Genomic DNA, 69013 nt, shown 5'->3' on the forward strand with positions numbered 1-69013 from the left:
GCAGGAGGAGTGGCCAGTTTGCAGCAGCCTGACAGTGGCCCTGACATGCGGGGTCCAGCTGGAGTCACTGGTGTTAGAAACACAGGGGAGGGTCCAAGGGGTGAGCGTAGGTGGGCTGCCTGGGGGCACAGCTCCGCCCAGCTTTCTACCTCCATCAGGTCCACTCTTGGGCCTTTAGTGGGGTCCCCTTTCCTAGCAGGGCCTCTGCCTGGGCCTCAGGGTGGACTGGGCCTGTCTCCCTGGCCAACTCCTTGCTCTGCTGGGTGCAGCTCGGGTGGCAGCTTGACTGCCAGGACTGTGCCTTCATTTCAGGAGCCTTAAAACACTCCTGACAGTTTCCCGGAGATTTTCTCTATCTCACCCTCAACAATGTAATTCTCATCACAGCCCCGAATGAAACTGGCTCCCAGGTGTCATCTAGCTCAAGAAGCCTTGGGTATTTGTCTCAAGGAAGCTCTGAAAAGCAAATGGGAAAACCTGCCCAGCCGAAGCCAACAGGTGCCTATTAAATCTATTTACATTGAGACCTTTTTTTCCCCAAACCTCCTTTATTAGAAACAAATATTTGGACTTAGAGAAGGAAGAAAATGTCTTGCAGGAGGGGTGCCAACTGCACTGTCTACAATGTTCTGCTCATTCCTGGCAGGCAGACTCCAGCTCGGTCTGAGGCGGGTCCAAACAGGAATTGGGATACTTCGGGGGGCTTTTAAAAACTCCCTCCAGAGACATCCCTGGTGGTCCAGTGAGACTCTGTGCTTCCAATACAGGAAGTGTGAGTTCCATCCCTGGTCAGGGAACTAAGATTCCACAATAAGGCGTGGCCAAAAAATATAAATAAAACTAATAAAATGAGCAAATGGCTTAAAACTATTAAAAAGACACACACACACACACACACACACAAACCTCTCTACAAAAGCAGAAATCGACTCTCTCTCTCTCAGGGAAACACCCTGGGCCTGACCCCCGTCATCAGGATGATCCCTGAGGAGCAGATGGAGAAGAAAAGGACTTTTTAAATGACAGCAGCAACAACCTCCCCATGAGTGTCCTCGCAAGGCTGGACGTCAGAAGCCAGAGTACATTCCAACGTGGCCGGAAATGAAGAAAGAAGACTGAAGGGCGGTAAGGGCCATCACAGGGCTGTGGCCATAGCCTCTGGCCCTTGGCCCCGTCCTCAGCCAAGGTAACAAAACTACCCTAGCTTTGCAGAGTCCCCGCAAGAACCAAGCGTAGAGAGCAGACCAGGGCCATCACCAGGAGACACCTTGCTGGTGAGGAGGGAGGGTGCGGAAGGTCTGCCGTGTGACGGGAAACTGTGAAGTGCTTGGCCCTGAAGCAGACGGGGTGGGGCCTTCTGGGAGTCAGCCTGCTAGTTCACCAGGTGTCTGGGGAGTTGGTGCTTTGTCCACAAAGATACAAACAAGGCGTGCTCTCCGGAGAGATGCGGGGGCCTGTGGGTCTCTGTTCTGTACGTCCGTAGCCCAGAGTACAGGTGGCCAGGCCCAACCAGGACATCCCAGCTAAGTTTAACATCTGCAAGGCCACAAGCCATCCCAGAAAGCAGGTCTGGCTGTCACTGTGTAGCCTGAGTGAGCCACAAAAGCTAACCTCGGGCTGGCAGAGGGGAACCCAGAGCCCTGCTGACATGTGGTCCTGCTGTTGATATCCTGGGTTGATTCTATGCGTAATAAAAGATTTCACAGAAGACCCCCAGGAACAGGCCTTAGAGACTGATTGGAAATAGGCCCCCAGGTGTTAATAGCAGTCACCATCCTTGCTGTAAAGAGAGTGCCTGGACAATAAGCTTTTGATTGCCAATTCAGAGACATCCATCTCGAATAAACATACCGCCAGCTGTGTGACACAGTTACCGGCTACACAAGCAGATGAAGAGCCAGGCCACCTCACCCATCAAGTTCTCCCGTCAGAAAGTCCTGGGTGACCCAGATAACTGCCTGTTTGAGGGACCCCGTTTTTCCTTTCTGACACACCAACTCTTTTTTTTTTTTTGACACACCAACTCTTGTTCTTATGTTCTAAATTCATCAACAAAGAGTAAACCTACAAAATTCTAGGTACCCCAACTCTCGACCCCAGTAAAGGTAGAACCCCAGATCTGTGCCCTCTCTCTCTCTCTCTCCTATCTTGCTGGGTGGCCCTGGGTGTCCATGTACCTTCCAGGACTTCTTAGTAATAAACCTTGTTTTTATAAAGTTCCCTGATGGTTATTGCTGAGGTGTGTCTTATACTCATTATAAGAACCACTTGCCGGAGGAGTAGCGAGACCGGGAGCCCCCAGGGCCTTCAGGTAGGGAGCGAATGCAGCATCAGGGGCTTTTCCAATAAGTTGGCTCTCACCTCAGGTGGCCAAACTATTGGGGCTTCAGCTTCAGCATCAGTCCTTCAGTGAATATTTAGTACTGATTTCCTTTACGATTGACTGGTTTGATATCCTTGCAGTCCAAGGGACTCTCAAGAGTCTTCTCCAGCACCACAGTTTTAAAGCATCAATTCTTCAGTGCTCAGCTATCTTTATGGTCCAACTCTCACATCCAAACATGAAAGTGAAAGTGAAGTCGCTCAGTCGTGTCTGACTCTTTGTGACCCCATAGACTGTAGCCTACCAGGCTCCTCAGTACATGGGATTTTCCAGACATGAATATTGGAGTGGGTTGCCATTTCCTTCTCCATACATGACTACTGGAAAAACCATAGCTTTGACTATACAGACTTTTGTTGGCTGAGTAATATCAACTGCTTTTTAATACAGCAGTGTATACAATGTAATACAATGTATACAATGTAATATAATGTCTCTGCTTTTTAATATCAGAGAAGGCACTGACGACCCACTCCAGTACTCTTGCCTGGAAAATCCCAAGGACGGAGGAGCCTGGTAGACTGCAGTCCATGGGGTTGCTAAGAGTCGGATACAACTGACATGACTTAGCAGCAGCAGCAGCAGCTTTTTAATATGCTGTCTAGGTTTGTCATAACTTTCCTTCCAAGGAGCTAGCCTCTCTTAATTTCATTGCTGCAGTCACCGTCTGCAGTGATTTTGGAGTCCAAGAAAATAGTCTGTCATGGTTTCCACTTTTTCCCCTTCTATTTGCCATGATGTGATAGGACCAGATGCCATGACCTTAGTTTTTTGAATGCTGAGTTTCTAGTTTTTTTTTTTTCCCCTAGGTTTTTTTTTAAATAGTAGCTATCCTAGTGGGTGTTTTGATTTGATTTCTCTAATAATTATTTATGTTGAGCATCTTTTCATGTACTTGTTGGTCATTTGTATATCATCGCTATACAAATGTCTACTCAAGCCCTTTACCTATTTTTAAATCGGGTTATTTTATTTTTTTTGTTGAGTTTATTGCTATGTCTCAGCACCTGGACACAAGGGAACAGCTTGTCACTTCACACTGAACCATGTGCAAGTCAGCTCGCTGCTCACATGAACTCTGTCTGCCTGCTGGACCACATTCTCACATTTCAAAACTTAGTTTTATCTGGTAACCCTGGTAACTGACCTCTCGATGGCCTATTCGGGAATCCCAACGTCCTGTTCTCTAATTCCCAAATGAAAACAAAACAAAATAACTCTGTCCTTGAGCGTAGTTTCTAATCTTTTCTTTCTGATGTGGGCGTGTGTTTAGATGATAAACTCACCTGGTAGAGCTGAGTTACGTTTCTGTTTTGTAAAACAAACGAAGGTGTGACACGATGTCCTTCAAAGCCCTTCGAGGTCTCACTGAGCCCATGCAGGGAGGCTGTATGTTGCTGCTTAAAAGCCGGGGCTTCACAGGGGTGCCCTTTGGGGTGAAGTCAGAGCAGGTGTAGCTCTAGCCAGGCAGGGGACGGGGAGCCTGTGTCCCTCTCCAGTGACTTTTTAAGGCAACAGTATGTTGCCTCCTGGTTGTTGAGACCTTGATGAACCATGTGTGGAGGGAAGAGCATTAAAGCAAGGACAGGTCTACTCAGGACTCAGTTGAAACAGCCATCGTCAGGCAGAGGCCACAGGCCAGACCAGCACAGAGTACCCTTGCTGGGCATCTGCTCCCAGCTGTGAGCAGCATGGCTCTGATGGAGAGCCAGAGGTGAGTGTATAGATACGTGTCACTTTTAAGATCCAGTGCCTAGGCCCTTTGGCAGAAAGAGATGACAGGAAACTGATAAAAACCAATTTTCCTTTTAAGAATGTTTAAGAGACTGAAATTAGATTCCAAGATAACTTAAAAAAAAGAAAAGGAATCTCAGAGGAAGTGAAAATTGCTTCATTTCAATAAAAATGGTCCCCAGAGCTTCCCTGCCATTGCTATGATTCCCCAAAACTCTGCAAGGCTTCTCAGGGAGCCCAGTTCCTCATATTGGCAATTATTGCCCCTTTTAAGGAATTCGTGTTTTTTTCTCCTTGGTTTAGTTTAGGGTTGTTTTTTTTTGGCATGTATCCTTGTATTGAAAACCAAGTTGTAGGTAAATATTAGCTTCTATGGGAAGCCATTCATGGCAAATTGTTGAGGGACAAAACAGGTTACAAAACAACATGATGTCAAATTTGCTTTTAAAAAAATGTATATGTTTAAAATGTAGGCGAAGACAGACAACAGAATGTTAAGCATGGACATCTAGGTGTTGAAAGACAGCATTTTTCTTCTTTTGTGTGCTTTTTTGCACTTCCCCAAAATTCTTTCATTGAATATTTTTTGTTACCAGACTTTAAAATAGGGAATATTATTTTTAGAATTAAAAAAAAAAATTCTTGAAAGTCCTCTTTTCCCCATCTAATAAGCCTGGAGGTTTGCCTGTGCTGCTGTGAAATGAGGCCACCAGAGACCCAAGAAGAGACCTCAACTACTCACCCTTTCCCCACCCCGCACTCCCCCACCCCACTGCCCACCACCCAGGAGCAGCGACCACATCTCATTCGCCCAGAGCACACCTGGCAAGTTCTGGGGGTGGTTGCTGCATAGGAGCTGGGTGTGTGAAGGCCAGCCAGCCATGCCACCCCTCTCCCGTCTTCCCACCAAGGCCACTTGAAGAGAGCTTGTCATTTCTGTCTCCCTGCCCCCCGAGCTGGCAGGGCCCACATTGTTCAGACCAGACGCAGTGGCATCTGCCCCTGGTACGTGGGGATGGAGGGTCAGCAAGTATCGCCTCTGGGGAACTCAATTATGGGTCAGTGCCAGACGGCCCTGTGCCTTGGGTCGTGCTCTGTGCACCCCACCCCCCCATACACAAGACAAATCACTTCCTGAGTCACGCCCAGTGCTCTCAGCCTTCCCTCCTCGCTCTTGGCCAGGCTCCGTCAGTGCTGACTAACCCCTCACCTCCCGCCCCCAGCGCCGCATCACACGATGATGAGATTGTGAGCCTGGCTGCACAGGACGCTGAAACCAGAGCTGAAATGCAGAAAGAGCAGGAAAGAAGACGCAGTGATGATTCTATTTGCTCTGATGTCCGCCTTGCTTTTCCTGCACCGCTGGCTAATTGGACACCATGTGTGGACAGCTTCCCAGATGTGTAGCCACAGATCAGGAAGAATCAAAAAGAAATTGTCTTTTAACCCCATTCCCTAGGCCCGAGCCCCGGGCACTGTGCCTCACCCTGGACGGGATGGTCTCTCACAGCCCCCATGCCTAGGTGGTCAGGGATGGGTACCCCTGAGACACCCGTGTACTGGTGGTAGAATCACTCTCCTGAGGGCACAGAGCTGGTGGTACCTGGCACATGTGGGGTTGGAGCCTTTTCTCCGGGCCTGTCCCCAGGGCACACTGTCCCCTATAGCCTGAGATCACATGGGGAGGGGCTCCTGTCACTGCTTCAGGTTAACTCTGCACCTTGGCTCCTCCCCCCGCACCCCCACCCCGATTCTCACTGCACGAAAACCCAGCTGTCACCCAGGAAACCCGCTGGCATCCACCGGGGTCCTCCTGGAGGGCAGCACTGGCCCCCAGGGCCCTCCATCCAAGCCTGGTTTTTCTGTAACTTGGCCGCCCAGGACTTTTCAAAAGTGAGCAGGGAGCTCCTGGGACCCCCCAGTTAGGGGAAAAGTCTTCCACGCTGTCTCTTCTCCTTGCATCCACAGTGGCCACTGGTCAGACTGTGACAAAAGCCGGCCCTCTGGTCAACTGTCACTGAGGCCACCGGAAAAATCACGACTCAGGTAAGCCAGCGATGCTCCCAGAGGTGTAACACCCACTCCCCATTTGCTCTGGGCCCCTAAGCACTCTCCTCACCACCAGCCCTGAGTTCTTCCAACAACAATGAGCACTTCCTGCGGGTTTCTACGGAGTGAAGATGCTGTGGAGGAAGTACATGTAGACCGGAAAAGCCCGTCCCTGAATATCCCCTCCCGATTTTGATTTTGTCCTCGAGTCAGTGTTGCAGGCTTCTCCCAATTCCCCCACAAACAGGTGACTCCGTCCACCTCCCCGGGCCCTGCTTCCTAGTCTATGAGATGAGGGTGCCACGGGGACAAGCCGGGACCCGCAGGCCTGTTCTCTGCAGCTGGGCCTGGGGTCTCCCTCCTCCCTGTCCGGCAGGTCTTGGTACAGACCAGGGGCCAGGACATGGTGTGTGGACCGGCAGGCGGGTCTTCTGATGACTCTTCAGATCACACCTTGTGGCTGAGCCAAAGACTGGCAGGACATGTTCAGCGCTCACAGGGCCACCTTTCCAGAGATGTGGTGAGCAGAGATGGACAGAGGCTGCTGGTCCATCTCGATGCCACTTCCAGGGTTCAGCTTGGAGCCTGTCCTCCTTACAGCCTGGGGACATTCTAAATGTCTGCTATTACAGGCACCTCTTCCCATCCCAAGAGGTCAGAAACCCAGCCATGGGACCAGGGCCAACGGACTAGCTCACAGGCAGCATCCCTGGTCTCCAGCAGCACCGCCAGCTACATAATAATTTTTAACTGTAGTTTTGCAACTGCAGTTAGTAATCAAAAGTCAAAAGTCTTACAGTAAATCCGGTAAGAAAAACAAAGTAACTACCAGAAAAGGGAGGAATTCAAGTGAGGAAAAGGGTTAATAGGACTGGCTCAGGCTGAGCCCATTGAGACAGAAAAGCTTGGCTCACATATCCTCTGAGTGAAAATGACTGAGTGAGGAGGTCATCCAGTGTAAGGCATTAGGACGTAACAAACCATTTTAGACCAAACCACTTCCTGGAAGGGATTGCCTCTCATTTTTATTACATCCAAAGTGGATGGAGGTCTGGCAAAAAAAAAAAAAAGAAGAAGGAATAAAGACTTAAGGTTTTATGGAGAAAATTCTGAGTCTGAAAGAAACTTAGTCAAATTTGTGTGCTGAAATGAGGGCTTCTGAGAAATAAAACACTAAGATAAGTAAGTGGAGAAACTGGTCATCACAATAGAATAAGAAGAGGGTGCTTGAAAGGAATAAAAAGAAGATGAAATAGTATTTGGAGAGGAGAAAGACCATCCTCAGGGTGGGTTGAGGTAAGTCCTGAGCGGTGAGTCGTGGCTGTGATTAGCTGATTCCAGGTATCCGTAGCACTGTGCTGGCCTGAACTGTGATCACTGCGTTTTTTTTTTTACTTGCAGAAATCAAAGTAACATGTAGTTTTCCAACTCGCCTGAGGCTCCAGTTAATGAAAGAAAAGGATGAATCAGATGTAAGATAGAGCTTTGAAGACAAAGCCCGATCATTCAATGACAAGATCAGTTTAACAATCCCCACGATGTTTGTCTGACAGAGGAATTACTATTTTTGGACTTGACGTAGCAGAGATATATCACGAGCCTATTTACAGCTATTCGTGGTGTAGGTCCACTGAGCGAATCGGCGAGCTCAGGGCCTTGATGTAGTCTGGTTCTCAAGTGTGTTCTTGTAGTAACAGTTTGTTTCAGGAGTAATCATGAGGGGTTTTTGAGACATTTATCAGAACAGTAGCAGTAGCAGCTAAAGCTTCAGTGGTGGCTCCTACATGTCAGGGACCATTAGGGGTCCTCTCCACAGGGTAACTCCTGTAACCCATTCAGGAGTAACTGCCTGGGTAACCTCCCATTAGGAGCCATTATGATTCCATTTTTCAGATGACGAATCTGAGGCACAGGAAGGCTTGTCCAAGGTTACACAGCCAGAAAGAGCAGAGCCTGGGTTCCTCAGTACCCACTCCCACACTTGGCACTTGTTCACAGTTTTCCTTATAATATATAAAAGAAATTTGACACCACACAGAAAGGTGCAGGGCCTGTTATACAACTTCACCTGCCCTGTGACCATGAGGTGCACCCTTCAGTTCTTTAAAAACATTTTGACATGTATGCTTTGTATCTATGGATCATACACATTGTTATTTTTCATGTTGCAAATGTATGTATAAGTAGCAATATACTCTATCTGCTTTGTATAACTTGCTAGTTTTTTTCCTCTCAGGGTTAGGACTGAGATCTGTCCAGATAGATATGTGTCACCCAGGTCCATGGACACTGGCTGCACCTGGCTCCTGGGCATTTGAAACATGGCTATTCCAGCTGAGATGTGCTATGCATGTAAAGTACAGAGTAGATTTCAAAGAGTGCTTAGTCTCTCGGTTGTCCAACTCTTTGTGACTCCATGGACTGTAGCCCACCAGACTCCTCTGTCCATGGGATTTTTCAGGCAAGAATGCTGGAGTGGGTTGTTATTTCCATCTTCAGGGGACCTTTCCAACCCAGGGATAAAATCTGTGTCTCCTGCATTGGCAGGTGTATTCTTTACCCGCTGAGCCATCGAGGAAGCCCAGATTTCAAATACCTCTTTGATAATTTTTAGTACTGATCACATGTGGAAATGATAATGTTTTGGATACATGAGTTAAGTAAAATACATTACCAAAATCAATTTTACCTGTTTCTTTTGATTCTTTGTGTGTGGCTACCAGAAAACTGAAAACAACACAAGTGGCTTGCCTTCTGTCTCTGTCGAGGGCACTCACGCAGCTCACTCCTCCTAAATGCCCTAAGTCTGGGAGAAAGTCTGAATAGTCAGAAGTGATTGTTACTGCTCCCAGGGACTTTTCTAGGTGATGTATGTGGAATAACCCGATCAGTCTTCCTGGGAGGTTATGCAGAGTCTGAAGCTATGAGCCTCAGATGGGCTGAGCAGCACCTGGCCTGGCCACCAGCAGCCTACAGGGGCCTGAGAAGCAGGGAGAGCTTCCCAAGGACTCAGCAAGCTTTGCTCCGGGCATCAACGCCACACGGTTGTTTCTGTAGGGTTTCTGCCTTTCTTTCTTTTTTTTTTTTTTTTTTTACTTTCAACAGAGAAGTTCTGAGCAGGCACACACTTGTGTTAATTTCAGCTTTAATGAAGCCAGCACAGGCAGTGTTTCCCTGACATCTGCCTGAAATGTTATGAGGTCAGCTCCACTCTTCGCCACTAATTATATTAACTATTTTTAGGGCAAACTGTCAAGGCACCTACTCCATTCCTGCTTTCTACGTTTTCAATTCATTTTCTTTACCCATATCTATTTATACCTGAAGTGTTTTTTTCTTTTTAAAGAGATACCCTCATCATTCTACCAATGATAAAGTTGGGGCTGGTAATGAAGTTATAAACACGCCAGGAGGGAAAGATAACGTGTGATTTCTACAGGGAGATTATTGATGAACATGGGGTTCTTTTCTGATTCTGAATAAAAACCTCACATTAACATTTTGAACCACAAAGTCACAGGGCTGGTAGGGACCTGAGGTCTCCTCTGTGTTGGTTAAGACCAGAGTCTTGCTGTCTGACAGCTGTGTGACCTGGGTCAGATTCTTCACCATCTATAAAACAGAGACGCTAACATCTACCTTCCAGAGTTTTTTGTGGATTACATGAGATGATTGTGCTCCGTCCCTTGTACCTACTTTCAATACACAGTAGTTGTGGTAATTACTATTATTATTATTACACTGCTCTTATGTCCCCAGGCAAATTCCAAGGGTGTACAGCCTCTTCAAGCCCGTCTGGTCCTGTCCCAGGAGGACCTTCTTCCTCCTTCTCCACCAGAACCCTGAACTTTCTCCCAGGGGGAGAGACCCACAGCCAGCAGCCCCCCCCCCCACCGCCCCCGTGCTCACCTGTGGGGTGCAGTTTTTATAAGAAAACTGTGCTGAGGCTATTACCAAAGTGCCCTCTGACACACCGTCCACCCTTCCCACTTCCTTTCACAGTCTCCTCCCCTGGGACTTGCCTCCACAGACTCCTCCAAGATGCCTCTGAAATACCAGCACTGATGCTTCCTTGGCACTGGCCACCTTGCTCTTCAGTGTTGCTGCTCATCTTGCCACTGACTGTGGACTCCTCAGCTCTCTAAAGCCTATGGGGGTGGGTGGGGGTGGGACTTTCCAGTCAAGCCAGGATGCCAGTCGTCATCACACAGCCCCCACATCATGGCTCAAGAGGGCTTGTTTTGAGGAACATACCCACAAACCCACCAGGAGTCCCCTACTTTGACCTAAGATCCCAGGGCTCATGCAAAGGGCACCTTCAAAGGTCAGCCATGTGTCTGAAGTTGGAAAGTGGTTTGGGCTCTACCATGACCCTGAACTAAAGATTTCAGAGGTAAGCATACTGAGACCAGGGGCTTCAGGAGCTAGTCCACAGGTAGGGAGAGTACCTGACATTGACTTCTCCCTCGGATACGGTATTTATTCCTGGCACTGATCCCCAGAACCTCATGGGGAATAGATGGGGAGACAGGGGAAACAGTGTCAGACTTTTATTTTGGGGGGCTCCAAAATCACTGCAGATGGTGACTGCAGCCATGAAATTAAAAGACGCTTACTCCTTGGAAGGAAAGTTATGACCAACCTAGACAGCATATAAAAAAGCAGAGACATTACTTTGCCAACTAAGGTCCATCTGGTCAAGGCTACGGTTTTTCCAGTGGTCATGTATGGATGTGAGAGTTGGACTGTGAAGAAAGCTGAGCACCAAAAAATTGATGCTTTTGACCTGTGGTGTTGGAGAAGACTCTTGAGAGTCCCTCGGACTGCAAGGAGATCCAACCAGTCCATCCTAAAGGAGATCAGTCCTGGGTGTTCATTGGAAGGACTGATGCTGAAGCTGAAACTCCAGTACTTTGGCCACCTCATGCGAAGAGTTGACTCATGGAAAAGACCCTGATGCTGGGAGGGATTGGGGGCAGGAGGAGAAGGGGACGACAGAGGATGAGATGGCTGGATGGTATCACCGACTCGATGGGCATGGGTTTGAGTAAACTCCGGGAGTTGGTGATGGACAGGGAGGCCTGACGTGCTGCGATTCATGGGGTCGCAAAGAGTCGGACACGACTGAGCGACTGAACTGAACTGAATCCCCTTTGGCCATCTCTGCTCGGAGGAAGTTGAGACAGCCTCCCCATCCTTTCCCCACAGTTAGCACAGCGTGTCACCCAGAAGATGCATATTAACTGTTCAGTGTATTTCTGGGTCCATAGGGTAGGCGCAAGGCCTCGTCCCTGGAGGCTTATGCGCGGGTGGGAGCCGTGGGTCCTTCCCCTCGGATCCTCCACGTCCGCGGGCCGAGGGCCTGACACCCGCAGGTGCAGGAGGTGCTGTCCCCTCTTCCTGAGGCCTCATTTATCTTCCTGTATTGGTTGCTTTTGGACTCTCTTTGTAACGTGAATAGGAATAAGATGTTATTCCTGAAGTACACCTTCTACTTCTGACATAGAAAAATTTAGCTGTCTCTGCGTACCACCAAATCCAGGCCACCCAGGACCAGCCGCCCGTTGCCTAGTAACGACCGCCAGGCCCGGCCCCGCCTCCGCGGCGCACGGTGGTGACATCATAATCCGCAACACTTCCGGCGCGCGGAGCCGCCTGCCCGGCTGATCGGCGGCTGGGGTCCCCGGCACCATGGCTTCTGTGGGTATTGCTGCCGGCCGGCAGGCTGAGGACACGCTGCCGCCGCCCGCCGAGCCTCCGCTGCCGGAGATGAAGCCGCTGCCGCCGCCGCAGCCGCCGCCGTCTGTCTCAGCGCAACAGCCGCAGCCCGCGCCGAAGCCTCCATCCCCTGCAGGTGTGAAGGCGGAGGAGAACTGCTCCTTCCTTCCCTTGGTTCACAGCATCATCAAATGGTAAGGGCCCCGGGGCATCAGCCCGCACGCCCCCCGCTGCCCGTCACGTGTCCGAACTCCAGGGGCCCCCTGCGGTACCAAGGTACATACCCGGAGGGGAGCGGCCACGCCGAGACCACCGCGAGCAGTCCCAAGTGTTCAACAGTCGATCCTGGGAGTTGCCAGGCCCTGTGCTGGCAGGCAGCGTTCTTAAAACGAAGCCAGGGTAGACAGCAAATGCACGGACGCTGCGGGCAGACCACTCGGGTGCAGCTTGTGAGCCTGTTTTCCCACAGATCCGACAGATAGTGTCATCTTCCATGTGTGGCACACTGCTAAGTGCTGTGGCGTGTACACGTGGAGGGGCCGACTTTTCATCCCCACCTTGCTCACCAGTTAGAAGGGGAAACTCATGAGCGAAATAACCCATAATGCAAAGAGGTTATAGGGGTGATGATGGGAACTTTACAGGAGTAGGGCGCTGACCTCCAGAGAGCACTCGGGTGCCCTGTCATGGCAACACAGGAGTGATTGTCTTCTTTTGGCCAGTCTTCAGATCACCTGAGTTTTCAAACTCATCCTTAGAAGGAAAACACACACACACACACACACACACAGCCAAAATCTCCCCAGTCCCCACATTTGCCCAAATTATTTTTTACTGTTATTTATGTCCACATGATAGCAAAGTTTAAACCCCTGGGCTTGAATTTTTTATTCAGCCATTAAAAAATCAAAGCAAAGTGGATTACAACAAAGTTTCTTTTACAGTAATATTCAAGTGAACATCAACATGCTCTTGGATGTTTTGCTGAAATGGAATCGATACTCACAACACGAAAGTATTGCTGTTGGCCCAGCCGGTTTAGAGTTGAGGCGGATTAGATTCACTTGCCCTGGGATGACCTGATGCTTCCACTGCTTTCCAGATGACTGTGAAGACTTTGTTCTCACAGTAGTCACAGTAGACCTTGACTTCATCTGGCTTCACTTGGTGTGAACATAGTGTTTATCGGGCAAGGCAGACTGTTCTGTTCCCAGGAGCCTGTAATCAGGTAGCACTTCTAGGCAGAGTGACCAAGCAAACAAACACAGAAGCAGACCTGGAATCCCAGGCATTATCCAGGATCAACCCAAATATGCTTATTCAGGTTTTAGAAAAAATACAGAAAAATGAAGAAAACCCAGAGTGTACACATTCTCAGAGTCTGTTTTTGACCCTGATAGAGCAGTTGGGTTGGGCTGGCCTTAAAGATGGAGCTGTATCGTCCACGAGAGAGAGCATGGGCTTTGAAGTCAGATCTTCTTGAGTTCAGATCTGCATGTTGATACTTGCTTGTGTTGGAATCTTAGTTAAGTGCGTAGCCTTTCTAGGCCTTGATTGTCTTATCTCTAATATACCAGTAATAATTGTTGTTCGTTGTTCAGTCGCTGTCGTATCTGACTCTTTGCAATCCCATGCACTGCAGCACACCAGACTTCCCCGTCCTTCACCATCTCCCAGAGTCTACTCAATCTCATGTCCATTGAATAGGTGTTGCCATCCAAAAATGAACCGCAAATGATAGCTCTATAAGGTACCGGCTGAGTGACCTTGGTCGAACAAGGCTTGTACTTTCCCAAGATTTGTTTTTAGGAAAGAGTCAGCCACAGAGTGTCTGGACTGGGGAACACTAGGCACATTGTGGGAGCTGGAGGAGGGGAGCCATACTGAGAATAGGAGCTTGAGAGCAAGTCCACAGACTGGACATTGAGACCCAGCCCCACCCTTCACCCTTCACCCATACCTCCCCTTTCCTGTCCCCAACTTCTCAACCGGCAGCCAAAGAAAATAGACTCTCTTGAGTGTCTGACCCCAGAGACACTGAACCTGGGAGTTGAGGAGTCATCTGAAGTTTTTGAGCTGGTGCTTAGGTTTTGTGAAGGTAGATGGGACAGAGGTCTTTAGGAGGAGGAGAGGACTGGGGCCCACAGGGAGCTGGGGAGTAGGAGGAGGAATAGGGATGAACCGAGGGTGGTGGCAGGCAGAGCCGCAGCCTGACTGAGGGGACTGTGGGTGCCCAGCACACACAGGTGCAGGTGTGGGATGGTCATCCCCATTCAGACTGCAGGTGATCAGTTAGAAACATCCACATACCCGTAACAGTCAGGTCATCTAGCTGTCCGAGGTGCATTTCAGGTGAGAAAAGCAAGAATCAGAACCATGTGTGTAGTGTGGTTACATTTTTGTCAAAACAAAAACAAAAAATGATTCAGTTACACATATATGGACCCTCTTTTTTAAAAAAATATTCTTTTCCATTATGGTTTATCATAGGCTATTAAGTATAGTTCTCTGTGCTATATGGTAAGCCCTTATTGTTTAGAAAATTTTTATTTTTTTTTGTTTGTTTTTACCTTGTCTTTTCAGACGTATGTGTTGTGAATCAGTTTTCTTAAAACTATAATTTAATTTCAAAATTGCCTTGGGACTTAAATTCGTAACAGTGTGTTAGCACATATGCCATCCAAGTGAAATGATTTCAGAAGTCCAGATGGTGTCTGTCAAGAGTTGTAGATCAGAGCTGAGACATGAAGGAAACAGAATATAAAACACTTTCTTGAAGCGGGGGTGAGGTGCACCAGAGTTGGTGTGTGTGAATCAAGGGCCTCAGAAGACAACAGGAAGTGTCTTTATTCGTTTCCCAGAATAAACTATTGATTCTCCAGATCTTGCTTCCGAGTTTGAGTTATTGATAAATAGTGAGCAGGCCCCAGTGCATCTCATCTGTCAGGAATGAGCTCTAACTAGCGGATCACCAGGAAAGATGGCTATTCTGTCTGCGTAAGCAGAGAAATGATTAATAATAAACATGAATTAGTACCATCTGGGTTGAAATTGCCCAATAGGGATGAACGTTTATTGAAAGAAATAAATGATCCTTGACAGCTTTCCCCTCTTGTGCCTCAGTGGGTGACTTTTAAAACAGCCTTTGCATTGGCTTTTAGATTTTAGTCTCAACCGCCTGTTTTCAAAGGTTCATCCATTCATTTCCTAACTTAAAAAATGTACAGGAGCAACTGGGCTGTTTCTTTGTTCTCAGGTGAAGAGTTTTGTTCTTGCTTCCTTTTGATTTTGCTGTGACAGGGAACATGGGTCTCTGGGCAGCCGACAGTAGCTAAGAGTGAAGATATGATCCCACCTTTAAAGTGAGCGGGACCAGAAGGCCAAGTTTACCCGAGTTGTTGGGAGAGGTGGGAGAGAGCGAGTACCTGCTGAAAGTTTTCCAGTAGCTGTGACGAATGTAAAATTTATGAATAGCTCTGTGGAAATCAGACTGCGTATTAACAGGTTCAGGCATCAGAACATCAGCTAAAATTAGCTCTTGCTCATTGATCGTCTCCTGAATGGTCTGCAGTGTCTCACGTAAGAAGGAATGTGGTGCTTCATTAGGTTTTACTTGCCACTTGTTGCCTGATGCTGGTGATGGTTTTTCATTCATTCAGCAGATACGTAGGAACTTATCTGTGTTCACTCTTTCAGCAAATGTTACTTTGGTGCCTGAAGGCTGGGCTCGGGAGGCAGCCCTGGAGGAAGGCTCTGCTTCCCATGTGCACCTGCTGTGGGGAGGGGGGCGGGGATGCCTGCCCATCCCCCAGTGCACAGCTCAATGGGGGACACAGGCCTGACAGGCATTCTACTGCGGGGTTGGGGGTAGTGAGGAGGGAGCTCTCAGGTTGCTGGTGCTAATGCCTGCCCTCTGCCCCTGCAGCATGGACAAGGACAGTCCCGACGTCCACCAGGACCTGAACACCCTGAAGACCAAGTTCCAGGAGATGCGCAAGGTGGTCAGCACCATGCCTGGCATCCACCTGAGCCCGGAGCAGCAGCAGCAGCAGCTGCAGCGCCTCCGAGAGCAGGTCCGGACCAAGAATGAACTGCTGCAGAAGTACAAGAGCCTGTGCATGTTTGAGATCCCCAAGGAGTGACGAGCCGACCCCAGGAGGAGTGCTGGGGCCCCGGCTTCCTGTCTCCCAGCCCTGTGGAACGGCTCTGGTACTGCCTGCTTAGCTGAACTTTACCCCTGACTGCAGAGCCAGTCCCCGAGCTGGTTCCCTGGGCATCCTCGTGTACTGTCCCCCCATCCAGATGCGCAGTAACTGCCTGCTGAAGGAGGAAGGCTTCCTGAGGCTGGGAGCTGGGGCCTCCTCTTGCATCTGGGGAGGGACACAGCAGGAAGGGAGGCGGCTTCCCTCTGCCCCTCCCCACCCACCGCAGATGGTGCGGGTACCAGGAACCTGGTGTCCAGTGAGCAGCAGTGTGTGTGGACAGTTAGGCCTGCACACGCATGGAGAAAGGCCTTGAGAGAAATACATGGTTTCAGAGACTGTGGGGTGGCCTTTTGTGCTGGAATAGTTGTTTCTTTCTGTTTGAGGCATGGGTGTTACTGTTCATGAGGTATCAACCAGGAGCCCACCGGGCGCCCCCGCCCAGGTTCTCTGCCGCCCATGTCCTTGTTACTTGTCACTCCTGCTTGTCTGTCCCCGTCACCTTCCGTCAGCTTAGCCACTTACTGCCCAAGAACGGCCAGACCACCTCAGACCACGTGGTCTCCTCAGCCGTGGTCTGACTAGATGAACAGACGCCCTCTTCAGCTTTCCCAAGTCCTGTCCCTGGTCCACTGATGACCTCCCCTCTGGCCTTCTCACTGCGTGCACTCGGGGATCACATGGAAAAGAACAGCTCTGGGCCATGATTCTGATGGCCCCTTGGAGTGGGGGAAGCTGGCCCTGGCAATCGTGCAGCCCAGGCCTGGTTCATAGATGTTTATAAACACCCTTGTTTCTCCAGACAGACATTGCGTTTCTGTGACCAGCCTGAGGTGAAAGCCTCTGAAACATGTGAGGACAAGTGGCAAGTATCACTCAGATCTAGAGTGGGCTCATCCCTGTGCCAGCCACGTCAGGGCTGACAGGCGCCCGCCAGTTGGCAGGAATGTAGGCTAAGGGTGTTCCGAGCAGGGGTTCTGAGTCTGCTGGCAGCCACCTGTCAGGTGTCCAGGGGAAGGGTGAGGTTTCAGCAGCCTCACCCAGAGGAGCAGGCTCTGAATTTAAGTGGGTGTCACCTGAGGCAGCAGAGCTTGCTGCGGGGCTGTTATAAACTGAATCAGTTAGTTTTTTGAAGTTTCAAGAGTACAGTACTGTGTGGGCCGATTTTAAGGCTCCAACCAAATAACCATGGAATGTGAAGCTCAGAAATACCAGGCGGCCGGGCCTTGCTGCGAGACTGCAGTGGACATGGGCTCCTCGTGGGTCTCCTTTGTGCTCCAGTGTTGTGACCTGTGACGCTTTTCAGGAGTGTGATTAAAAGAACTTGTGCTCTGCTGTCAGGACATCTTGGGTCTGTACTGAGACATTTCACCTTAGGACATCCCCGTGATAGTTGAGAGATAGTCTCCCCTTTACGCAGAGGAGACCGAGCAACTGGGAGCACCTCCATTCCGTGCCCCGCCCCCAGCCCCAGGACATGGCGACACCAACTACACCAGCGTGAGCATGGGGTGACCCTTCTGGGAGTGGCATCCGACACCAGGATACAGGTGGCCCGGACGGTTGTCCTGCCTATGGTCAGCTCCTGGGCCGTCATCCCTCCTTGTGGATGTAGGTCGGGTCCTGGCCGGGAGCAGTCCACCAAAGCAGAGTTACAGTCCTCCCCTGGGACACCTGGACTCCTCACTTGGATTCCTGGGCAGCAGGCGCCAGGCAGAGACGTTGCCCGTGGCCCTCAGAGCAGCCCGCAGCAGAAGCATCTGTTCTCTGTTTCACAGGTGGAAAATCGGGCTTGCCAGGGCTCCCTTGCCCCGGGCTTGTGCAGTCTCATGTGGCGGAGCGAGCCAGGTCCCCAGGTGGGAGCCAGTGACCTCAGCTGCAGAGGGGGTGCTGGACCCCCCTGAGGAGGGAGGGGGGCCGGAGGGGCCAGGGCCACAAATCGTGACTAGGTCCAGGTGGCTTGGTGGCAGAGCCTGCAGCCAGCTCAGGACAAGGGTCCTGCACAAAGGAGGACTTGAGTGACCCCTCAAACCGTTCATGGTTCCAGGTTTGGTGGTGTTTTGTTGCCCTGGGCCTGTGCTGAGCATAGGACCTGGTCAGTCCAGGAGGCGCTTGGGGGGTCCGGGGGTGGGGGGGCAAGTAGGTAGTGCATGGCTGAACCCTGAAGCCCTTTATTTGTGTCCTGACTTTCTCAGGAATAGCTCCCAAACAGAAGGACTTCCAGCTGTTGGGAGCTTTTCTGGGGCCTTCTCTCCAGGGAGCTGTTTTCAGGCCAGGGTTAGTGTCCAACTCTGGGAAAAGCCAGTCCAGTTCCACAGAAGTAGAGACCTGCCCTCCCTCCTCCCCCATTTCTAAAGCCAAAGGAAGCATGGTTTTCCATTTTAAATTACTTTATTTTATAATAAAAAACCAGTAGCAATAACTTTAAAGACAACACGCAGTGCAAACACCTAGGTAAGATCTTGTTCGTGTCCAGGGTGACACCAGAACTCTATTATAATAAAGTGCAAGTTTTATGTTTTGCTTTGTGCAATTGCACACACATGTAAACAAGTCACTCCTTATGATCTGACCCCACCCTCGGTTTCGGGCCAGCTGTCATGGCAACCCCCAATCACACAGATAATGCCCCGCTCCTCCTGCCAGCAGGACAAGCTTAATTTCCACCCCCGCCCCCATTTTTAGGGCTTTGTGAGAAATGGAGTAGTGGGCGCCAATGGGCGTCAGAAGTGGGGGGGAGTCGGGCCTCAGCCAGTTCTCGTTCCTTCCCGAACAGATGACGGTCCCTTCTCTGCTCTCTGAGTCTCTCCGGTGCACGGGCTGGGGCGCCGGGAAGGAAGACGCCCGCGATTTGGGGCACGTGGCCCCGACACTCGAACTACAGGGCCTCCGGAGGCTCTGGGGCCGCGAGGAGCGGGGGCTCCTAGCTGATGACGCAGCGCTCCTTGTCCTTGGCCTGGCCGCCGCCGCTGGCCTTCTCGCGTATGTACATGAGGTCGCTGTGCACGCTCGGCCTGCGCGCCCAGGGCGCCAGGATGCCCAAGGGGTCGTCGCGGTCGCCGCCCACTCGCCGCAGCCTCTTGCCCTGCAGCGCCTTCTGATGCAGCGCCTCGCAGTGCTGCGCCGACACGCGGCGGTGCAGGTCCGGGCTCATCTCGCGCGGCAGGTTGGCCATGGCAAAGAGCGCGTGGAACATCTGGTCCAGGCTGCTGTTCCTCTTGGCCGAGATCTCGAAGTAGGCGCAGCGCCGGGGGTCGGCGCCCACCAGCTGATGGATCTCGTGTGGCTCGACCTGGCGGTGGAAGTCGCGGTCCCCCTTGTTGCCACAGATGACCAGGGGCACGTCCACGTCCTCCTTGGTCTTGTTTTTGAGGCACGACTTGGTGTCGAGAATCTGCCGCTTGAGCCTCCGGACCTCCTCGAAGGAGTCGCGGTTGTCCAGGCTGAACACCAGGATGAACACGTCTCCTGCGGGGGACAGAGCGGAAGAGGAGAGGGTGAGGGCGGCTACCAGGGGACAGCTGAAGCGGGTTGACTTCGGGGGCTCCGGCCGCCGTGAGGGGCACGCTGACCTCTCCAGCGCCCATCGTGGCGCGCGGACCGCGCCTCCAGCCCGCGCGCCCCGAGACAAGGGGTCCCGGGCACCGCGGCGGCGCGCTCCCTCCCCACGCCCGCTGCTGGCCGCCCCGGCTCACCGGTAAGAATGGAGAGGCGCCGCATGGCGGGGAACGGGTGGTTGCCGGACGTGTCGAGGATGTCCAGTTGGTAGACCTCGCCGCGGATGCAGTAGAACTTGCGGTGGAAGTCCTCGATGGTGGGCGTGTAGGCGTCCTCGAAGCGGCCCGTCAGGAAGCGCGACACGATGGCCGTCTTGCCCACCTTGGACGAGCCGAGGACCACCATGCGGTAGCAGTTCTTGGCCGGGATCCTCAGCTCCGAGTCGCTCGGGCACATCTTCTTGATCATCGCGGACAGTTTCATTGAGCAGAGGGACCGAGGGGGCCGGGCACGGGGCCGTGAGACGAGCAGACGGTGGTTGGGGCGCAGGGCAGAGCTCGGCTCGACCGGCTCGGGCTTGGGCTCAGCGGGGCTCTGGATCTCGGACAAAAGCTCTGGTTCTGCGCGTCCAGCGCCGCCCTTATATGCAGCCAGCGTGGCCGCCCCGCCCCGCCCCGCCTTGCGCGTCACCGTGCGCACGCCCGCGGGCCCCACTGCGCCCTCCGTCCACCTCCGCTGGCCGCTGCCCTCTCCCGCTGGCGGGACTTGGGAAGGGCAGCCAAGGGTCTGCCTCCTACTTGCGGGCGCGCGGACCCTGCGCTTCTCCGCTGCTTCAGCGGCCGCAAGGGCGTCGGGGACCCAGTTCTGGCTGGGCTTCCGACCACATGCAAGGACCCCGTCCCTCCCTCCACCCCTTCCCCACCGCAGGACTCACACGCGCACACTTTCTTTGGAACGCACTTTCCTCGGAGAATAAGAACAATGGGCAGCATGACGGCAGGTGTGTGCCAGGTGCCAGGCACCGCGCCCGGGTCCTTGCGCACCTTCTCACCACCTCTGAGAACCGGGCCGGCCCAGCCCTCTGGCGTCCCGGGCGGCGGTGTCAGCGGGAGGTGGGCGCTGCCCGCTCCCGCCGCCAGAGGGCAGCTGAGGCCCCGCCGGCGGAGTCGGGGTCCCGGAGCTCGGCGCTCAGGATTGGAATCCGCGAAGACGGAGCTTCTGGATCCCGCGCCCCACCGCAGGCTTCAGCTCCTTTCTCCCAACCAGAGAGGCGCTGGTTCCTGGTAGGAGTTTCAGCCAGAGGTTGCCCCTGCCGTCTTCCTGTTGGAGCCTGGAAGGACCAGAGGCTTGCCTTTCGGTAGTCAGGCCGACGTTCCCTCCCTCCCTCCCCCATAGCATCTTGTGCCTTTGGAGTCCCATGGGCCAGCATTCCCATTTTCTAGTTGGGGCAGATGGTCTGGAAGCCAGGATGAGTCTGAATGCTGCGTGGGCATCACAGCAGTCGCTGGCCTTCTCTGGACTTGGTATTCATCTCCTGGAAGATGGAGCTTTGGCTCTGATTGGTTGGGAACTTGCAAACAGTGTAGGGCCGTGGTAATAACAACAATAGTAAATGACCGACGAGGCCGCAGAACAAACCAGGGGGCAGCGGGTTGATCAGTAACCAGGAGTGGGCTGCTGCTGACAGGCCTAGGAAGAGGCTGCCGGAGCTGGCCGGCTCCAGCCTGGAACTGGTGGAAAGGCCATTGCTCCCCATGGTGACAGGCGAGGCTGGACTGTGCTCAGCTTCTGATTTGGGAAAGAGCCAGGGCTATTAGCTGGTGCCACCCACCCATCCACCCAGGCCACGCTCTGAGCAGTGCCAGCGTACCAGTCTGCACACAGGTTTGCACAGGGCCTCTGGACTCTCATGGGCTTCTCAGGCAGCCCTGTGTGACCCGGATTCCAGCAGAATCTCCTGCCCTTTGCAGGGGAAGCCGGGAAAATGTTGGTTCCCATTTATCCCATCCCAGGCACAGTCTTTGGGCTTCCCTAAATAGCTCAGTTGGTAAAGAATCCGCCTGCAATGCAGGAGACCCCGCTTTGATTCCTGGGTCGGGAAGATCTACTAGAGAAGGATTAGGTTACCCACTCCAGAGAATTCCATGGACTGTATAGTCCATGGGTTCGCAAAGAGTTGGACGTGACTGAGTGACTTTCACTTTCAGGCACAGTCCTTAAGTCTTTCTTTGTGGCAGCCTTGGGGGTGGAAACTATTACTATCTCCATTTTACAGACAGAGAAACTGAGGCAGGGGAATTACTTGCCCAGGGCCCACAGCTGCAGGGTCCAGCTCTCCCTAGGGAAGCCAGTGGGCCAGGACCCAGCCCAGAGTCAGAGCCTTCCTCCCCCCCACCCCCGACCCCAGGTCACATGTCAGGACTAGGATAACCTCACTCCCCTGGCACCTTCCAGCTGGTGACAGTGGCAGGTACTGAGCCCAGCCTGGGTTCTCAACCTCAATTCCCGGCACCTGGGCATGACTTCACCCACAGATGCCAGGTTCTAGGACTTGTCCCTCAAGTCAGCTAAGTTCATTAGGCCCTGAGCCCACCTGCCATTCTTTCCCCTGAGGGTGCCCCCACCCTCCAGCCATTGCATTAATTCTAGGTTGCACAGGTTTATGATGATACCGATGGTCTTGCTTTCTGGGTCTGGGCACCTGCCTGTATGATTTCTTTGCAATGCAGCAAATTTCCGGCTCAGAGTGGAATAGGAAACTTTTAAACCATTTGCTAAAATATTGGGGGTGGGCTGGAAGCAGACAGCTGGCCCCCAAGGCAGGAAGTGTTCACCATGGCCTGGTCTGCTGGTAAAGAGTGGTTTAGAAGGTTCCTGAAAGTTGTGTTGAGGCATGCTGAGTGCTGGCCTGCCGCCCAAGACCACCCCCAGCAGCTCTTTGCACAGAGGGTCCTGTGTCACTCCAGCCCACAGCCACGGCCTGACAAAGAGAACATAGCTAACCAGAGCTGCTTTCCCTTCTGACCTTGCCTCCACAGCCAAGGTCACAGCTGTCCAGCAGTTTCCTCCTCAGCTGTGGGCTGTTCCCATCACAGTAGACCCTCCTTGCCCCAGGCCTGACTCCCACAGCTGCAAGACCCAGGAGTCACACAGTCCTGCCCTGACAGACAGCTCAGGCCATGGGGGCCAGGATGTCAGAGGTGCCCACAGGGGGTGAGCTTCCTGTCCTTGAAGGTATGCAAGCAGAGGCACTGGTAAGACCTGCCTCCATGCCTCCTTCAGCTCCTCGAACCCTGAGACCTCTGAATCCAAGACACCAGAGGGCAGCCTTGAGGAGCTCCATGGCAGAGCCAGCTGGCACTGCCCACAGCACCCAGGGGCCCAGGGTGAGCATGGCTACTGGGCTACTTCACAGGTGAGGATGCTGAGGCTAGGGGGCCAGGTGCACAGGTGGAGCCCCCTGTCTCCCATCCCAAAGGGAGTAAAGTAGGTTCTGTGCCCTTGGAGGGCCAGGGGCTGTGCAGGTGAGGCTGGACCTGGACAAGGGCCCCACCCTGTGCCCACAGCTCTGCAGTCAGGCCTGCCCACAGGCCCGGTGGCCCCATGGCTGCTCCTTGTGGCCACGTGAGGACCATGGGTCATTAGGAGAGAAATGTCAGAGTAACCAGAGATGCCGGCGGAGGGACTCAGTGCTTCCCTCTCAGGAAGCTAAGGCTGGGCTGTCCCCCAGAAGGGCAGCAGTGGGGTGAGGTGGGGGGCACAGGAGGCCCAAAGGCCTGGACAGTCCCCCCACTGTCCAGCGTGGATGATGGCACCCCTCCCAGCTCAGGGACCCTTTCCCAGACCCTGGCTTGCCCCTCCCTGACCTGGACAGATGGAGACCAGAGAGGGATGGGTCAGGCGCCTTTTATTAGTCAGGACAAGGTGGGCAGCAGGGCAGGGGGCTCTGGGGCCACAAGGCGCCTGTCCAGAGCCCTCAAGCCGTGTTTTCAAGGCACTGGACAGTCCTCGCCAAGCACCGCTCTCCCCCTCAAGGGGCCTGTGCTTGGGGCAGGCCTGAGGTGGGAACTCTCACGGAGTGGCCGCAGCCGTCAGCTTCTCTTACAGGCCTGGGAGGCTTTCTGCTGATAGATTTCGGCGGTGAAGGGCCTGCAGGGGTGAGAGAGGCTTGGTCAGCTGGTGTTGAGCTTGACACTGCCACCCATGCTTCCCACCCAGGGTGGACAGGGTCGGGGGTCCGTGTGTGACCAGAAAGGGCCAGCACTGCCAGCCTGGCTTCCGGGCCTGTCCTGTACCCGCTCAGCTGCCCATCTGCCGCTCTGACAGTGACCTGGCCATGGCCAGCTGCCAGGGTCACAGGGAGGCCCTGGAGGGAGAGGAAGGCCCAGTGCGGGTCCCACGGGCACACGGCGTCCCCAGCCCACGACAGCGCCTACTCACTCCTCATACAGGATGGCGACCATGTAGATGAGTGCCACCACCGCGGTCAGCAGCAGGCCGGTGGGGCTGGCATGCCTGCAGGGAAACGCTGGGTCAGGGGCAGGCCCAGGGCCAGCCTTCTCTCGGACGAGGGTCCACCTCACCATTGCCCATCCAGGCCCGGGCTGACGCAGGGAGAAACAAATGACTGGCCTCCCCAAATCACCCGAGCGGTCAGCGTGTTCTTTTCCGCACAGGAGGTCGTGGGGCCTCTGCCCACCAGAAGCCATGTTCTCAGGCTGTTTTCTAGAAATCGGGCCAGGGCACCCAAAGCCAGGTGGAGTGTCCAGTGAGCCCCTTCACAGGCTCTCTGCTAGTGACTGCTGCCGGGGCTGGGCCCTCACATTCAGACAGTTGAGGAGGAGATGAAGGGAGCTGGCTCGTGGAGCCCAGGAGCTGGAGGGGAGCCTGAGGCCCAGGCTGGGGGGCTCGAGGCAGATGGGTACCCCCCCGGGGACCCTCTGCCTTCCCACCCCCACTCCCCAGAACCTCACACTGTCTCTCTGGGGGCTTCAGGGACAGTGAAGGCCAAGTGTCCCCTATGACACCCCCACCTTCTATTCTGTGGACTCCATTCAAATCGACCTTGAGGGTGAGCGGGGCCACCTGGTCCTCAGCACTGCCACGTGGACATGCCAAGGGCACAGATGCTTAGGGGCTGAAACGAGATCTGCCCTCCTGAGGCCCTGCTTACGGTCCTGGTGCTGCTTCCTGGAGTGGGCAGAGCCTCCCCCCGCCCCCACCCCCACCCACTGGGGGACCTCAGGGCCAGGGCTCCGTGGCCACAGTATCCCTAAGGCGGCCAGCCCCCGGCCTGGGAAGCCAGCCCCTTGTCAGCTGGGCACAGATGCTGAACGGGAGCCAAATGCCCTTCTCTGTTCTATGTGAACTTTCCCACCTTGAAAGCACTGTAACTGAACAACCGTGTGCAGGTGATTGTCCCACACTACAGATGAGGAAACTGAGGCCCACAGGGACCCACCTGCCAGAGCCCAGAGCCTGGGGTGGGGTGGGGGGGGCGGTTCCCAGGGACACAGCTGTGCACCGTGGGGAGGGGGCATCTCACTCAGGCTGATGGGCTGGTGCCCCGGGAATCCCAGCACCTCAGACCTTCTGGGGCTCCCACACACCTGCTTGCTTGGGCCAACAGGAAGCCCTGTCTGTGGGGCCCCAGGCTGGGGACAGATGGGCTGGGAAGGCCTGGGAGCAGACTGCTGGGTCAGCGTCTGGCAACCCCAGGTAATGGAGTATGTCTAATGAGCTCTCAGACGAAGGGCTCCCTCCCCTGCACATCTGAGGCCCCTCCTCATCACCACATGGCTGGTGCCCTCCTGAGGGGTCTGTGGGAGTCTGGGCCCCTAGGGCTCCTCATATGTTCTTGAGAACCTTGGCCTAACAGCCCTGTAGAGGGGGCAACCTCTCACTACTGGAGACAGAGACATCTAAGCACAGAGGAAGTGTGTGTGTGTGTGTGTGTGTGTGTGTGTGTGTGCGCGCGTGCGTGTGTGTGCGTGTGTGTGACAGACATCTAAGCACAGAGGAAGTGTGTGTGTGCGTGTGTGTGTGTACGTGTGTGTGACAGAGACATCTAAGCACAGAGGAAGTGTGTGTGTGTGTGTGTGTGTGTGTGTGTGTGTGTGTGTGTGTGTATTGCAGGAGGTCAGGGAGGACTTCCTGGAGGAGGGGACACCTCAAGCTGGGTTTGGAAAGATTGACTGGGAGTGGAAGTGAGAGGGAACGGTGGGTGTGCTGGCAGGGAAGTGTGCAGGAGGACCTGTGTGGGGCTCCCCCTGCCAGTCTCAGGTCGGAGACACTATGGGGAGTGGGTAAGCCTGTGGGGGGAGCCTGCCTCCCTGGATCCCACTGCCCCAGTCCAGGAGAGAGGGGCCAGGCTGAAGGCAGGTGGGTGAGGGGTTGCCTGAAGTGGGGCACAGGCAGGGGGTCCCAGCAGACCCACACGTGCCCCTCCAGCTCCTTGTCACTCAAAGCCCAGAGGTTGGATCCCATGTACCCGACCCCCCGAAGGTGGGGCTGGTGGGGGAACGTCCGCTCCAGACGGTCCACCATTGAGGTTTGTTCCTTTAGGCCCTGTTGTCCTTCTGGACTCTGGGGGCACCTGTGACCTTCCTGGCAAGTTGTTTTCCAGCATTCGGTAAAAGCAGAATTCTTTCTACAAAGAAAACCTTTCTATGGAAGAAGTCCTAATCCAGAAAATGGACAGATGGGAGCTGCCCTGGGGGGTGTGTGTGCCAGGCTCCTGGACTGTGGGTTGCTGGCCAGAGGGACCCTGGTGTGTGGAACGCAGATCCTGCAGGCTGGCTGCGGGCAGGGGGCCTCCCTGCCCAGTTCCAGCACTAGGTTGGCAGCCTGTGGTCCCCAGGCAAAGAACAGCTTTTATATTTGTAATTGTTTAAGAAAATCAAAAGAATATTTTGTGACTTGTGAAAATGACGTGAAATTCAAATTTCGCAACCACGGCCACTCCGTCACCTGCTGCCCAGGAGCCTCCCGCTCTTTTAAGAGGAAGTCTGCCAGCCTCATTCTAGGATGTTCTCTGCTCCCACCGGTGAGGGGCTCCCCAGGAAAGGAGCCCTGACCAGTGCCCTGGGCTCCATGGGGCACAAGGGCTGACTCACACGATGGCCCAGCCCAGGTAGATGGCTGTGCTGCCCCAGTACATGGGGTTGTCCAGGACGCTGAACGGGAACATGGTCACTCTGGCCTCCTTGAGGATCCCGAAGTAGTCACCTGCAAACAGGGCGGGCAGGAAGGAGGGTCACAGCCTGGCTGCCCCGTCCAGAGGGAGGTGTGCAGGCCACTGGGGGGGTCCCCAGGGGCTGTACCCCCACCTGCTTTTGTCTCTGTGCCTTTGCATGTGTTGTCCCCTCTGCTTGGGGACTCTCCCCACTCTCCGGACACCTCTCCTCCTTTGCCATCTCCTCGGCTCATGGCGCTTCCTGTAGACCTTCCCTTCACCTGCCCCCCACTGTCGAAAGCAGGCCTACCCCTACTCACTATCTCTGCTCCACCTCCCCCTCCTCCCTTGGCTGGGCCACCCCGACCTGGGCTGCCAGCCTGGAGATCAGCTCTCCCTCCGCAGCCAGCCCAGAGCTTTTCCCAGGGGAGGGTGTGGCGGTCCGAGAGGCAGGGGACAACAGATCCGGTGTCCAGCGCGGTCTGGCCCGGCCCGGCCTGGGCATGGCCCTCAGGGAGCAGCGCTGCTCACCAGGGCCCGCTGGTCCCAGTGTCCCTTGCGCTCCAGGCACATGTGGGCCTGGAGGAGTAGCAGCTGCATCACCATCACTGCTGTCTGGGGACAGAGGGCTCGCAGCCAGGGAGCCTTTCTTCCCGGTGACAAAGAAGTCTGCTTCAGGGTGGCTCACAGGTGGGGCGGGGCGGGGCCTCAGCCACTCTGACCTACATCTCTGAGCCTGAGGGCCCCACGTTCCAGGCCATTTCTCCTGGGGGCCCCGAGGCGGCTGGTGTTCCAGGCCCTTCCCCCTCCCTCCTCCAGACTCTGGCTGCCCCTCACCCCGCCCCTGCTGTGGGGCTGCTCACCCCTGGTCTCCTGAGGTTGGCTGGACAGCACCACCCCTCCCTCCCCTGGCTCCCTCCCTCACCCCACCCCATGAGGCCCACACCATGATCCCCAGCTGCTCCTTGGCCCCCAGAGGACCTCCCCTGCGGGACTCTCCTCCTGGGAGGATGCCCCAGTCCCCTGCATGGCCCTCAGGGACTCGAGTGATGTGATCCCTGGCTGGCCTTCTGCTCTGGCCCCACTGCCCCCAGCACATCAGCAGCCCTGCTCCCGCCCCCCGGAGTCCAAACTGGGAGTTGGATGTCTAGGACATCCAGCTCTGCCAGCACTGGACTCTCAGCCCCAAAGTTCCGGAGCCATGGGCAAGCGGAGGGGTCAGTGCCCCCAGCTGTCGCCAGCGCCAGACTTGCACCAGCCCCAATCGGACCTGAACACAGCAACAGAAGCTCGGCCCATCCTGGAGGCCAAGAAGCTGGCTGGGGCTTGAGGGCCTGGCCCCCCATGCTGAGCAGGGCAGGCTGAGGCCTGGAGTTGTGGGGAGCAGGGCCCCGGCCCCCCACACTCAGGGTCTTACCTAGGAAGGTCCCGGTGAAGCCCAGCGCCAGGAAACTGGAAAAGACGAACACGCCGCCCACTCCCAGGAGCGCCAGGCCCACGTGGTAGGCCGCGGGGTTGTCCAGGCTCTGCATCCGGGGCTGGCTTAGCATGGCCTGCGTGAAGCTGCGGGCAGGGCGGGGAGGTCACCGCCGTGCAGAGGGGCCACCTACCCTGCCCCTAGGCCCCCAGAGTAGCCTGTCCAGGGGTCTTAGGCGGGTGCCGAGGATGAGTCAAGTGGCCTGCTGAGGGGCCGCCACGGAAGAAGTGACTGGAATGGGGGGCTGGTGCCTGCTTCCAGAGAAGCTAGAAATCCTGACTTGTCTGTAACACATAGTGGTTTTTAGAAATAGATCATGAATGACAATATTTTAGACTCTGCAGGACAGCAGGGTGTTCAGTCCGAGGGTGACTGGCACTGCAGAAGGAAGGAGACTCCGAACTCACGCCTCCACCCAACTCTCCCTCCGTCGTGAGGATGCCCACCCGCCCTCCGTCCTCCCTTCCTCCCTCTCTTTCCTTCTTTTGGCCACACCCCACAGCTTGTGGGATCTTAGTTCCCTGACCAGGGATTGAACTCGTGCCCTCGGCCGTGGAAGCAGGAGTCCTAACCGCTGGACCACCCTGTCAGGCTCTTTCTAGCAGAGCAAGTTCCATCTCCATTTGTCCACTCCATTAGCCGGATGTCGTCAAACTCTCCTTAGGTTGAGCTAAAGCCCTGGCGCCTGCCCACGCCAGGCAGAAGGGGTCATAGTCTGTGTTCATAGACCAGGAAAAGCAGCCCCCTTGCCCCCCGCTCAAAGTGAAGGAAGGGGAACAGGGAGGCGGGAGAAGCATCTGTTTGAACAGCAAACAGGACACCACGGGCAGAGGCCTGCACGGTGACCTGTCAAACGGCGGCACATGTGTCAGGGCACACCTGGCCCCCGGTCACACTGCCCACGCCCCCTGCTCTCCACCCACCTCTCCTGCTGCTGGGCTCAGGGTCACCCCGCAGCTCCAGGCTGAGCTGCTGGGATTGGCTCAGAACCACACACCCCGTGCGATGCCAGGTGGCCGCGCCCATGCCCCACCCCTGCACCCTTCCTGGGCACTGATAAACCCGCAGTTCTGAGAGCTGGCAGCTTGGGTCAGCCCTCAGGCCAGCACCCTCCCACCCCTCCACCTTTCCTGTCTATAGAGCAGGTGGGCTGGACACAGCCCTGTGAGCTGACTGACAGATATCACTCCCGGGGAGAGGTCCTAAAGGTCACAAAACTATACCTCAAGGTGGCTGAAATGGTCAATTTTAGTAAAGTGTCTTTTACCATCCACACCCGCACAAAGGCACAGAAAACCCACCTGCAAGAACCACATAAAGCAACAGGTGAAGGGTGCTGGGGAGCTGGAGAGCAGGACTCCCACAAGCCCTGTCCCTGAACCCCACCCAGACCTGTCAGCGGAGGGCAAACAGGAGGAGGACCACAGAGGAGAGAAGGGAAAACAGGCCTGCTTGGGGTGGAGGGGTCCTTTCTCTGCCCCCAAACTCCCTGGGTGGTTAGTTCATCCGGGAGGAAAGCCCTAGCCAAAAGGTAGACATAGGCTAGGCTGACGGTGACACTGGGAGAGGGGCTGGGCCTGGGGTCACTCCCCCGCCAGGCCTCTCAAGGGCCCAGGATGTGACACGTCCTGCCAGCGCCAGCCTTGTGGTAGGATGGGAGGGACAGCAGCAGGCCTGCCTCTGCTGGCCTCTGCTGGCCAACGGGGGTTTGAGTCGGGGCCACATGGAGGACCCCGTCAGCCCTCCGGACAGACTCCATCATCTTGCCCTCCGCCCCTCCACTCCCCCCACACCCACCTGGCCACTCACCTTGGTGCAGCCCACCTGCAGGCTCCACCCCATAGGAACAGTGGCGGGGCTGGGCCTGGGGTCCCGGGTTTTTTTTCCCTACATGGTGGACTCAGGAGGCCAAGAATACACAAGAACTAGAAACAGCACATTGTTGAAGGGAAACAGGCAGCATGTCCCATCTCCTGAGACACTGATGTTTCAGGAGCTTTAAATGCCCCCTCGGTGACAGCCAGGGAGAAGGGGCCACGGGGTTGCTCTGTGCTCACTCATTCATTCATTCACTCGCTCACTCATTCAGAAGGGCCAGAGTGCCTGCAAAGGCTCCTTAGGGAAGAATGCAGGAAAGCAGCCAATCGAGTGGAAGGGTAGCACCTGCACTGGGCGGCCCGCCAGGTGGGGCTGTTTGGGTCTACCCGAACCCCCACCCCGCCACACCCCCACCACCCGCAAGCTGAGTTTTCAGAGTAACTGGGGGAGGAAGGGGGTGTGCAGCACTAACCCCATTGTGGAGGGGTTCCACTGAGCTGGCCTGGCTGCCCTCCCCTCCCCCGCCACTGACCCAGGTCACTGCTCGCTGTGTGGGGCCACCTCTCCAGATGGAGCCCAAGTGGAGGTTTCTCTGAGCCAACAGAGCCAGTGGGGGAGGTAGGCTCAGAGCAGCTCAGGCCTGGTCCCCCCGCCCTGCCTCTCGCCCCTCGCCCCAGGCGCCTCCCACCTCTTCCCTGGTGGGGATGGGGTGGAGGAGGGGGCTCCCCCAGGGGCTTGAGGTGAGGTGGGGGCTAGCGGGGGAGGGGAGGGGTCCTTACCAGTGGGAGCGCAGGATGTTCAGGAGCAGGATGGCCCCACCCAGGGTGTAGCAGGCCAGGCGGGGGGACCCAAAGGCCTTGCTCAGCTTTCGGGTCTTGTGTTCCCATCTCGCGACCTATGTGCAGAGAGAGCAGCTGAGACCCAAGGGGCCCTTGCCGGTGGGGGAGGGGTCACATGGGGAGGTCATGCAGGGGCGGGGTATGGGGAGGGGTCTCGGCCCACCTCCACGGTGGGGGAAGACCTGTGCAAACAGAACACAAAGTCCTTCTGGAAGCAGCTGAACACTGAAGCAGGAGGAGGCCAGGAGACCAGGGGGTAGCTGAGCCCCTCAGCCTTGAGCAGCTTGGCTTCCCCACCCAGGGTCCAGAACACACTCACAATCACACACTCCATGGACGTGGGGTCAGGACCGTGGAGGGGAGGGAGCCTGGGATGAGCCCAGCGCCACCTTCTCCCACTGGACACGCCCACTGTCCCAGACCCTTTGCCCTACATGCCCAGAGCTTTCACTTTTTAGCCACAGAAACCTTCTTTTATTTTTCCAAATTCATCAGGCCCAGACTGTCAACCTTCAGCAGCTAATGGTGGAGCAAAGTGAGAGGGGGCTCCCCAGGGCCCCTTCTGCCTCTGCTATCCCCAGTCACCTTGCCTGTTGCTCTGGCATGAAAACCAGCTGGCTGACTCATTCTCAGTCAGGAGGGCATCTGGATGGTCAGTTTTCAGGACAGGAACCTGCACATGGTTCCTTCTGGGGGCCTGGGAGACCATCCCCTTCCAGAGTAGCTGGATCAAGGCGGGGTCCACCGAGGGGTGAAGAGAGGTCCTTGTAGGGTAAAGTGTCCTCGGCCAGAGGAAGCAGCCTGTGTTCACACATGGACCCCAGGCTCAAACCACAAGGATGGACAGGACGTCCACACTGTTCCCAGAACCCAGGGATGTCAAGATTCCAACAGTAGAAATCACATCAACATCAACTCAGCACCTAACAATTTTAAGTGTTTCCACCTGAGCTCACTTAACACTCAAAACCAGCCTGGGCTGGGTGGGGTGAGATCCATTTATATGTGGGGAAGCCAGGGCTCCTCAGAAGTGACCAGAAGGGCCATCCAGCCATAAGGGGAGAATCTGAGTGACTCCTCAGCTCCTATCCTAGCCTAGCACCCTTTCTGTCTGAAGGGCTCAGCTGTTCTTCAAAAACGCTATCTTTGGCACACAACCTTGTTTCTGGTGTGGGATGTCAAGACGCAGATTTAAAGGCCATTGATTTTTTTTCCTCTCTGCTGATGAGGTAATGCTTTCAAAATCAGCCACGGAATCACGTCCTCACCCCTCCTGTAGGCCAGTGGGAGGAGCACAGACCCAGGCCACCACTTGTCCCCCACAATCGGGGACCACCAGGTGCGGTGGAGCAGGCATGTTTCTTGCTCTGCTTCTCAGAGCTCTGCGCCCCCCACCTCTGAATGGGACCCTTGGACAGAGTGGGGCACATCATCACAAAGATGTAATCACCCAAACCCAGACACCCTACTAGACAAGTGACTCACTCTCCTCCCAGAGTAGATGACATGGAAGAAAGTGAGGGGCTCAGGAGTCACGTCTACCAAGTGCAATGCCCACCGAGTGCAACGTGCAAACCGCATTTGGGTCCTGATGCATACACACCAACTGGAACAAGATAGTTTTGACACAATCGAGAAGAACTGAACACGGACTGAGTACTGAATGACATTTATTACTGCTGTCCTTTCTACTCCTAGCCAAGAAGGATGGCATTTGCCCACTCACCTGAAACACACACACACACACACACACAAAACAAATATGCAAGGGCTTTCCAAACACTGGACATGAAGGGTGAAGGATGCTGATTTAAGCCTCACCCCATCAATAATAACATTAAATGCTTATGACCAAACATCTCAATTAAAAGGCAGAGATTGTCAGACTGGATAAAAAATGATCCACTTGCATGCTGGCTACACGAAATACACTTTACTTATAAAGATACAAACCAGCTAACCACAACAGGCTGGCACAACAGTCACTCTACTAACACTGGTGGAAAGGAGGCTGAGTGGTTGTATAAATTTTAGACAAAGTAGATTTCAGAGCAAACATTATTACCAAGATAGAGAAGATTGTTTCACAATTAACCAAGAAGACATAACCTCCTAAACATTCAAGCACTTGATGCCAGAGCTTACAGTCCATGAAGTAAAACTGATAAATCTGAAAAACAGAAATAGTTACTTCAATACTCCTCTCTCAGTACTGTTAGAACAGGTAAGGATAAAGATTTGAATACTATCAACCAACTCGGTATACTGATGTTTGTAAAAGACCTCACTCAACAACAGCAGGGAAGAAATTAGTTTCAAGTGCACACAGGACATTTACCAAGACAGACCACATTCCGGGAAGTAAAACAAGTCACGGTAAGAGTTACACATCATACAACGTGTGTTTTCTGACCACAGTGGAGTTAATCGGAAATTAATAACAGAAAAAGCTCTCTGAAAACAATCCCCAAACATCTAGAAACTAAGTAACACATTTCCCAAAAAACCAACTCCTGGGGGAAAGAAAAAATGGAAAAGGAAACAAGAAGGATTTTGAATTGAGTGAAAATGAAAGCACAACATACCAACATCTGTGGGATGCTGCAGCTTGGGAGGGTTTATGGCACTGAACACCCACAGGAGAGAGAAGGAAGGTCTCATTCACTGGTCTCAGCTCCCACAAGAAACTAGAGAAAGGAGAGAAAATGAAACCCATGTAAGTAGGAGAAAGTGTGGAGTGGAAATCGATGATAGAAAATAGAAAAACACTAGAGAAAAATCAATGAAACCAAGAGGTGGTTCTTGAAAACCTCTACTCAGACTGAGCAAGAAAAAAAAAGACAGATTCTCAACATCAAGACTAAAGTCTACAGACATTAAAAGGGCAAAAAAGGATATGCGAAAAACTACACCAGTGAATTTGACCAAAACTTGTGCAGGAAAAGCAGCAGAGAGTTCGACCAGCATACACTACGTCCATCCACATATTTTGACATAGAGTCAAAAATCTTCACAAAAGAAAGTTCCAGGTCCAGCGGGCTTCACTGGTGAATCCAGCAAACATTTAAGGAAGAAATAATCCCAATTATGTACGAACTGTTCCCAAAAATTGAAAAGGAAGGAACACTCCCCAACTCACTCCGTGAAGCCAGCATTACCTGATACCAAAACATCACAAGAAAACTAGAGAAAAAGACCCTTTCTGAGCAAAATGCAAAAATTCTAGACAAAACATTAACAAATCAGCCAATGGAATCAACAATATACTAAAAAGATAATACATCAGCACAATCAAGTGAGGTTTATACCAGGAGTGAAAAGTTGGTTTAACATTTGAAAACCAATCAATGTAATTCACCATGTAAACAAACTACATAAGAAGAAAACACTATGATTGCCTTAAGAGACACAAAAGAACATTTGACAAAAATCCAACATGCCTTCCTGACAGAAAGTCAGTCAGCGCGGGAGGTATAATAGGGAACACCCTTGCCTTAACGCAAGGCACCTGTGAAAACCCTGCTGCTGACATCACCCCAGATGCTCCCATAGACCAGGAAGAAGACCTCATGTCCACTGAAACACGCACGACATGCAGTCACCTACACAAACTGATGAAATCGACAGACAGTGCAGGATGCGCACCCCGAAAACTGAAGCTTCTCTAAGAATTTGAGAAAAGACCTCAATAAATGGAGAGGGACTTCCCTGGTGGCCCAGCGGTTAAGACTTCTTTCAACGCAAGGGATGTGGGTTTGATCCACAGTCAGGGAGCTAAGATCACACAAGCCTCGAGACCAAAAAATTAAAACATAAAACAGAAGCAAGACTGCAACAAATTCAATAGACTTTACAAATGGTCCACATTAAAAAAAAAATCTTAAAAAATAATAAACAGAGTGTCAGTGGATCTGGAAGCTTAACATTAGTAAGAAGTCTATTCTCCTTGATTGGTCTATAGATTCAACTTGACTCCAATCAAAATCCTAACAGGCTTTTTGCTGCAAATTGACAGGCTGGTTCTAAAATTCTCACAGAAATGCAAAGCACTCAAAATAGCCAAAACAAATGAAAAAGAACAGAGGGGGGCCAACTCGGCAGATTTTGAGGCATGTTATAAAGGGACCTGGATCAGGACTAGTGCTGGTGCAAAGGCAGACACATGGACCATCTGAACAGAACAGGAAGTCCTGAAGTAGGACCACGTGTGTTGGGTTGACTGATGTGTGACCAAGTGAGAGGGCGATTCATTCAGAGGACAGAGGGTAACGGTGCTGGGTGTCACACGCAGAACCCGTAACTCAGACCACATACAAAAATGAACACAAGCAGCTTAAAAGTCTGAATATGAAACCGAAACTACAAAACTTCTAGAGGAAAACGTACTAGAAAATCCGTAGACCCTGAGTTATGTAGTGATGTCTCAGACACACATGACTTGCAGAGGAGGTGATGTGATGAACCAACCTGAGGGAGGGAGGGGCTGGGGCTGTCATCACGCTACCCCACCCCAGGGGGCAGTGAGCTGCCCTCCACCTCCTACTGCAGGGTCTGGGGTGGGGTGGTCTGGAGGCTCTCAACTGGCAAATTACTCAGAGGACAGCTCGGCTGTGAGGCCCCACCGGTAGCCCACCCTGTCTGACTCACCCTTCCTGGACCCACGACGGGGCCAGTGCTGGAGACACCCCACCCATGCCCACCTGGAGGCAGCAGGAAAGACCCCCAGCACCTCTACAAGAAAGCTAGTCACACCCTCAGTAGGCCACGTGGTGGCTGCATGGCCCAAGAACCCCAGGCCTGGCAAGGCCAGGCATCCCAACGACGTGGTCTTTGCTTAAGCAACCCAAGTGCTCGTTTTTAAGTTTTACATAGTCAATACACTAAACAGACAGGGAGACTTCTTACTGAGAGAGGTCCTTGGTGATTCACCTAAATGTGCAGGTCTTCCTCCTGCACTTACGGTGTTTGAATGACACAGCATTGTAGGATCTCTTAACATAGCAAAACCCAGGCTTCCTTCTCTGATCAATATTTACATGGACTTCAACCCCAGCAAGGAAATTTGGCTGTGTTGGCGACAGCTGGGTGGCTGTGTGGGTACGTGGGTTCAAGAAGCAGCTAGCTGGGCCTCCCTCGGCATCGGCGGGCTGGGTGGGACACACCACGGACACCATCGCTAACACCAACATCAATGTCAGCATGACCCAGCATGAGCACCTACGGCCAGGAGGCTTCTTTCTTTCTTTTTTTTCTGAGATAAGAGTAGTTTATTTTAGAAGAGACTCTTTCAGGGCAGATTTAGAGGTAAAGCAAAATTCACTGAGACAGAGGACACTTCCATTGCCCTGGAAAATTCCCCTCAACCTCCCCCTTCCCCTGCCCACCAGCCTCTGCCCTGGTTTCTGCCCCATCCAGCCTTCTCCAGAGCCTGTCCACATGGAAGCCCGCCTTCTGCAGCCACCCTCCCTCAGGCACCAGACCATCCAGGGTGCTGGGCATGGATGGACCGCAGCTGGCTCCACACCCCTGCACATGTGGCTGCGGGGCTGGAGGGAAGCCAGTCTTCAGTGCCCTGGGCACCTGTGCCCACCCACCCCTGCTGGGCGACCCCCAGGAGGGTGGGCAGGAGACCCTCGGGGGGTGCTTCCCACAGTCCACAGCCCGAGGCTCAGAGCAGGTGGGGGCAGGACTCCTGCCGACAGACAGTGAGGAGCCGAGGCCTGGGGCATGGAGATCCCCTCCGAAACTGGACAGCGACACAGAAAGGAAAGGGGTGAGGGGTCCAGGGCAGAGGTGGCCAGTGGGGCCACAGGCAGGGTGTAGGAGGCTTCCGGGGAGGGTGCGGGGAAGCGGGGAGAAGGCCCCAGAGATCAACAGCTGCGTGTCCATGTTCCAGGGGAAACCTCAGTGTTCAGAGATAGGAGTGACAGAGCGGGGCTGTGCCCAGGGCTACAGAGAGGCCTGCTTGTGAGCCCCCTGCCCAGAGAGGATGGGCCTGGGCCCAGCACCGCCTAGGAGAAGGTGCTGTGGGGCCAGCGAAGCCCCCCGGGGAATATCAGAACATCAGTGCTGAGCCTGAGGGTGCAGCTAATCCTCTTATCCCCTGGGGTGAGCGCTGCACTGAGCAAAGTGCTTTGCCTAATTGTGTTTCTCACAGTTAATCCAGGAGAGAGGCAGGTCTCCATGGACCGAGGTGACACAGCCTGAGGAGGCCTGGCTCGGAGAAAGGTGGCCAGTTCAGGCCACGCAGGGCACTCACCCCGCCGGGGCCCTCATCCCGGCTCACTTCCAGGATGCACCTGGCCAGGCATCGGGCTGGGAGGGGCCTGTCTCTTGGCCACCACCAGCCTCCCCGAGTGAGCTGGCCAAGGCAGGGCCTCGCGCTTGGTGGGACTGTCTTTCGAGGAAGACAGATAGGAGCATGGCCTGAACCTTCCAGCCAGGATGGCACCCCCTCTGGCACCGGGTGTGAGCAGGACGAGCCAGGCCTGGAGCCCTCACTTCCCTGAGGTCATCGGGGGCACAGGTCGAGGCCTCCGGGCTGGCCTGGTGATGCCGTCTGGCGGGGACGCAGCCCCGTCTGGGGGTCCTGACGCCAGGAGGGCTTGGGGACAGGGTGCTGCTCCTCCTGGTTGCCTCCCATCTGAGGCTGGCCTCCCACTGCCTCTAAGTGGTTCCTCAAACCCAGCGTAGTCCCCAGAACAGTAGGGTGGCCACCGAGTCAGAGTCTGCACTTCCACCAGACGCCTGGGGTTGTGGAGGAGCGTTGTGCTGTTCCAGGACAGGTGGGGGCCTGGAAATTGTTGGCCCCTGACTCAGCTCCTCCATAGCCAGCCCTGGGCCCCTTGGGGCACACTCACTGCCCTGCTGACACTCTACTCCTCAGGCCCTAGCTGGTGTGTGAGCTCTCTCCATTCATGGGATGACCCCTAAAGGTTGCTGTCCTAGAAGCAGTCATGGCATTGCACACCCCTGGGGCCGGCTGGGGTCGGAGAATGGCTGGAGGCAGACAGCAAAACCAAGCTCCTGCTTTCCTCGACCTCTGAGCTTGACCACGCACGGCAGTCTCCAGGGGATCCTAGTAGCGGTCTGGCACTTGTATCAACAAGCTCGCAGATGGAGTTCCCCCTCTGATGGGTCCCAGGAATGCCTTCCTGGGAGAAGTCAGCGCCTCTCACAGAACACAGCACCAGCTGTGAGCAGCACCCGCTGGGGACCATCTCAGTCCCTGCCACCGCCCACCAGAAAAGCGCTTCAGTCAACACATAAGGGAGCAGAGGCACAGAGAGGTTAAGTGACCCACCCAAAGCCACACAGCTGGGAAGTGGGAAAGCCCACTCTTGGACCCAGAGCCTGTCTCTAACCACTAAGCCCCTGGGCCTCCTGGCTATCCCTTCCCCAGGCATCCCCCACCCCTGATTTGCTGGTTCTGAGCTCCACTTCCTGGGGGGCAGGCTGGGGGCCCAACAGCCCTCTCCCATCAGACCAGGAATTTGCCCATGTGAATCCAGGGAAGGGGGAGGGGTGGGGATGCAGGCTCTTTGTACCCCACCACCCCACTGCTCCGTGGAAGCCTTCAGTGTTTCCATCATGGGAGCTAGAAATGCTGGTGGGAGCGAGGACAGGCGCACTGGTGGTGGAGGGTTGTCACAACCCTGAGCTCCTTCCTGAGCAATCCTGGCCCCAGGGCCTCGGCCCCAACAGCATTTCCCAGTCATGAGGGCCACGGCACCCCAGCTTCCCGAGGGCGGCGGGTCGCTGGGCCCCCGAACAGCCCCACCCTGCAGAGCCAGACTGGTCCTGGGTACTTCAAGCAGGCCGGCCAGAACCACCAAGAACAGAGCCCAGCCACGTGGGTCAACTCCAGGTGCCTCAGCCCATGCAAGAGGCCGCAGGCCCCATGTCCCCGACGTCCATCTGCCCAGACACCACGGCTTCCTGCCCATTTCTGCCACCTGGAGGGGCTGCCCCCGCCCTTTGCATGCTGTCGGCCGCAAGAGAGGCTCTCCTCGAGCGGCCTCTCCGCCTCGTCCTGCGACCTGGGTCCTGGCCTCGCCGTGTGCAGACTCCCAACTGCAGGGTCTGGACGGCCTCTCCTGTCCCCCGTCTCCGGGGTGAGCTGTGACTCAGCTACTCATTCCAGAACACAGAACAAACCCTGCTTTTGCTTCCAAACTTTGCTCACGATGTTCCCTCTCCTGATAATGAGGCCGTGCTGAGGCAGGAGACGTCCTCAGCTTTGGAGACGTGGGGACGGCAACTGTGCAAGGTGTCCTGGGACCCGGGTGACGCGCGCTGCTCTCTGTTCCGAGGATGTAAATTTTGCCAATTAAAAGCAATGTTCCTTCTGCCTCCCATCCTCAGGCGTCTCTGCCCTGTCCCCTCTGTCCCTGGGCCCACATTCTGTACCTTGCCCGCCCCCGTGGCATCTTCTGAACCCCGGAGTCTTTCCAGAGGCAACCCCCATCCCCCGCAAGCAGCCTAGGAGCCATGAGGAGCCACTTTGGCTTCCCTGAGCCTCCTGGGCATCCTGCGTGTGGACACAGGCTGAATCCCCAACCTGCTAAGAGCCCACATCCTTGGTCGCCTCTGCATGTGCGGGCACCCAGTCAGAGCCACGAGGGGGACGGAAGGCAGTGGCGGTGTTGGTGAGAGTGTGTCACTCAGTCTGGTCACGGCAGGAGCCCAAGGGCCGGTGCCGCCCAGCAGCCTGGAACCCACCAACTCACTGAGCACTCGTTCAAATGAGCTGGGGCCCCGGCAGGTGCAGTGGGACTTTTTAAGAAGCAGGTGAGGCTGTGTGCGCATGGCCAGGCTGGAGATGGCCACCAGCCTCTGGCCAGGGACCAGCACGAAGATGCTGGGAACCAAGTGAGCCCAGGGAGGGGGACCCCACTGTTCACCCCGGGTGGGGTGGGAATCAATGCCACCGTGGTCACCCCTAGGGTTCAGCTGGGTAAAAGGGGAAGAGGGACTGCCATCCCAGGGGAGGGCTGTAGCCCGTGGCTTATGACCCGGGGCCTCCACCAAGTCCAGAGCTCCTGAAAACTGCCGGGCTCCTGCACCAATAGGCGTGCCTGGGCTCTCACAGCCGCTGCAGCACTGACCTGGGGCATGCCTAGCCCGGCCCTGGCCACTGGGAGCTGTGTTCTCCTTTTAAAGGACAGAAACGAGGTGGCTGGGGGCTGGGACTCCGCACAAGTCTATGTGATCTTGAGGGCTGAGCCTGGTGACCCCCTGAAGGCTGGGGGAGCCCGTGGTTCCTCAAGGCCCGGAGCTGAGCACCCCTCCTATAGCAGGTGCTGACAGCAGGGCCTGACCTCCTCGGGGCAGAGACTCAGGACAGTTAATCCAGCACCCAGGGGCACCAGAGAGAACTGTTTACAGAGCAGCCCAGGTCAGGCCTGGCTCCCAGCAGCTGCTGGGCACTGAGGAGACCAGGGCAGCGTGGTCTCTGCCCTTGGGGCCTCCAGTGTGGGCAGGCATGCCAAGGATGTGATCACCAGAGAATAGGTGCTGGGAGGAAAAATAATTTGGCCTGGGGGGCAAGGGGAGGCCTCCCTGGCAGGTGACCCTCACTGGAGGCCTAAGGGCTGAAAAGGAAGCCCACACAGTGCAGAGAAAAGGGTCCTGCAGCAGGAGCAGGTAGCCTGCCATGCTCTGGGGCGCTGTCCTGCCCAGACCAGCGAGCCCCATCCAGCTGGCCAGGCCATGTGCCGGCCTCCGTGCAGGGTGGACAGAGTGGGCCGGGGTTCTGCTCTACACCTCGGACATGGTATTTGGCAGGTAAGGTGTCTTTATCAGGAAGAGCCAGAGGTGCTAGGAGAGCCAGGCAGTCTCAGCAACAAGGGACATCACACATCCAGAGGAAACAGCAGAGCAGAGAGCCAGAGACAGAGGGAAATTCCTACCCCAGACCCAGCAGGTCAGAAGAGCACACAGGGGGGCCAAGCTGGGGAACCCACGACGGCCAGGCTCATCGGCACCACCCCACCAGCACCACCCGACCTCACAGGGACCGCAGCTGATCAGGACCTGCCGTCCGCAGACCAGACTCGGGAGCTGCCTGTGTCCAGTGGGGAGCAGGTACGAGGCCGGGAGCTTCGGCGGGAGGGGGATCCATGGTGGAAGATTCAAGAGGCATTGAGAAGGACGAGGAGTCATCATGCCCATGGTCCACAGAGGCCCAGAGGCCCCACGGTCAGTGGCCAAAGGTGTGGACACAGGCCTCGAAGACGGGCGGGAGGCCCATCAGGCAGTGGATGTAGAGGTGGCACTGGCCTCCCACGTGCCCAATCTATGACGTGTCCAGAGGTCTCCCTGACCCGGCGCTGGGTCCAGCTCTGCAGGGACTGCAGCCTGGCCTTTTACTTTGGACCTGAGTAAGTTTCTGTTAAAGTGGCAGAGACAGAATGGGGGGTCCCCGTGTCCGGCTACTGTCCCCCTCCCCACGAGGCTGTCGCCCCCTGACCCCCTGCCCACTTGTTAAAACCATAGCTGAGAAAATCCACCCCTTCCTTGGGCAGAAGCTGTGCTTTCCCACTGGGCCTGAGCGCTGTGAGATGGCACGTCCTGGTCACGGCCATGGACCACCTGGGCCTGAGTCCTCCCAGAGGCTGTGGAGATGCAGCAGCGGCTCCCGCCGCCCACCCCACCCCCAGCAGAGAAGCACAGAGAGGCTTCATCCTGACGGAAACCCGATCCCCTTCACAGAGCTGTGTGACTGGGGACAGTCTCTCCTCCCCGGGTACAGCCTGGGTCAAAATACCGTGTTCTGGGCTAATCTTCCCCCTCCAGCAGGGCAGAAACGTGCCTGGGAGCTGGGCAGGGGGCAGTGATCACGGCTCTGTGTCCCCAAGGACGGACGAGACAGAATACGGAACAGTGTGGTCCCTCCCGCAGCGCGCTCTCTCCAGGAAGAGCCTGCATGGCCTTCGGAGGGGCTCAGGGACTCCTGCTGCACCTGGGGGTCAAGGATCACGCACGAGCCGCCTGGCCGGTCGGCCTCCACTCAGCCTCGGGACACAGGGCCTGGGCCTCCCGGCCATCTCCCCCATCGCCGCCCCGGGACCTGGAGCAGATAAGCACGTTTGCTCTAGGGCTGTTTATGGGTCAAGTCTGAGACCAGGCACTCATCTGCTGGTAGACCCCAGTGAGCTGAGGACAGCACGTCCCCACGAGGGGCTGAGACAGGGAAGAGGCCTCTGGAGGTGAAAGTCCCCGCCAAGGGGTCATTGGGAACAGGGCCCAACACTTAGGAAACCCCAACACAGGCCAGTTCCCACGACTGCTCTGAGGTCAGCGTCCCCCAATTTTCTGAAGGAAAGGAAGAGGGGCCTACTGGGCCTGCCACGGGAGCAGGAGGCGTCTCAGTGCACCCAAGCCTCGACGCAGAACACGCCCAGGGCTGGGGGCAGGGGACAGATGGCCATTCTCACCGTCTACCATCTGCAGACCATGGGCCGTGGGCCATGCACGTGCGTGGCCAACATTTAAACTTTCAACATATTAAATTCAGAGAGACCAAAAAAAGAGACCCTCCTCTCCCTGGGGGAAGGGCAGATAGCAGGGACCCCAGGGAGCCGGAGCTGACAGATCCTACATCTTCAAGGCCAAGGAGACAGGGGTCATGCGCTTTTCCAGGGTGACCCCCCCACCCCACCCCAGGGAACGATGACTACTGCTTCCAGTGGACATGGCTGCACTTCACACACGATTCTAAGGAGCCCCAGACAGCAGGTGAGAGGCAGGCCAGGAGGGAGATGCGGGTAGCAGACATGTCAGCAGGTGAGGGGTCAGAACCACTGGATGAGCCCAGGGCCCGCTTCCCAGCCTGTCCCCCCACTCCCCTGCGCCCCAGCCTCTTGAGTCCTTGCGCTCCCAAGGACAGCAGGGCCAGGGCGACCTAAGTGCTTCTCTGACCAGTTCAGGCAAGTATTGCCCAAAGCAGGTTCCTCCCAGAAGGTGCTGGCCAAACCTGCCTCATCCACCTAGTAACTTGCCCTCTAGCAATGGAGGCCATGGCCCACCCACTGGCCAGTCCCTCCCTGTGTCTCCACTGCGCTCCGCCCAGGAGGGGCCCTGAGAGAGAAGCTCTGCTCCTGTCCACTCCCCCACCACAGGGAACATGCTGGCTTCACAGCTAACAGGGGGTGAGGCCAGGCTGTCCTTGTTCCCTCTCTAATTCTCCTGCTGTTCTGACACGCACACCCAAGGTCTAAAATTAGGCCACTGGATCTCACACCTGACTTTCCGAGCTCCTGGGGAAGGGGGGGTCAGCACTGACCCACGAAGGTGTCAAATCTGCATCAGGAACAACGTCTTCTGGACACGCTGCTCCGCCCGCCGGGTGGTGGGCTGCTTGCCCGTGTGCCACAGCCTTCAGGGTCCCAGCCCCCCAGTCACCATTTGCACAATTTCAGACATGAGGGTGTCTGGCAGGAAGGGGGATAAAAAGGCTGTGAGGTCCCCGCCATGTCCTCGAACCGAGTACTGAGACACCCTGCAGCCACGCTCAGACCTGGGCCAGAAAACCAGGGTCAGAGCTCCAACTCCCTCCAGATGGGAAGACCCGGCCAGTGCACTCTGCCCGAAACCTGGCCACCAGGCTGCTGGCAGGGCTCAGCACGGCCATCGGGGTTCGTTTTGGAGGGACCCCGAGGTGCTCCCAGCAAGGCCCTTCCCCTGCCTGTTGCATCCATGGGGCTGCCTCAGGGAGGTCACGGTCCTGCCAGCTAGCTGAGCAACCTAGTGCTTTCGACCACACCTCCCCTCTCCCCACGCCTGGTGCAGGTGTCTGGCTGTCGGTACAAGGAGACAGCTTCAGGCAGTCAGGACCCTTCACCTCCGCCACCAGCTGACCTGTGAGACCTGGCCGCTCCCTTGGCAGCAGCCTCACAGTCAGGGCCGACCTTTTCACGCTTCCCACCCTGCCTACAAGCCTCCTGCTATGGGCTCCAGAGGCACTGATGAGGCATCCAGGTGTGGCTGACAATGGAGAGAGCTGAGCCGAAAGTGGAGCCCTGCCACTGCAGGATGGCACCATCACCCGGGCAGCCCGGCCACGAAGAGTGACCAGGAGAGGCCAGGCGGCCAGACAGGAGGAGGGGTGGCAGCTGCCAGCCAGCTGCAAGCGAACTTCTAGTCCAACCTCAAGACCCTGACGACTGTGCCCGTTTTACAGATGAGAAAACCAAAATCTGGCTCAGAGAAGCCAAAATTCCCACCAAGGTCCAGGTCAGGAGGCCTCAGCAGCAGGACAGGCCAGTGTGCTCAGAGGCCCACGCCCCTCCCCGGGCTGGCGAGATAGGCAGGGAGGACTTAGGGGGCAGGGGCACAGCTGCACTTGGCTTCTGGGGCCAAGCAGCCAAGGATGGGCCCAAGGTCACCGGAGCCTTCCTCCCCTGGCACCCCTCCCAGGTGGCTGCCTCTCAAGGCCGCCCCAGAGAGAGCCCACACACTGTCAGGGTGGGGTGCACACCAGCCCGGCAGGCGCACCCTAGGCTGCAGGGGGTGGGGCAAGGCTGCAAGGCTGGACCCCCGACAGGGACCAGGAGGGCCTTTCCTGCCAGCAGAGCCCCTGGTCCTGCCCCAGCTGGGCCAGCCAGCCTGCCACTCAGGGCTGTGTCTACACCGGGCAGGCCCTCCTGGAGGGGGGCCCGAGGAGGAGGGGGGTCCGGGGGGGCCAGGGAGGAGGGGGTAACGCACAGGGGCAAGAGCCCCGGCTGTCAGGCTCAGCTCCGCTCTCACAGCTGTGTGACCTGGGCAGGTCAAGCGACCTCTCTGGTCCTTAGCTGCCACTTCTGAAAAAACCTGGGGTGGACCCGCCCATCCTCCCCCACCCGGAGTCTGCACATCAAATCCATTTGGGAGGTGGTGACAACAATGCTTAGTCCCAGGACGGCCATCAGTGAGTACACCAGCCCCCAGCGCCCCCAGTTTCTGTCCTGCCCCCCTTGCTGCAGTGCAGTCCCCTGGCCCCCCACCCAAGGCTGGTGGACACATTGAGAGCAGCTGGCTGACCCCCACCTGCCACCTCGCCCAAGACCTGCAGGACAAGGCTGGACTCTACAGAGCCAAGAGCAGAGGAACTGGGTAGGAGAACTCTGCCTGCACCCCTTCCTCCCACGCTTCCCAACGCTAAGAAGTGCTCGTGCCTGACACCCCGAGAGAGGGCAGGGAGAGCTGAGGGCGGGAAGATTCACCTCCGTCCCCACCGGGCACAAGGGTGGGTCTGCCCTGAGTGGGGCGGGTCCCAGAGGCAGCGAGGACAGGCCCAGCCCCAGGGTGACTCCCCCAGCTCATCATCTCCCAAGGCATCTCCCTAACCCTAACCCTAACCCTTCCCTGAGGCGCCCTGGGCATCGAGTCCCAGGGTCTTCGGGCTGGTGTTTGACCGCCTCCCACCCTAACCCCACTGAGGCTCAGGGAACCAGGGCAGGGCCAGGAGGCAGGATCAGAGGAAACGCGGCCGGAACGGGCTCCCACAGCTGCTCCTCCTGGCCGAGTGTGGCCTGGGCTTCCAGACCCTTCACACCCATTCCCCTCCCCACACCGCCTGGCGGCCACCCCTGGAGGCAAACTGGACAAAGGCTACCCCTTGCCCCAACACCCTCCAGACCTCAGATGAGACAGCTGAGGCCCAGGCCAGAGCAAGTGGGCAGTAAATAGAGACAAACTCCACCCCTTGGACATTTTTCCTGAATCTCAGATGGCCTCAGAGGAGGACCAGGGAATGGGACAAAGCCAATGACACAGCCAGGCTGGCGCTGTAGGTCAGTGGGAGGACCTACTACTCGCCCCCAATGGAGAAACTGCCTGGCCTCTGGCCCCCAGGCCACTCAGGGCTCACCCACAATAACTTACTGGGCCAGGCCCTGCCCTCAGCTCCCAGGAGCCCTCAGTCTAAGGGAGGGGGTGAAACAAACTCACGAAGATCAGTGCCCACAGACGTCTGCTGGGGCCAGGGCTCAGGGAGGGCTGGTGGGAAAGGGGAGGCCCTTCTCGGAGGAAGCAGACCCTGCAAAGGCAGGGGGGTGGGGGCCACACGAGGAGACCCGGGGGGTGTGTGTCATCAAACCACTCCTCCATGCAGCAGGGACCCCAGAGACCCACCAGCCCCCAACACCTGTCCTGCCAAATCAACACAAGCTCAAATGCAAATGCCGCCCACTGCCCGCCACCACCTCCAGTGGTGAAGCACCCCAGGGGAGGGGCTTCGTCTACCCCCACACCCCGGCAGGACTGAGAGGAACTCGGGCTGCACCCCTGGAGTATCAGGACCCGGGAGGAGAAGCAGCCCAATCAGGTGGGGTCTCGCTGGGACTCCCTCCTCGCTCCCTTGCCCACCACACGGTCTGGGCCCCTGGCAAGCTAACTGGTACCATATGTACCAGTCACCATGTATGCTTTACCACCGCCCTGCTCAGACCCCTAGACTCTAAAGTTAGCCCGGCCGCTGCCCGCAGCCCCACACAGCTCTCCCTTCAGGGCTCGGGCCATGGGGCAGGCAGGGCTGCTTGCATCTGAGGACACATGTCCACGTCCTAAGAAGCACATGCACATACATGCATGCCATGGCACATTCAGGCCAGAGGAGCAAGCGTGGGTCCTGGTGACACTGGGCTGACCGTCCCCACTGGGAGCCGAGGCCAGACACCCCATAGCTCTGCAAAAATCCAGTTCGGCGTGGAGCCCAGTGGGTGCACAGCCGTGCCCTCGGAGTCAGACTCCGAGCCAGACGGGAGCAAGGGTGTCAGACAGCCTGTCCACGTCCAACCCAGCTCCCCGTGCTCACATGTGCACATGCGTGTACAGTCAAGTATGCACCTCTCACACACATCTCGCCGCTGCCTGAGACACAACTAGGGTGCAGGCCAGCACTAAGGGTCCGTCCTCGGGACCGCCGGCCTGTCCACCTCCCCACCCACCCCCACCTGGCTCCTCCCAAAGCTCAGCCCAGCCAAGGAGCCCCGACCCGGCTGGCTGCCTGCCTCCAGGACAACTCCGGACGCCAGCTTCTGTGTAACTGCTCACTGGTTTCAGGCTTTTGGCCCCTAGAGCTGGGGGAGAGTGTCCCTGCTGTTCTGGACTACCCAGCCAGTGGTCATGTGTCACGGAAACCAGCAGGGCGTGTGGAAAAGGACACAAGTCCCTCCCCTCAAGGAGACCAGTCTGTCAGGACGGAAGGACGGCATGTTGACCAGGGCGTGTCCCTCCCCTCAAGGAGACCACTCTGTCTGTCGGGAGGGACGGCACATTGACTGTGGCCTCTTTGTGATGAGCAGCCCCGCCCCCACCCTGCTCCCACCACATGAAGAGAAGATCTAACTCGTCAACCAAATGCAAATATGTCCTGTTCTGCCCCAGGGACCGAGCGGCCACCTGAGATGAAGAAAGCTTGGAACAGCGTGTGCCGACGTCCTGGAGGTGAGCATAAGGCGTCCACAGCTCTGCCAGCTGGCGCCTCGGGGGTGGCCTCTCCCTCACCCCCAAGATGCTGCTGCAGACAGCAGACCAGAGGCCCCCAAAAGCTTCCCCTCATCCTGCCAGGGAGGGGCATCTCCAAGAAGGGCTGGCAGAGGGATGGCCCAGAGCCCACTGCCCTCCGTCCACCTCCCACCCAGCCCCCGCAAGGCCCCGCACCCACAGATGACCTGGCACGGGTCTGCCACCAGGTTCACTTGCTGTGGGTTCCTTCCTGCTCCCCAGTGCCCTTCAGCCCAGGGGCTGCAGACCACTCTGAGGGAAACCTCATTTGGGAAAAGTGACCATGGCTACGGAGCACATCTGGTGCTGGGGTGGGAGATACACAAGAAGATGGCTTTGTTGTGCAGATAGCAGGAGGGGAGCAAACCCCAGCCAAGACCTTCCAACTCATCCACCGGAAGAGCGGGGCCCCACCAGGCACACAGGGCAGCCCTGGGCTGTCTGCTAAAGCCAAGATGTGGCAGGACCCCAAGGGGAGGGGCGTCTTCCCCGGGTGCCGACCTTGGCAGGGAAACAGGAGGATGTTCCCACGCTGACCAGAGACAGACGGGGAGGGAAGAGCCGCCAGTCTGTCCATCCATCCACCTGTCCGTCCACGCAGCCCACCCTGGGTGCACTTACCACATTCCAGAAGAGTGGATTGAAGACAATGGCAAGGACGGCAGCCACAAAGTGGGGTTCCGAGAGGTCCACGTAGCCGAGCAGCCGGGTCATAATGCAGAGGTCTGCCTGAAAGGACAGAGTGGCGTCAGTGGGAGGTGGGCCTGCCCCACCCGGCCCCGCCTGGCCAACACCAGAGAGAAGACAAGCCCAGAGCTCAGAAACAAAGTTACCCTCCGGGAACAGGCCGGCAGGCTCGGGTGCGTCCAAGTCCGGCAAAAGTTACTACAGTGCAATCTCATAAATCTGAAGATAAAAAGCAAAACCCAGCCAGCCGTGTTGTGCCTGTTGGAGGGCGGTCGGGCCACAGCGGAAGCCAGGGAGGAAACCAGTGACTCTGAAGGTGAGCGTCCAGCACCTGGTGGAGCAGCGACCCCACTGGGGTAACCAGGACCCTGCGGGGGTGTTTAGAGCCAACCCAAGGGGCCGACACCCATGTGAGGATGCTCAGCATCTGAGAACCAGATGAAAAGAGCAGCAGTGGCTTTTCCCACCCGCTGGACTACACTCCTAAGTGTTGGTGGGGGGTCCCCAACTCCAGGCACCGGCCCAGGAACATACACTTGTGCGCATGGCTGCTCCTATTGGCATGCATGGAACATGTGTGCATCACAGGAGTTTGGAAAAACCAGATGTACCATTCCCAAAGCAACTAGGGAATTTAAACAGACCAGGTCTGTGCCAACTTGCCTTGTTTTCAAACACATGTCAAATGGATAAGGAAGCTGCAACACCCCAGAGTCCTTGTGCATTTTCAGGAACTACCACCACACAGCTGAGCGCCCCTCCTGTGCCTGGGCCGGGTCTCCCCCACCTTCTCCCTGTCCACCCTCTGGCCACTCACTCTTTGTGGCCCCCACCCACTCCACGCTGGTAGCCCTCCGCAGCTATGACAACCAAAAATGGCTCCAGACACGGCCCAGACATCCCTGGGGACAGAACTGAGATCCGCCCCCCATCCGCCTCTGGGGACAAGCAGGAGACTGCCAGATGCTTCCAGCACTGAGTTCTTTCTTTAAAAAGGATGAGACACCACTGACATTCTGAGTGCTGTCACTGCATCACTCTCTGTTTTTTCTTTTTAGAGATCCATGGTACCTCTCCACATGCAGTTCAGTTCAGTTCAGTCGCTCAGTTATGTCCGACTCTTTGTGACCACATGGACTGCAGCACACCAGGCTTCCCTGTCCATCACCAACTCCTGGAGCTTACTCAAACTCATGTCCATCACGTCAGTGATGCCATATCTCATCCTCTGTCATCCCCTTCTCCTCCCGTCTTCAATCTTTCCCAGCATCAGGGTCTTTTCCAATGAGTCAGTTCTTTGCATCAGGTGGCCAGAGTATTGGAGTTTCAGCTTCAGCATCAGTCCTTGCAATGAATATTCAGGACTGATTTCCTTTAGGATTGACTGGTTTGATCTCCTTGCAGACCAAGGGATTCTCAAGAGTCTTCTCCAACACCACAGTTCAAAAGCATCAATTCTTTGGTGCTCAGCTTGCTTTATAGTCAAACTCTCAGTCTGTATATGACTACTGGAAAAATAGCCTTGACAAGACAGACTTTTGTTGGCAAAGTAATGTCTGTGCTTTTTAATATGCTGTCTAGGTTGGTCATAGCTTTCCTTCCAGGGAGCAAGTGTCTTTTAATATCATGGCTGCAGTCACCATCTGTAGCGATTTTGGAACCCAAGAAAATAAAGTTTCTCACTGTTTCCATTGTTTCACCATCTATTTGCCATGAAGCGATGGGACCAGATGCCATGATCTTAGTTTTTTGAATGCTGAGATTTAAGCCAACTTTTTCCCTCTCCTCTTTCACGCTCATCAAGAGGCTCTTTAGTTCACATGCAATTCACAATAAAAATAAGCCTCAACTGGGAAGAAAGTCAGGACCATGGGGGTTCTGGTCTTTCCCATAATATCACCTGCAATGGTGTCTGCACTTCATTTCTCTCGGAGACACAGTCCATTCTTTCGGAAAGAGTTTGTCTCAGGCCACCCAGCCCTGCAGACACTCCACAGGTGACCACTCCCAGCACTGCTCAGCCCCCCATGCCGCTGAGCATGGCTGCGAAAGATTCGGGAACGTCTCGGAGCTCAGATGCGGGCATGTCCCTCCCATGTGGCCTCCTCTGTCTGTCAATTGGCAGGGCCCAGGGAAAAGCCAGACTCAGTTGACCACCCAAGACAGGAGAAAGGCTGAGCCAAGAACCAGAGGTGCACGGTTATGGGAATGCTGGGCGCACTGGCCCAAGCCAGGGCCACAGAAGCACAGGTGCAGGGTAGACAGAGGATGGCCAAGACCCCTCAGCAACCATGGGGAGCAAGGTTGGACACAGGACCCTGCCTGGATGGGCCACAGCAGGGCACCCTGTAGGCTGCCACCCTTTTGGCTAGCTTCCTCCAACCAGGTGGCACCTGCCAAGGTGTGGAAGCCCCTAAGAAGGACAGGCTGCAGCCTGAGAGAGACCCCCACCAGCCCCAAAGCCTTGAGGAGTGGCAGGACCAGAGGACGTTTCTTAAGCACATCTGACTGTGAGGCTCCGTCCACTGAAATGCTGTCTGTGTATGTGTGGGGTGGAGGGCGGGATGGACTAGAGTCCTGCTTGGGTCCTGCTCAGCTGCCAATGGAACGGGCTGAGGTCCGGCACCAGCCCCCTCCATGAAAGCAGACCCTCACAGCTGGGGGGGGCCTCACTGGCCCCAGTGTTCCTCCTGCTCACACTGCCTCACTGCCAGGTCCCTCCTCTCATAGCAAGTCCACTCTGGTGGTGCCCCCATCATCCCCCTACTCAAAACTCTGCCAAGTGTCCCAGTGCCCCCAGGAAGGGGCTGGCTCCCAAGCCTCACTTCCTGCCACACCAGTACCCATGCCTCCCCACCCAGCCCAACATCCCTGATGGATTCCCCTCCACCGGTCTTACCTGCCATTCTTCCTGCCACCCCCACCCACAAATAGCGTATTCTGAACCTTTTCAAACGCCTTTTCAAATACCCTCTGTCCCTCAAACTCCTATTCATCCCTCAAGACCCAGTGAGAGCATGTCCAGTACCCTCGCCATGGCCCCCGCCTGTGTCTTCAGTATGTACCCCATCACAAGTATTTGGCCATCTGTCCCTGTTTGGTGATGGTTCCTCCGGATGAGGGGCCATTTCTTCCCCATCTCTGTATCATCTGCCTGGCACAGAGTGTTTGTTGGGTGAATGGTGGCCCTTGTCTCATCATCAGTAAAACACAGGGTGGTTAGGGAACATCTCGGCCGCCTGTGCTCCTGGGACTTCAACCCCCTCCCTCTGACTTCAGAGTGAGACAGGAAGAAGCCCAGGTAGCGTGAGTGGGCCCTGCAGGGAGCGACCCTGAGCCTGCAGACCCCTCTGCTTCTGAGGCCAGAGATTCACCAGCTGCCCAGATGCTGTGCTTCCTAAGTACGTATTTTTCTGGCAACTCTTAAGCTGAAAAATCAAGCAAGGTTCTCAAGCCTTGACCAGGGGTGCGGGTGCAGTCCTCAGTTCCTTAGAAACCCAGGGGTGGAACCCACTCAAGGCAGGTCAGTCTCCCGTCCCCAGGGGGCAGAGCTGGGTGGGGCAGCCATGTGCAATGAAGAGCCCAGGGACTTGCTGGGAGTTGAGCTCTGACCTGTGCCATACTCGATCACATTCATCAACTCTGAACCACACTTCCTGCTAATGGCCCCCAGCCCCAGCCAGTCCTCTGAATCACCACGTCCAGCTTAGGGCCAGCATACAAAACATGCTTCTCAACATGTTTATGACAGCGACAACTCCCACGGGAGCTTCTGTGGCATTTCTGCAGATAAGGGTGTCATTGTCAGCAGATGCTGTTTTAAGGAGTTCCTCTGAACAGGAAGAAACCAGAGCCTCCAGCTTGGCGACTATGTCCATGGGGAGACCAACACCCCTAACTGCCAGGGCCCAGAGGTGGCAGTGGACTGTTCCCACTCAGCAGAGGAGAGTCAAAAACCCTTCCTTGCAGCCATGCCAGCAACCCTGGGACTCAATGTGTCCGCCCTGACACCCATCACATTTTATGGAGAAGCGCACAGAGGTTGCCGGCGGGTCAGATCCCCCAGACCCCGCCGCTCACACAGCCTCATCCCCTGTCACTTTTCACTACCAGCCAGCAGACATCTGAACAAGGATGGGAAACCCCACAGTCCCACAGAAGCCCTGTGTCCTCAGGCTGTGCCTCCTGCCCCACAAGTGACCCTGGGCTGGCAGGGCCAGAGGAGAGAGGGCAAAGGGTCAAGCATGAGGCCTGCCCATGTGGGGAGCAGGTGCAGATGGTGGCCAGGGGCTCGAGGTCACCCAGGCTCTGACCGGTGAGCAGGAGGGAGCCGGCATGCAGTCCAGTGGCTGCCTGGAGGGCGCAGGGGGGTCTTTTGGGGTGATGGAGCCTGGGTAATCTGGGGTACATGAGAACTCTCCATCCGGGCAGATATCACTACATGAATTACACCTCAGGAAAGAAAGTCAGCAGGGGAATTGGGAACTGTCTCCCTTTCCCCAAAGGGTCCAGGGAGAGTCGAGGTCCTCCTGCCAGGCTTCAGGTATTTACATTCAGCAGACACGGAGCACCCCCAGGAGGCACCACTCTGGCGGGACTCTGCCAGCTAAGCCCCTGCAGCAAGACCAACATGCATCTACTGACACGTAAGTGCTCACGCCTCACCTCAGGCAGTCACTCAGCAGCACCAGCCCTGTTGTCATGCCTGCTCGGAGACAAGCAAGCCAGGGGCTCGCAGAGGCCAGGTCAACCAGCCCTTCCAGATTCCAGATTCCAGATTCCAGGTTCAGGCACTGGGGCAAAGATAAGTCCTGAACATTCCCTAGGGGGCCAGACAAGTGAGCAGAAGAAAGACACTGGCTGAGGCCACCGGAAGCTGACATCCCGCCGGGTCCCCTCCAACACCCTGTTAGGACCGTGGCCCCTACCCAGGTCCCAGGGCCCTCGTCACCCGGGAAGCAGCTGGTCACCTTGAAGGGGGATTTGCCTTGCCCAGAGAGGGGCGTGCGGAGCAGAGAAGAATGACGAACAGGCCAGGTGGCAGCAGAGGGGCCCCTCCTGGCTTCAGGCTCTGAGGCCAGCAGGTCCCTTTTCGGCTGCTGTCATCCCTGTGACCCAAGGAGGCCCTCCCTCCAAAACCCCGTCAGACAGGAGCAGAGCAGGCGGGTCCCCAGTGCCGCCCCCAGAACCCTGCACCCCACCCCCGGGGCCACCTCAGCCATGGGAAGGGTCCCCCCACCTTATTAAAGCCGCGGAAGTCCTGGCCCTCTGCTCTTGGTAACTCTAACGATGCAGCCCCTGCGGCTCCAAGGTCACAGGCTGCAGGGTCCTGGCGCTGGAACGGAGAAGAAATGCTCTGCCTACTGCACCCTGGCAGCGCTCCGTGAGGGGCTCAGAGGCTGGACCATACCGCTTGCCATGCGAGGGGTACACAGATGTGGCAAGTCAACAGCACCTGGGTCACATTGTGACATCCAAACAAACAGCAGGGGCCCAGGAGTCAAAGTCACATCGACCGCAGGTGGGACCCACGTACTACTCAGCACAGAGGGCGGGGGATAGGCTGGGGGCAGTGTGTAGGCCTCCAGCAGGACCCTCCATTTCAGGGCCTCCCAGCAACCAAGGAGACATTTACCAGGAAATGAGTGCTGTGAGCCCCGCACCAGCACAGACACACAAAGGAGGGCCACGAAGTTCTGTACTAAGACAGCCATGACCTTGATCGGGGCACCAGGCACAGAAGGTCTCCAGGCAGCAGACAATCCGGGCTGGGGGCTCCCTCCCACCCTCCAGAAGGACCACAGGGGGCCTCTGTGACCACTTCCCCTCGGGGATAGGCGGGGGAAACAGGTGCAACCTGTCTTTTCTAACGAGTCAGTTCTTTGCAACAGGTGGCCAAAGTATTGGAGCTTCAGCTTCAGCATCAGTCTTTCCAATGAATATTCAGGACTAATTTCCTTTACGATTGACTGGTTTGATCTCATTGCAGTCCAAGGGACTCTCAAGAGTCTTCTCCAACACCACAGTTCAAAAGCATCAATTCTTTAGCACTCAGCTTTCTTTATGGTTCAACTCTCGCATCCGTACATGACTACTGGAAAAACCATAGCTTTGACTAGATGGACCTTTGTCGGCAAAGTGATGAATTCTACCAAACATTTAAGGAACAAAGAACCACAATTCCGCACAGTCTCTCCTAGAACACTTCCCAGCTCCTACTAAGAGGTCTGCATTCCTTTAATGCTATAACCAGACAAAGACACTATAAGAAACTAGAAACCATACTCCTCAAGAACACAGCCCTCCAAAACCCTGAACAAAATGATGGAAACTCAAAGCCAGCAATGTATACTAGGAGAACAGATCAGGACCAAGTTGGGGGTCACCCCAGGAATGCGGGGCTGGTGCGACAACCAGCATCTGCACGGACAGAGGAGGAAAAGCCACATGGCCATCTCAACAGAGGCAGGAGAAACCAATGCTCTGTACATTGACATGACTTGCCAAAGGTCTGGACTCTTACCCCAAAACACTGAGGACAAAAATTACATCCCTGAGAACTTCACAGAATAAGTTGTCCAAAGAAATGGCCTGATGTTTATTCTGACCAATGTGATAACACCAAGACAGTTTGAGAAACAACTCTTGTGTAGTACGCAAACATCTCACCCTGGAAGACAGCTCCGACATGCCCCGCGCCCCCTGGGATTTGCCTCCCAAATGGTCACAGAGGAGTCACGTACAGGGACTATGCAGCCCAAGGGGCCCGGCCCCCAAGCATGGCCTGGACGCAGCCTGAACCTTGCCTTTGGAAGACCACCCACCCTCAGTGTGGTCACCCAAACTTCACAGCTGACAGAGCTCTCATCTCACACAGCAGGTAACTGAAGGGCCCCTTTGGACACCTACCTACACCACCCACGCTCACAAGGGACAAGGGCTGGGGAACCATCTGGAAATGGGCATGAGTGGAGTCCCTGACTGTGCCCTGGCAGCCCGGGCTCCCCAAGAAGCTGGCACCGTGAGGCCCCATCGGAGCTCTTCTGTCTGGCTCCATCGCCCACCAGCCAGCGAGCTTCACGCGGCTGCTGAGCCAAGGAGGAGCCAAGCCAAGTTCAGGGTAGAGAGGGCCTTGTTCAACGAGGCTGCAGCAGGGACACTCCTCAGCCCGGGGGGCGGGTGTACTTTCTAAGCTAAAAACAAAGCCCTGAATCCAAACCCACTGGAGCAGGCCCAGGAGCTACTGGTCAAGGGCACTGCACCCACGTCAGCAGGCGTGTGGCTGCTGGGGTCGTGCGGTGGTGCATGACGGAATGACATTTTTTTATGTATTGGGTCGAATATATTATTAAAAGTAACTTCACCGATTTCTTCTTTGTTGTTAAACTGTGGCTACTAGAGGAGTTTGGATTTTCATGACTGTGTTACCCCCACCACCACCCCCGCCCCAGCCATCAGACAGGGCAGGGTCAGCTCGCTGTCAGCCTGCAGCTCAGATGTGTTGGATGCAAAGAAACCATCCCGGGGACAATATCTCTCCAAACCAGAGATTCTGACAGAGGAGGGAGGAGGGCTGCCAAGCAGCACAAATAGACGTGGAATGTTGTTGGCAACAGGAAGCTTAACTGTACCACCAAGGGCAGTGGTGGAAAACGGAATGTTAGCCAGTGAGGGTCACCCTGACCCATCTCCTGAAAGCTCCCAGGCCGGTCCCACTGTACAACCCCAGAGGGAAGGGAGAAATAGCAGAAGAGACCTGCCTGCACATACCCAGGAAGTCTCCCCCTCCCCCGCTGCCAGGCCTTGCTCAGACCTTAACCTTGCAGGGGCTCCACTGCCCAAAGCCCTGAAGGTCTCCCCACCTCTAGTCAACGGTGCCCATCCTTCCACCTGGAGTTCTCATCCGTGAAGCAGCCACCCCAGGCTGGGCAATTCCAAGGGTCCCCTCTGGCATTCCAAGATCTCTGCCCTTCTCGTCTGAGATCTGCTAGGATAGAAAGCACGGCACGCCATAGACCTCATGGGTTTCGAGACCTCTAACGCCATCAGCAATCTAGGATTCAAAGGATGCCGTCAGATACATTCGTCCTCCCAGGGCAGCTGGTGACATTCACCTGGATCTGGATGCCCATTACACCGGAGAGCTCGCTCTGAACTGCCCAAGTCATGTGGAGTGACCCAGCACTTCACGGAAAGTTCTCTGAAATAATAAGTCTTCCTCCCCTCCTCTGCTTTCCTCCCATCCCCTTGGGCTGTCTGGCACTTCCTGGGGACAGACGTGAGGCTTCTTTTTGTTCCGGAACAAATCCACCTCCTCACGGCCTTGGCTCTGCCAGCCCTCCACCAGAGCACCTGACCCCCTGGCTTATCTCTCAGGGCTCAGATCAGAGGTTACCTCCTTAGGTAGGGGACCAGCTATCTCGGGATCGCAGTCCCCCTCCCCATCAGCCAGTCTCTAAAACATCGACCAATTTTATCTCCGGGAGAGAATTTTAGGTTTCCGGGCTCACTAGAGTGAAAAGTCAGTGAGAACCAACAAAGAATGTCACCTGCCATTCCAGTAAGCAACAAAAGTTGCCCCCATCAGGCCATTGGCCACTGCTGCCAACCCAGGTGTGCCCTGAGGGGGGTTAGGATGGAGAAAAGCAGGAGATTGGCCCCAGACAGGATGAGATCTAAGGAATAATTTCAAGGAGCCCAGACTCTTGCATTTTCCCAGATCCAGAAATGCGCTAAAATCATGAAAGAGATGTCTGTTTCGTGTGTGTGTGTGTGTGTGTGTGTGTGTGTGTATGTGTATGTGATTAGCAGTAATCTTTTGATGTTCCACGACATGTTTTAGGGTTTTGTTTTTCCAGCAAAAACTTCTATATATCCTGGTTCCTCCCTAATCTCCCTGGAACAGTCTCTCAGAGCTACTGAGAGGCTCTTTCCCGGGCTCCAGTCCGCAGGAAGACCCTCAACAGAACATAACTCGCAACCCTCAGGTTGTGCGTTTTTCTTCGATGGACACCTGCTCTCAATCAGGACCAGAGGTACCAACGAATGGACCACACAAGGTGGCCTCGAGCAGAGACCTATCTGAGGCTCCACCAGGAGTGGCAGACTCCAGAAACGTGCATGTCTTGTCTCAGAGGCGGCTCCGAGGGAGGGGGCCGGGGGCCGGAGGGTCTCCAGCACCGGGTCCGCCCGGTCCATCCCGGCCTGTCCCGCGCGGGGCTCGGCAGGCCGCGAACTCCCCGCTCATCCACCAGAGAGGAGGCCAGTCCGCCGACCTCGGCTCAGGGCGCCGCCCTCCCGGAGCCTCGAGATCCCCGAGGTGCACAGGTGTACGCGCCCACGCGCGGTGCCCTAGACACCGCCCCGGCGCCCCGCCCCCGTTGCCTGGTAACGGCGGTCCCGCCCCCCTGGCGTAAGAAGAGGCCCCGCCCGCGACACCCCTCCTGCCCCGCGCCCTGTACCTTCCTGATGTCTAGGTTGCCGAGGCCTCCGCAGCAGTCCGGCGCAGCCACCGAGCTGCGCACGGGCCCCGCCCGGCCTGGACCCGCTGGCCGCGGGCTGCCTTGCAGGGATCGCGCTCGGGCCTCGAGGAAGCCCCCGACACCCAGAACCGGCCCCATCGGGCCCGAGAAGTGCCGCCGGCCGGGGTCCTTTCGCCGTGACCCTGCTTCCCCGGCCTTCTGGGAAATGTAGTCCCTGTCCCCGCGCAGCGCCGAGCTCCCGGGTTCGCGCTAGCCTCTCGCGGAGCCGAGAACTACAAGTCCCAGGGCCGTGCGCGGCCGCGCTGGCCGGTCCCTAGCCCGCCACGCAGCCGCGGGGCCCTTGCTTGTGGGCCCCCGGCCCCCAGCCCCCAGCCCCCAGCTACCCACTCGGCCAGCCAACTGACCTGTTCCTGTTCTTGGCTGTCGTCTGGCTGGAGGCCGCCAGCGGCGGGTCGTAGGTTTAAGTAGCGTGCTGCCTAGCCCCTGAGGACCTGGACTTTGGCCGACTCAGCCCCTAGTCCCTCCTGGGGGCCGACTGTGGCGCGGAGGGGGAGTGTTGAGGGGTGGGAACGCCCCTCAAAAGTCGGCGACCCTCCTCCACTGGCCCTCGAGCACTCACCGGGGCTGCCCCCTGGGGTATGAGAGCCGAGCAGCAATAAATGGTTGCAAGCCGGGATGGCAAAACGGGGAGGTGAGGGGGCACTGCCCTGGAATGCTCAGGGAAGGACCCGAGGGAGGCCTGAGCGCTGGAGAAGGTGCCAGACATGCAGATTTCGGGGGCAGGAAGGGGCTCACCTGTGCAGGTGCTAGGCGACAGGAGGGGTCCTTCAGAAATCCCGGAGAGGCTGGAATAGTGGTGGGGGGGACAGTGGGAGGGAACAGGCTTTGGAAAGTAGGTGGGTCACTGGCTGGTTGGGTCCCAAGAGAGCCCTCTTTGTAGCTAGTTGCTACATACTTGGGAGCCTGGCAAGCCATCTGATTCCAGCCCACGCCTCTCTCCCTTGCTTCCCATCCACCCTACACCTGCCAGCCCAGGGCATTTGTGAGCTGCCACCGTGTGCCCAATCATGTGCAACGTCCACAACGCCCCTGGGATGGGGCAGAGGCAGGCCCACCATGATACAGAAAGGACGCTGGCATTGATGCACACACCAGCTCCGTGGTTGTGGGCAGCTGTCAGTTCCTCAGAAGCACAAGTGAGGTACCTGTTGGTAAAACCCACAGCACAGGACCTGACTCCTGGAAAGTGCTTGAGAACCACTGGCTGGGTGCACAGCAGGTGCTGAAGGGCTGGTTTGCCCACTGACCACCTCGTGCAGGGTGTCCAGGCAGGGCCTGCTGGAACCAGAGCCGATTCTGGGGAGCTCACCAAGGGGGAGGGCCCCCAGGGAGCGCTCCCTACCCACCACAGTCCATTTCACCCGAGCCCCAGTTTTCTCCCCACCTGGCCAATCCTCCACCCTCCCGACCTCCAACTCGTTCTTTTATTACGCCGGAAAAATTAGTTTTTGTGTGCTTGGTCTATGTGGGAACAAAGAAAATGTCAGAGGTCACACCACAGCTGATGCAACTAGCGGAATCCACTCTTCACCCCAACCCACCCCCACCACTTTCCCTCCTAGAAAGGAGCACACCAAGACTCAGAAATCTGACTCAGCTTCCAGAGTGGTCGATAGATTGGAACTGTTCAGGTCAAGAACCTGCTGCTGAAGGTATCTGGGGTCAGAAGTCCAGCCTGGCCCTTTGAAACACCCCGGTCTGAGCTTGCAGGGAAGCCACCCAGGCTGACTTATCTCAGGGGCTATGCCTCCTCTCGCATCCCTGGCAAACAGAGAAGTCACTTCTGAGGCAGTGTGCTTCTCTGTTGGACAAAATGTTTGTTCCAGATTCTGTCCCAAAATCCCTGTTTCTGGAGCTTTAACAAATAGCTTCCTTTCTCCCCCACTACCCACACCGCTCCCCCCCATCCCGGGGTTATCTCTCTTTACCCCTAGATAGCTCTCCACATATCCGGAGCTGTTTATCATGAGCAGCTACCGTCACAGGCTCCAGGGCAAACGTCTCCAGATGACCTCTCTGGCCAGGAGTTTGACCTTTGCTGGGAGAGGATCAAAGCTAATGGCCATTTCTTCCAACTCTCCCCTCCCCCAGCGGCCCTGCATCTGAGCACCTGGCTCCTTTTATTACTAAAGCTAACATTTGCTTAACGGGTGGCCTTGGGTAAAGCCTAAACCGTTCCCTACTCTTGAGTCTCCTTTCTGTTCATGGAATCAGTCTGATTGAGAACAAGAGGAAAAAGGGATGACAGAGGATGAGATGGTTTGAATGGCATCACCAACTTAATGGATGTTGTGCTTAACCACTCAGTCGTGTCCGTCTCTTTGTGACCCCATGGACTGCAGCCCACCAGGCTCCTCTGTCCATGGGGATTCTCCAGGCAAGAATACTGGAGTGGGTTGCCATGTCCTCCTCCAGGGAATCTTCCCAACCCAGGGATCGAACTCAGTTCTCCCGCATTGCACATGGGTTCTTTACTGTTTGAGCCACCAGGGAAGCCAGTGGACATTAGTTTGAACAAACTCCAAGAGAGATTGGAGGACAGGGAAGCCTGGTGCACTGCAGTCCATGGGGTGGCAAAGAGTTGGACTTAGTTTACGTATTTACTTGGTTTACTTATTTGTTCTGTGTAGTGTCAGTGCCCCCACCCCCCACCCAGGAGAAGATGAGCTTCCGGAGGGCAGGGTTTTGTCTGTTCCTACACAACTCTCCCTGGCACCTGGCTCCTTCCTAGTTCCACGCATGAAGCAGGCACTCAGTAAACAATCAGTGAATGAATCATTCAGCGACTCCCAAGTCTGGAGCGTCCTTGAAAACAATCTCCCTGGGCCTCTCAGACCCCATCTGTGGAATGGGGAGGGTGAAGGATCCTGTCTGTGTGGCCTCCGGCAAGTGACTAATCAAGTGACTTCTCTGACTCTCATAAGAAGAGGAAATCTAACTGTAAAGACCAGAGCTAAGTCTGAGCTCTTGCAAAGCTGCAGGCCCAGAGCCCAGTGCCATTTTCTCTGAGCTGCAGAATAGGAGGGAGGGGAAGTGGACTCATGTGGGAAGTGCCATGAGTAAATGGTGGGCTTGGAACCTGCCAGCCTAGAGCAGGTGACACAGGAAGCCCAGTCTGGGACCCTGTGCTGGAGCCAGCACTGGTTCGGATGGATACTCAGTACTCAAACCCATCTTGTTTCTGCCTTCTTCTTGGTTCCTTTTCACACATGCCATTGCCCCCATCATGGGCCAGTTAAAGCTGTGGCTCCTCTGAGAAGCCTCACTGCTCCTGTAAGAATGAGGGCAGAGCGTGATCCTTGCTCCGAGGTCCCGTGTGTCTCGGGCACAGCCATTCTGCAGCCCTTCCTGTCCCCTGTGCTCCATGCACACACGTCCCCCTCTTCTTGGAGAGCAAGGGCATGTCCTGCACCAGCACACACTCAGCACCAGTCAGCTCCCGTCAAAGACACAAGTGAATGACGACTGTCAGAGCTGCATTTCAGTCCAGGGAAGGATCCCAGCTGGAAGCCTGGGGAATGCAGGAAGGAGTGAAGAGCACAAGAAAGTAAATCTGATGTCAGATGTTTGTAACAATAATATCTTGTGGGGGTTAAAATATTTATATTGGTAACTGAGCATAAAGATCAGGGAAAGCCCCATAGGGTTTGGTCCCCACAGAGCTTCCTCCCATCAGCAGAACATGCGATCTTATCAAGGTCACTCAGAGCATTTCCCCAAATTGACCAAGCACTGGAACATAAAGCAAATCTCAGCAGAATTGGAAGGACTGTGATCACATGGTTTATTCTCCCAAACAGTGGGATTAAGCCAGAAAACAGGAAGACAACTATCAGCTTCCCTGATAGCTCAGTGGGTAGAGAATCCTCCTGCAGTGATGGAGAGCTGGGTTTGATCCCTGGTTTGGGAAGATCCCCTGGAGAATGGAACAGCTGCCCACTCCAGTGTTCTGGCCTGGAGAATTCCATGGAGCATACATATACAGTCCACGAGGTGGCAAAGAGTTGGACACAACTCAGTGACTTTCACATCCCAACATTTGGAAACTAACCAAAACATTTTACTTAAACCCCAGTAATGAGTTCCAGTTGCTTCTACCTGGGCCAGGTGTCCAGGGACCAACAAGAACTTTACCTGGAGTGATTCGGGCGGGGGAGGGGGCAGCAAGGAGACTCTAGGAAAAGCGGCTTTTCCTGTTTAACTCCAGGTTCCAGGAGCAAGGAAGGGACTGATCAGGTGCGGAAACCCACAGTCCTGGCCCAGAGCTCCGGACGACTGGCACAGCAGCAGGTCTTCAGGCTGAAGACCCTGCAGCTCACCCCGAGGGCACATGAACAAGGAAGGAGGCAGAGCAGGGGCCAGAAGCCCCTGGTCAGAGCCAAGGCTCGGCAAGGCCTGTGCGCAGGGTTGGCTCCAGGTGCGGGATCTGACTTAGGGCCGTTTCCTTAGCAAGGGACCCCAGGAGCAAAGAGGATGCAGTCAGTCCAGCTGCGTCCACAGGCCTGTGCCTGGCTCGCTCGTCAGCATGGACTCTTAGTATTCCAGACACTTACCTTAATTTAATAGCTGAATAATTATCTTATTTAACTTTTTCCCCCTATTATTTGTGATGCTGGCCACTTTCCCATGGGGTTTTCTTTTTGATCAAGAATAGTGTTTAATTTGCAGTATTTACCAGCACATCTCCTGGGCCTTCTTTCCAAAAGACCCATGAGCTTCAATGTCAGCAAATACTTGAACTTTTTAATTAAATGAATTGGGCCTTTGTAATTTTTAAGTGATTAAAGTTTGTTTTTACCTTGCAAATTTTCCAACCCACAAAAAATTTGCAAAAAATTATGAAATAAACACCTCCATATCCTTCACCTGAATTGACCCCTTATCATTCCCCAGAATTTCTTTTTTTTTTTAGCCATGCTGCTTGGCATGTGAATCTCGACCAGGGATCACACCTGTGCCCCCTGCAGTGGAAGCATGGCATCTTAACCTCTGGACCACCAGGGAGGTCCCTTCATAAAGTTATTTTTAAATGAACTATTTGAGCATATGTAGTCGGACACGACTGAACAACTTCGCTTTCACTTTTCACTTTCACGCATTGGAGAAGGAAATGGCAACCCACTCCAGTGTTCTTGTCTGGAGAATCTCAGGGATGGGGGAGCCTGATGGGCTGCCGTCTATGGGGTCGCACAGAGTCAGACACGACTGAAGGGACTTAGCAGTAGCAGCAGACTCTTCACCCCTAAACCCTTCCCTGAATATCTCCTAAGAACAAAGACATTCTGCTAGGAAACCTCGATACAGTGATGTCAGAATCAGAAGGTTTATGGTTGATCCAGAGCGCGGCTAACATTGAAGCCCTGTCAGCATCCCACCCATCGTCCTGCTGTGTAGACCAGCCCTCGAGTGGGTTTTTTCTGGTGGTTTCGGGGCCAGAGTGCCTTCTCAGTGCGGCATCCTCCGAGCCTGCGTCCAGCTGCCTCGCCCGTTGCTCAGGCTTGACCTCTGGGCACAGGCCTCTCCTCCACAGAGATGCGAGGGTTCAGAGCACTGCTGTCCAGAGGCCGGGAACTGACCCGACAGCAGCACCCTCCTGCCCCGCGGGGACCAGGCACACGAGGGGTCCCTCCCGGCTCTGCACTCACCTGCTGACTCATCCAGGAGGATGCCCCGGCTTCCTCAGGCCCCCAGGTCCTCATGAGCTTGTCATGAAGGTCAAAGGCAGGAGCCCTTTATCTGGCTCCAGGCAGATGACTTCTGCTGACTGTGGGGAGCTCGGGAAGAAGACAGGGTGAGCTGGGGCACTGGGGAGGCGCCTCCAGCCTTGATGACCCTGAGTTGACGGGCAGTGTCCCGGCACCCAGAAGCCTGCAGGTGGCACCGTGGGGCACAGAGCCACAGGAGTGCACCCTGCTTATGGCCACTTCATGTTCTGTTCTGCTTTTTTAAACGGACTTTATTTTTCAGAGTCCTTTTAGGTTTGGAGAATATTTGAGCAGAAGGTACAGACAGTTCCCATATACTTAAAAAATGGTTTTGTACTGATATAAAAGCAATCATTTCAGCCATGTTAAAGTGTGCACGCAACTCTGAACTTCCAAACATGCTTTTTTTGATCCCTAGTCGGGAAATAGGATCCCACAAGCCAGGTGACATGGCCAAAAACTTTAAAAAATGAATAAAATAAAATAACACTACTTCCAGGTGCAAACTATTAACAGTATGTATAGGATGGATAAACAACAAGGCCCTACTATATAGCATAGGAACTATATTTGATATCCTGTGACAAACCATAATGGAATAGAAATGTATATATAAAAAAACCAAAGTATACAGTTAGGTGGCTCTAGCACCTTCATGGTGTTATGTGACCGTCATCACCTCTCTTTCCAGAACATCCCTGGCATCCTCGTGGAAGCCAGAAGCCATTGGCAGTTACTCCCCGTCCTGCTTCCACCCCTGCAACCTCTGATCTATACTCTGTCTCCAGGGGTTTGCCTGTCCTGGAAGTTTCATACAAACAGCACCAGGCGACAGGTGACCTTTTATGTCTGGCTTCTTCCACCGAGTGCAACGTTTGTGAGGTTCACACACATGGTGGAAGGTGTCTGTACTTCAGTCCTTTTCACAGCTGAATGACAGACATCCCACTGTGCGGCTGGACACACATTTCTGATCACCTGCTGATGGGCGCCGGGGCTGCTTCTCCCTTCTGGGGGCTGTGAGCAGGGCTGCCGTGGACATTCATGCACAGGTGTTTTCTAACGGACACTTTTTATTTCTCCTGGATGTGCTCCAGCAAGGAAATTGCTGAGTCACGTGGCAACTCTGTATTTAGCTCTTTGAGGGACGTCCAGACCATTTTCTGCAGCAGCTGAACCACTTCACGTTCCCAGCCGCAGCACTCAAGGGTTCCAGTTTCTCCACATCTTCCATGCCGACTCCCTGGTTTTGTGATGACTGCCATTCTCACAGGGGTGAGGCAGTGCTTCAGTGTGGTTTTGGTTTGCGTTTCCTTGATGTCTAAAGCTCTGAGCATCTCTTCCTGCCCTACTGACCGTCTGTACATCTCCTCTGCAGACACGTCTGTTCAGCTTCTTTGCCCATTTCAACTGAGTTATTTGCGTTCCTATTATTGAGTTCCAAAGTAAGGGGTAATCACACATCGGAGTCTCTAAAACAGAAGGCGGGACATCTCAACTTCCATTGCCAGACACGAGTCCCTGCTGGGTGCAGGCTGCCCCTCTCCCCCATACCCAGGGAGGACAGAGCGCATCTTCCCCTGGGAGGTTCAGTTCAGTTCAGTTCAGTTGCTCAGTCGTGTCCAACTCTTTGCGACCCCATGGACTGCGGCACACAGGCTTTCCTGTCCATCACCAACTCTTGGAGCTTGCTCAAACTCATGTCCATTGAGTCGGTGATGTTATCCAACCATCTCATCCTCTCTCATCCCCTTCTCCTCCTGCCTGCAAACTTTCCCAGCATCAGAGTCTTTCCCAGTGAGTCAGTTCTTCGCAACAGGTGGCCAAAGTATTGGAATTTCAGCTCCAGCATCAGTCCTTCCCCTGGGAGGCTGCTTCCAGGAAAACCCAAGGTCTTCCACCTAATCCGGGGCTCTTGAAAGTGTTTCCCAGCCAAGAGCTGCCCTTCCTCTAAGCATCAGTGCTGCTGCCGCTTCCTCTGAACACAGAAATAGCTACAGTGGCTTCTTAAAATAGAATTACATACATGCTTTTTTCTGCCCGTCACTACACATGACTCCTGATTTCCCATTTCTCATTAGATTTCTCTTCCAGACTCCTTCCACCCGCCGAACTCCTCACCTGGGGTAGAGTGGTATCTTCCAGCACCTCGCCCCCAGCCCTCTCTACTCCCTGGTCCCCCACCCAGCAATCCCCGCTCCTCCATCCCCCCACCACCACCACCACCACAAGGAATCAGTCTTCACCTCCTGTAACTGTTCCTCTGGGGTTCAGGTCTCATCACCTCCCACCTGCACAATGGAGGCGGCTGGCCTCCCAGCCTCCCTCCCCCATTTCCAAAGCATCCTCCACCAACAGCAGGTGGCCCTTGTTCAGAGCCCTGCAGTGGCTCCTGACTGCTCAGACAGAAACCCAGGCCTCACAGGGCGGCACAGGAGACCCACCATGAGTGGCCTCCTTCGTTCACTGGTTAATTCACTCATTCATTCAGTTTTCTGAGCACCTACGGTATGCGAGGGCCTGGGACACAGGGGACAAAGGACCAGGCTTTGAGGGTCAGCAGGCTTCACAGGGTGGACCTGGGGGAGACAGCGGGGACTGAGAAGAGGAGACCAGACCCAGGGAGAAGGTGGCTTCCTGGAGGGGTGGTGCCCCCAAGTACCCCACCCACAGCAAATCACCTCCAGCTCCCAGAATGCACCTGCTGTCCCTACAAACCCACGGAAGTCCCCCCTCCCCGCCAAACTCCCCAGCCTTCAGACCTAACTGAAGTCCCCGGGAGCTGAGCCCTTGGCCCTGCCTTTGAGACACCTCCAGCCCTTTGGAGACCCCCATCCCAATGCTGATCTCATCCAGTTACTGTGTTACCTATGACTTTCTGGGAAATGAACTGCCATCCTGGTGTTCCTTCTCCTGCTGTAGGCGCAGGGGGAGTACCCCAGCCCTGCCCCCCGCCTCTGCCTCACACCCCCACCAGGGAGGAGAAGGCCGCTGCCTTCTCTCTCCAGAGTTCCACCCTCTGCAAGCCCAGGTTTCTCAGTCAGGGGACACTGGGCACAGTCTGGAGACATCCGTGGTTGCCACAGCTGGGAGGTGCCATGGACACGGGTGAGGCTGGGACGCTGCTCAGCCTCTTACAATTCGGGGCCTGGGCCTAGAGCCAGGGGGTCGAGGAAGTTTCCAATGCGGGCAGATGTCTGTCCAGGTGTGGGTAGGGTGAGGGCAGTCCTGGGTCCTGTGGGTGCTCACTGGGAGACGCAGGTGCATCCAAGGCACGGGGTGGGGGCACGTGATCGCATCCCAGCAGAGGAGCAAGAGGAGGTGGTACCCCGCTTGCCTTCTGTCTGGCCCAGGCAGGCCTGCCCAGGGCAACCCTGTGCGGCTTCCTGCCCTCCGCTCCCGTCCACGCAGGGAGCCCCTGAGATGCTGGTGTAAACCAGGCCCCCACCCGGACCCACACGTTCTCTGGATCTGCACAGGCCTCACGTGTGCAGGGCCAGGTCCCTGGGCTTTTTCAGCTGAAGCTTTAGGGCCCCGCTTTGACCCTGAGAACCCACCCCCCATCACACTCTTGTGCAGGTCTTCCAACCCTGGCATGTGAGCACGAAGGTACAGTTAAATCTGATTTCCAAAAGAAAAGGGATTCCCTGCCCCCTGAGAGCTGGGAACAGTTCAGATTAGTTACACAACTTGTTGCCTTTTTTAGTGGCCCATGACACCCTGAGGGGTGGGTCTGTGTGGGGGTCTGAATCACCCCACCTCAGCAAAGTCCAGCAGAGGCCTTAGCACAGGGCCATCCCAGGAGCTGTTTGTGGACCTCTGAGCACGGATGGGCTTCACAGCTGCCCACCTGGCCTTCATGTCTGTATCACTTAGGAGGAACACATTTAACTGCAAAACACCAAATTACAACCAACAGAGGCAAACAAGTGGATAGGAAGTTCTTTTATCCCCATAACACAACTAGAAACAGGCAGTTGCTAGCATAGGAATCTTGACTCCACCATCCCTAATACAATTGACCTCTCAGCCTTATGCTTTGACCTCACAGTCACAAGATGGCTGCCATAACTCTAGTCATCACACTTGGGTTCCAGGCAAGCCAAAGGTAAAGGAAAGGTTAAGGGCTGCAGTAGCTGCACCTCTTTTCATCAGGTAAGCAAACGCTTTCCCAGAAATGTCTCCAGCATACTGTCACTTTAGGACTGATGGGCCAGAACTGGGTCACACGACCAGCATGAAAAACTGGGAAATGTGATGACAAAATGATCATGACTGGCTTAGAGCATTGTATCAAAAACTAATCAAGGTTTTGTGAGCACAAAAGGAATAGGTGTTAGGAATGAGACCAATGGTGTCCGCCTCAATTTCCAGTCCTATAGTTGGGGTTGCTACTAAAAAGTCTGCTTCTCCCTCACTCTTGGTCCTCCCAGGCCTGAGGCTCTGTGGGGGTAAATCAGGGGAGAGTCCATGGCTCCTTTGCCTACACTCCCCCATCCGCCTGCAGCTCCATCCTGTGCATCTTCCCAGGAAACCTTCAGTGTATTCTCGACACCTGTCCAGGAGGCCTCTCCCAGCAGAGATCATCCAGTCACTCGGCGGAGCTCCACTGTGTCCCCAGGAGAAGGAAGGATGGTCCATGAGTCACTGCTCAGCAAAGGCTGGGTCAGTGGATTCTGCAGAATAAACAGCATTCCCAGTTACTCCATCTGAGTAACTGCCACATCTCCCCACAAATAACTGCAGGGCTCACATGTAGAATCCAGAATTCTAAAGAAACGGACCTAAAAATAGCCAGAGGCGGGAGGACATGCTCCCAAGCAGACAACACTTAGACAAATATGGGAAGCAGACAGAAGGGTTGGGGACAAGGCCAGGGTAACGACAGCGGCCAGGGGCAGGGCACCTACTGTGTGCCAGGTGCTGACCGAGGCTCATCCAGGCACCAGGGCCTCACTGGGTCCTCCAGCCAGCTTGGGAAGCTTTGTCATCTCCCTGATCCACAGACAGGACACCAGGGCTGTCGGGGTGAAGATGTGAGCTCTGTGGTCCCCCAGTTTGTCATTCCCTGGCTGTACATGAGCCCTGTGCCTCAGTATCTTCATCTATAAAATGGGATGATAGCACTACCTACCTCCTGGGCTCACTGGGAAAACTACGTATTAATATCAACACAGGTAAAATGCTCAGAACAGAGCTGGCAGGAAGTGAGCCCTTGAGCTGTGTGACCGGAGCAAATCCCTCAAGCCTTGGTTTCCGTATCGATTCAATGGTGATAGGATTTCCCTCCTCGTGTGATTGTTGAGATAGTGGTCCAGGTGACATGTGAGCACAACACTCAGTGGCTGGTTTATGAGCCTGACCAGCTCGTTCCCACCCATCGCTGTGCTGTTATCACCCACTCCACAGCTGACCCCTCCAAACCACCCTGATGATAAGCTCCAGCTCTGGGCTGACCTCACAGAAACAAAGGAAGTATTTAAACACACCTCTACGGCTGGGAGGAGGAGGACACGCACAGTGCTCACCAGGAGGTGGGCCGTCCACTTCCAGGTCCTTTCTGTGGGATGTGTATTGACTAGAAGGTAAGCATATCTGCTCACTCACACCTGGGGGTGGCCCAGGTGAGGATCTGAGGGGCAGGTTTGCAGGAAGCAGAGGGGCAGCCCTGGTTATCTCACAGGCAGGAGAACTGGGCA

General features: G+C 55.6%; 3 protein-coding genes and 1 long non-coding RNA gene across 9 annotated transcripts; 2 read left to right on the top strand and 2 right to left on the bottom strand.

Moving 5' to 3' along the window:
- Positions 1 to 11811: 11811 nt before the first annotated feature.
- On the top strand, positions 11812 to 17431 carry MED9 (mediator complex subunit 9). Its single transcript, XM_043472538.1, has 2 exons — positions 11812 to 12078; positions 15810 to 17431. The coding sequence occupies exons 1-2, from the start codon at positions 11858 to 11860 to the stop codon at positions 16024 to 16026; spliced, it is 438 nt and encodes a 145-aa protein (XP_043328473.1). The 5' UTR covers positions 11812 to 11857; the 3' UTR covers positions 16027 to 17431.
- A 1027-nt stretch (positions 17432 to 18458) lies between these two features.
- Positions 18459 to 20779, bottom strand: RASD1 (ras related dexamethasone induced 1). The gene is made up of 2 exons (XM_043472524.1): positions 19782 to 20779; positions 18459 to 19554 (listed from the first exon to the last, which is right to left on the bottom strand). Exons 1-2 carry the CDS (start codon positions 20065 to 20067, stop codon positions 19010 to 19012), a joined length of 831 nt encoding a protein of 276 aa, XP_043328459.1. The 5' UTR covers positions 20068 to 20779; the 3' UTR covers positions 18459 to 19009.
- A 2695-nt stretch (positions 20780 to 23474) lies between these two features.
- PEMT (phosphatidylethanolamine N-methyltransferase) lies at positions 23475 to 58496 on the bottom strand. 6 transcript variants are annotated; one of them, XM_043472580.1, is made up of 8 exons: positions 53307 to 53506; positions 52733 to 52889; positions 48002 to 48109; positions 30833 to 30948; positions 28176 to 28321; positions 26700 to 26811; positions 24025 to 24099; positions 23475 to 23733 (listed from the first exon to the last, which is right to left on the bottom strand). In XM_043472580.1, exons 3-8 carry the CDS (start codon positions 48092 to 48094, stop codon positions 23676 to 23678), a joined length of 600 nt encoding a protein of 199 aa, XP_043328515.1. In that variant the 5' UTR covers positions 48095 to 48109; positions 52733 to 52889; positions 53307 to 53506; the 3' UTR covers positions 23475 to 23675. The 6 variants fall into 6 exon arrangements, with proteins under 6 accessions (XP_043328515.1, XP_043328485.1, XP_043328506.1 ...); XM_043472550.1 differs by lacking the exons at positions 52733 to 52889; positions 53307 to 53506 and adding an exon at positions 58345 to 58496; XM_043472571.1 differs by lacking the exons at positions 52733 to 52889; positions 53307 to 53506 and adding an exon at positions 57954 to 58098.
- LOC122443878 lies at positions 44778 to 47995 on the top strand. The gene is made up of 3 exons (XR_006270134.1): positions 44778 to 44986; positions 47261 to 47320; positions 47728 to 47995. It is a non-coding gene; the product is annotated as an uncharacterized LOC122443878 (long non-coding RNA).
- Positions 58497 to 69013: the final 10517 nt, after the last annotated feature.

This window comes from Cervus canadensis, chromosome 1 (assembly GCF_019320065.1).
Source record: "Cervus canadensis isolate Bull #8, Minnesota chromosome 1, ASM1932006v1, whole genome shotgun sequence".
Taxonomy (NCBI): domain Eukaryota; kingdom Metazoa; phylum Chordata; class Mammalia; order Artiodactyla; family Cervidae; genus Cervus; species Cervus canadensis.

Excerpts from the sequence above, each read along its gene's own strand:
- MED9 (XM_043472538.1), top strand. The coding sequence starts at position 11,858 with ATGGCTTCTGTGGGTATTGCTGCCGGCCGGCAGGCTGAGGACACGCTG. Across the intron at positions 12,079-15,809 it reads GTTCACAGCATCATCAAATG|CATGGACAAGGACAGTCCCG; the intron begins GTAAGGGCCCCG and ends CTGCCCCTGCAG.
- RASD1 (XM_043472524.1), bottom strand. The coding sequence starts at position 20,067 with ATGAAACTGTCCGCGATGATCAAGAAGATGTGCCCGAGCGACTCGGAG. Across the intron at positions 19,555-19,781 it reads GCGCCTCTCCATTCTTACCG|GAGACGTGTTCATCCTGGTG; the intron begins GTGAGCCGGGGC and ends TGTCCCCCGCAG.
- PEMT (XM_043472557.1), bottom strand. The coding sequence starts at position 57,687 with ATGGGGCCGGTTCTGGGTGTCGGGGGCTTCCTCGAGGCCCGAGCGCGA. Across the intron at positions 48,110-57,528 it reads GCAACCTAGACATCAGGAAG|GCAGACCTCTGCATTATGAC; the intron begins GTACAGGGCGCG and ends CTGTCCTTTCAG. Across the intron at positions 23,734-24,024 it reads GTCGCCATCCTGTATGAGGA|GCCCTTCACCGCCGAAATCT; the intron begins GTGAGTAGGCGC and ends TCACCCCTGCAG.